We start from the raw sequence: 72,089 nt of genomic DNA, 5'->3' as shown, positions 1-72,089 counted from the left end.
TATTTCATCGAGTCTCTCTTCGAGATAGTGCCCAGATCGTTACGCCTTTCGTGCGGGTTAGAACTTACCCGACAAGGAAATTCGCTACCTTAGGACCATTATAGTTACGGCCGTCGTTCACCGGGGCTTCGGTCGCCGGCTACCCTGTCATCAGGTCACCAACTTCCTTGACCTTCCGACACTGTGTAGGCAGACTAGTTCTGAAAAAATCGAGGTATTTCGAATTGTTTGTTGACATGGACAAAGTAAGGGAAAACCTCTGAAATGATTTCAATATTGGACCAAGAGAAGTTTGGTTTCAAACTCTAATTCAAACAGGAAAAGTACACCCAATTACTTCGAAAGAATTGAACGAGGAGCCGTATGAGGTGAAAATCTCATGTACAGTTATGTAGAGTGACAGTAAGGGTGACTTATCTGTCAACTTTTCCATGGTATTTTATGTAGAAAAAGTATTCTTGCTTATTTTGATGATCCCTCGTAAGGCCAAGGGGTGAAGATCTAAGGTGAAAGAATTGCCTTGAATATTCAAAAGAACCTCTCAACAACGTCATTCGCTTAGAGTGTCGTGCCGTCTTTAAGTGCTACATCAAATCTAGAGGTAGCATCTATAGCCATTCCTATCTTCTTGACTAATTTTGAGCCCTATTTTAATGAAGTAGGCAAGGGAGCAAAAAAGTTGTTCTATTAACTATTCATGTCACATACTACTTGTTCATTTATATTCTAGTATATTAGTTATATGCATAGATCCCAGTTTCGGAGAGAGAGAGAAAGAGAGAGAGAGAGTATAGCAGATTAACAATTAGAGGGATAGGGAAAAGAAATTTTTAAGCTTTATATATGAGTAATTATTATTTTCTTATAATTTTTTCTAAATTTTTAGAAATTTCTTAATATTTTTAAATGATATTTAGAATTTTATTTAATTAAAATAGTTCGATCCGATACCGATAGTCAATACGTATCGTTTTTCCGAACGATCGATCCCAATCTCAATACCGATTTTCAAAACCTTGGATATATGCTTGTAGTTGTCCAAAAATGAGTAATATAGCACAATGTCTAGTGTAGCAAAAATCACAAAGTCGCTGCCTAGAATTGTACTGGACTAGTTGTAGGAATCCACCGTGGGGGTACCTCAGCAAAGCAATTGGAGTTTGCACACCTTTAGAATATTTTTAATTTCTAAAAAGTTTCATCTTATTGATAGGAAGCATGTCCTTAGTTGTGTTTAACCTTGTGTTGGTTGAGGTGATGTTTCCCTCACTGGTTGTGTTTGTTTTTGAGGTTGATACTTTATGATCTGTTCTGCTGTAATCTTGTGGAAATTGTTGTTGATCCATCTTTAGATAGTTTCAATTTTGGCAGTGTTCTGACTTTTGTCAAAAGAAAAAGGGCATTAAAGATATGCAACTAAGGAAATAAGAAAGACAAAAATTCTAGTTCAGTGTGAAATTCTTGTCTGATACAACAATGCCAACCAATGGTTCTGTGTTAAATGTAATGCATAACGAGATACTTCACTGCTCCGCTTATAAGTGTCTCATTGTGTGGTATAAGTTGATTCACTATGACATGGAGATAGTTTTTCATTTTGCCTTTTGTCTTCAGCTTGAAGTACCTTATGGGAGAGCTAATAAGCTGTAGAGCTTGCATTCAGACAATTCCGGATTTGGGCCCTTCTTGTCATACTACATCAGAAGACATTTGTCCATATGCAGGGGGAAACCAAGTTGAAAAAAAGCAAGTTAGTCATCTACACTGAAAGCTTGAGTAGAGGTGATCAACAGGCTTACTTCAGCCAAGCCTAGCTCAAACCCTCTTGAAATGTTAATGGGCAATACGGGCTAGGGCTTTGCCCACCCGGCCAGAGCCAAAAGCCCAACTTACTATGCTTGCCCACGGTCCGGAGCATTAAGCTCGCCGGCAATCTCACCCATCTATTTTGTACTCTTATTTAGTCTCATATTAAAAGTTTGGTGCATTGAAAAATATTATATTAGTATTTTCATAGCAAAGGTAATCAAAATGTATAATAATATTGCTAAAATATTTATGATACACCTAAGTCATGATTCAGCTCGTGTCCAATATCTCACGGATTAGTAAGTAATATCTCAAGGATTAGTAAGTAGCATGGTCGGCTTGAAAAGCCCGGTTTAAACTTGCCCGGCCTGCAAATCACCTCTTACCATTGATGGAAGGCTTATTAGCCAATATCCAAAAGCACTGACTACTTGCACCTTGCCCAAATTTTCCAGAAAGATGATCCAACCCCTTGGCAGATCAAGCATTTGATCAGGGTATTACAAAGATCTCTTATCAAATGACTTTGATTGCGTTTGAAAAATAAAAAGATTATATGTTTAGAGAACGTTACAACCTCCCTTGCAGTGGCAGAGGATCCAATGCCCAAGACCTCTCTTACCTTCTCATCCTCTCTTGCTTTATCCTTATCACACAGCAATATAAACTATCTCAAACCAAAAAAAAAAAAAAAAAAAAAAAAGAGGAAAAAAAAGGTAAAGCCAAAACCCAAAACAAAAGACAAAAGAGAGGAAGAAATGTTTGGGGCTCTCCTCTCTCAACGGTCCTGAGCCTCTCTCTCTCTTATCTTCCACGTCGGATCTTTGATGCCGACCGTTGGCCATCCCCTCTCCTACGAATCCCTCCCGCCCTATCCTGTTCTTCACACTCTTTAAATAAGCTTCCGCTCTTCCACTCTCCATTTCACCCACAAGAAGCTCCACCTCTTCAGGGTGGAAGAAAGAAAAATAAACCAACTTCCAAGTATGCATCACTCTCTCTTTCTTTCTCTCTTCTCTTCATGTGTCTGTTGTGTTGAGTTAATTTTTGTGACTTGTAAAGATGGTATTATTGCAACTCATCAAAGAATGATAAGAATCCCTGCTTGTTGGACCTTGTTTTCATATAACTAATCTCATGATGTTTTCTCAAAATATAAGATGCAGTTTTGGTTTGTTTCTTTGATAATTTAGCCTATGATGACAATTCCATGCTCTTGTATCATCTCAGATGTGTCACTCTGCAGCACTTCAACAAATAATCTTGAAGTTCTCTATGTTTTCTCATGATTATTTCCTGTTGCAACACTCGATTGTCAATTTATTGTTAAGTTTGATCCATCAGTTCAGTATCATGAATTTAATTGTTTAGTCAGTAGTATAAAATGTCCCCTGAATTGCATCTAAATCTTGACATTAAAGCACCTACTGAGACCTTCGCAAGTATGATGCCATTTAGCCTAACAATACTTTATGGCCCATTAATGGTTCTTTTACTGCAAATCATATATAATTCATGTGTTCACTGAAAAGTAGCATTATAGAGCTGATATAAGTTGGTCTTTTGTATGACAGATTGTTGAATTCAAATAATAGAAAAGGTCTTTTTAGCAACTTGAAGATCAAAGAGAAAGATGGACTACGTATATGGACCTGGGCGGAACCATCTCTTTGTTCCAGGGCCTGTGAACATCCCGGAACCTGTATTAAGAGCCATGAACAGGAACAACGAGGACTACCGCTCCCCTGCCGTGCCTGCATTAACAAAGATTCTTCTCGAGGATGTTAAGAAGATTTTCAAAACAACAACTGGGACCCCGTTTTTAATCCCAACAACAGGTGCCTCTTTGACATATTTATCTAATTAGGTCTATATGCTTGTGTGCATATGAAATGCTTCTATGTTTCTGTTATCTATCTGTGCTAGCTATGTTTGTTGTAAATAAACTTTATCTACTGAAACTTTTTGTTTTCTTGAATTTGAAGTTCTGCATTTGAATTTGAAGTTCTGTCTTCCTTGTTTTCGACATTTTCCTCCCATAAATGGTCAGAACAAGCAGGGTAATGAACTGTTTGTTGTCACATTAGTGAGATCAGTAGGTCTGAGGTTGAAATCTATCAAACTAGTTGTTATTATTAAATCCTTCACCTATATAATTCAAGTTCCATAACAAGACTAGATAAAATGTCAGGGTAAAAATTTGTGAGATTTGGAAGACACAAAGTTGTAACACAAAGTTTTTCATGATTTTCGGGAATTGTTATTGGAAATTATAGTTTTTAAGATGGGTTTTGCATAGTGGCTGAGGAATTGTGGGAGTATCAGAATGCCAAAATTTCCTCCATGCCAGTTATGCAACCTAATCAATCTGTTCTTATATATATATATATATCCCCACTAGAAAGGCCCCTGTGCAGCTTAGCGAAGATGCATATGATATTACACTCATAATGGTCCAAAATGTTCATCACATAATTTGGTCGAGTTTGATATCTGTTGATTCCAAGATTTATATGAAAGACACCATATCCATTTAGTAGTAAATCACTCTGTTATAATCCCAGTCAGTACTTCAGCTTCATATCAAATTTAACATGATGCCTTCTTAGTTAAAGAACCATCGAGTAATGTCTACCTATTTATACTCTTGGTGATTTATGCCATCCTATTTCAGATGCACATTTCAGTTATGCAATTGCAGTCTCTCTCAAGTCAATTTTTTGGTCACCAAGAAGACCCAAAGGGTTATACAATTTTCATCAATGTCCTAGCCATTACAAACTCAACTTTATGTAGATCAACTAAACTGAAATTTATGTGCGTGGGGACTACTAAATATCTCCTAATTTTTGAATTACCAGAGCATATAATATGTTGAGGATAGTCTACAGATAAAGAAAAATAAAATAAAATGCAGTCAATGTTCATTTATTTTGCCTCACTGTCTGGTACTACCTTCAGTTAATTCCAGTTGTTAGTGTTTTTAGTAGGATTTCATCTTTGATGATACAGCATTCAGTGAACTGTTTTGTTATTTCTGTTTAGGTACTGGAGCTTGGGAAAGTGCACTAACAAACACACTATCACCTGGTGATAGGATTGTTACCTTTCTTATTGGGCAATTCAGCCTTCTCTGGATTGATCAACAGAAACGCCTCAAATTTGATGTCGATGTCATAGAAAGTGACTGGGGATACGGAGCTAATCTTGACATGCTGGCAAAAAAGCTAGCAGAAGACAGGGCTCATACTATCAAGGCTATTTGCATTGTTCACAATGAGACTGCAACTGGAGTGACCAACAATTTGTCTACTGTAAGAAACATACTGGGTAAGTATGATGTTCCATTTATTGTGCAAACGATTCGTAGTTCTTGAAAGTTAAAAGTCTTCCATGACGCCATGGTAAGATTGTGTGAGTAATATACCATAAGTCATGAATATAATCTAAAATATGGTGCTTTGTCGGATTAGCAGTAATCCGTTGAAATGACTTTTACATGGCAGACACTGATTCTCATTATTTGATTCACAAAACATTGAATAAGAAGGAACACTATTGATCTAATAAGTGTTAACAGTCCATTTGTGGTAGATCATGCTCACTATAATTGTTTTATTACTACTTACATGACTTCCAGCAAAGATGTGGAAAAATATTTGTGTCCTGGAACTTCTTCACAAATATATCGTATATATAATGGCGCTATTGGATTGCAGATGACTACAGGCATCCTGCATTACTGCTTGTCGATGGTGTGTCATCGATATGTGCTCTTGACTTCCGTATGGATGAATGGGGAGTAGATGTAGCTTTGACAGGCTCACAGAAAGCTCTTTCCTTGCCTACTGGAATGGGAATTGTCTGTGCTAGCCCTAAAGCTTTAGAAGCCTCAAAGACAGCTAAATCAGTTCGGGTTTTCTTCGACTGGAATGATTACTTGAAGTTCTACAAGATGGGTACATACTGGCCATACACCCCTTCTATCCAATTACTGTATGGCCTCAAAGCTGCCCTTGATCTCATATTTGAGGAAGGGCTGGATAATGTCATTGCTAGGCACAGCCGTCTCGGGAAAGCAACAAGGTTATAAATCACGCATGCTCTCAGAATTTGAGGAGACAATTGCTTTTGTTTTTGACTTCGACTTCAATATTTGCAGACTTGCTGTTGAGGCATGGGGTTTGAAGAACTGCACACAGAAGGAGGAATGGTTCAGTGACACGGTGACTGCAGTGGTTGTGCCACCATATATTGATAGTGCTGAAGTTGTTAGGAGGGCATGGAAGAGATACAATTTGAGCTTGGGTCTGGGCTTGAATAAGGTGGCCGGGAAGGTGTTCAGAATAGGACATCTTGGAAACCTTAATGAGGTATATATTTCATTCTCATGACTTGCTTGTATTACGTTTTGGGTTTCGAATCTGAGAATGTTTCTTTTCCCTCTCGGTAGATTGAATTTAGAGGATGTCAGCTAGTGTTACAGTAAGGCTCTTTCTAGTGTTTGGCCTAACTAATCAGTCTGCTACTTAGTTTGCAAATAGTAAATTGACGACTCTTTTTGGTTTTGTTTGTATTTCTTTTTTGCTAGCATCAGTCCTTAATAATAATTAATATAAATTTATTCCTATTAAAAATTTTCACTTTTAAGTTCCCTGGCAAGTATTCCAGTAGTATTTTTTTTTTGTTTCTGCATGTAAAGTTGACGTCTGATGTTAGAAAACTCCAGGTGGTTTGGCTGGATATCCTGCAGACATTTAATACTATCTCAATATCATAAGTTGATTTTTTTTCTGTACTAACTCTGTTGCCGTATCAATCTGAAGACATTGGTTTCATTGTGTAACTCAATTCCTGCAACTATTAATTACTTCTGATGAGTTATACCGACGTAAAAGCTTCTTATACAACGGAAACAAACTGTTGCTAGGATTTCACTAAAGATCTTTAAACAATAAAGACTAATTTATAACCTTTTCTCTTGAACTTTTTTTTCTTTGCCATGAGAAAACCAAGAAGATAACAGCAGATACATAGTGTTTTATATGTTTTGCAATGTACATATGACTTAACTATTTATTATGCAGCTCCAATTGCTTGGTTGTTTAAGTGGAGTGGAGATGATCCTCAAGGATTTAGGATATCCAGTAAAGCTGGGAAGTGGAGTAGCTGCCGCAGCCGCTTATTTTCAGAACACCATTCCAATGATCCCTTCTAGGATATGAGTTTTACTTCAGTTGCTTTTGCACACTTTCTGTATATATAATCTTATATTCTGCACTCTTTGGAGGGAGGCTCATGATCTAAATATATAACTATCTATATGTACTGAAACTTTACATGATAACTGGATTTTACATTTTTATAACTAAAGCAGGTGTAGACAATTGAATCACCCTCAACGCTGCAAGTGTAACAGCCATGAGGGAGCACTCCAAGAACATGAGTCTTTAGTATTGTTGAAAATTAATGCTTCCAAATTTTCTAATGCAAAGCGACAGCAATGACCTGCAGCAGGCCCTTATCCTTCCCGGAGAGCCTCCTATCCTCAGAATCAATTGCCCATTTTTCGCAGGTGCAAACTAGATAAGGTGACACCAAACCTACTCTCGACAAAATTAAACACATACAAATGGAGAAACTGTAGTCATAGAAAAGATGGTTAATCGGTTTTAATGGCAAGTCCATAATTCAGACAGAGGGAATCAAGGCGAAGATGAAGATGATGCAACAAGTCCCCAGCAGGTATTTTACACTAACAAATCTTTCAGAGAAATACCTTGATCTTAGGGGGGATATGAAGCGACCAAAGTAAATTTCATCTATCCCAAGGAAGGTCTTGTAAGCAAAGAGGAATACTGAAAAAACAAGTAGACTATTTTTGTGATGGCCAACCCCCTCGGCTGAGGAGTCAAGACCCAATAATCAGGCTTGTCACTAATAAGCAGATGAATCGAAAAAACAAATAATCACAAAGATTAGCCCCAAAAATCTGGATCACCATCTCCACCCCAAAACTGGCAAGGATCAGATCTGATATCCTATTAATACTGCCTATTAGAGTTATTAGATTTAAATATTATCTAATTATCTTATTTCAGGGTGACTTTGTATAAATAGGGGTCAACCTCTCTTTTATCAAATGTGAAATACAAAATATTTCTCACCACTCTTCTTCTCTCCTCTCTCTTCTCCTTCAACCCAATCTAGGGTAATCCCACTATCGTTTCATAGTATCAGAGCTTCCCGATCTCTAGCTCTCACTCTCTAATAGTCATCTCCCTCTTGGATCATTTTTCACCATCGTTGAGCTTGGGAGCTGCCGCCTCACTCCTCGAGCTCGCTGACGCTACAGCAGCCACTGTCGCAGCCTCCATCACCACAACCACTGTAGTAACAGCCGCAGCCCCCACAGTAGCAGCTGCAGCCATCGCAGCCACCGCAACAGTAGCTGCAACTGCCCCTATTTTCAACAGCAACAGCTGCAGCTACCCATGTTTTCAACAGCAGCAACACATCCACTCTTCCTCACGAGTTCCTACAAGTGCAGCAGCAAGTGCAGCAGCCACAACCACCGCAGCAGCAACGGTAGTTGCAGCTGCCTCTGTTTTCAGCAGCAGCAGCAGTATAGGCATCAGTCTCCTTCCTCTTCTTAGTTCAGAAGCAGCAGTGCAACAACCACTCTTTAAGCTGTTGTTCTTGATCGAGCTGCCTTTCATCTCCTTTAATTCTGATAGCTCAGCACCACTGTTTTGGCTAGCGCCCACCAAGTGTTCGACAAAAGTTCCCTGCCTCCACAACACTCTTTTTTTTTGCAGTTCTTTGATTCTACACCTGCAGCATTATATTTTCACCTACTGCCCACAAAGTACTCAACGAAAATTCATTGTATTCTCAGCTCTCCTTCTGTTGTTCTATTCAAAACTTTCCGCTCACTAGGTGTTCGACGAAAGACTTGAGTGGGCTAAGTGAAAAATCTTACATCACTCTCAAGGTGGCTAATCAATTGTCGTTCCTTCCAATGGCATCTTATGTTCCGGTCGGTCGTGAGAGTGTATCATTAGTCGGTTTTCTACTTATCACCGAGCGGGATTGGATCACATGGGCATCTTCTATTGAGACAGTCCTCCGCGGGCGACGTCTTCTAGGACACATTGACGACATCTCTACGAGATGTGCCCCCCCTCGCACTATCATTCAGACCACCACTGTGATCTCTACTAAGTCTGACACACCCAAGGCTGTTTAGTCGGAGGTTCCATCTTCGGAGTATGATGAATGGGAGCTACGTGACATGGAGGTTTGCACCTACCTCATCTTGTAGGTTGATCGATCGTTTCGACCTCATCTTCAGATATTTTCTTCGCTTCAGGCCATTTGAGCTTATCTTAGTCATCGATTTGTTCAGTCGAGTCTGATGCGTCGCTTTCAGCTCCATCGCAATGCTCAAGAGGTCAGACAGGGTCAGCTCTCTATCCAGGACTTTTACGCCCGCATGACTGACATATGGCATGAGCTTACGTCGATGGAGCCCACTTTCAGCCACCCCTCTGACTCGATGTCCGCTCAGCGCCACCGTGACGAGGATCATCTAATGGATTTTCTAAATGCTCTTCGTCCGGAATTTGGGGATCTGACTCGTCATTTATTGCATCGCTCCACTCTGCCAAGCCTGGATAGTGTCATAGCTGAGTTACAGGCTGAGGAGCTTAAGAAGCGTCTTACACCACCTTCTATAGCCATAGAGAGTGTGCTTGGTGTTGCTCATGCTCCTATATCAGTCACTCTTGATATTTCGACTGCTGCTCGCATCACTCATGTGTCTGGACGAGATCACCACTCATCGCATCTTATGTGCACTCATTGTGGTCGTCCTGGTCATCTTGCCACTCGCTGCTATCGACTTCATCCTGAGCTTGTTCCCTGTTCTAGCAAAGGGGGATCAAACAAGGACAAGAGTCATCACTTAGCTTCCTCTACCACTGCACCAAATATTAGTCCATCTGATCACTCTAGCAATCTCACCTTCAGCAGTGCGCAGCTCATTCATGGAGCTCTCAGCTTCACTAGTGCCTCTACTTCTGCATCTGCTGTCTCTGGTATGACTAAGCCTTGGATTTTTGATTCTAGCACCTCACATCATATGACTGGTGACCCTTCCATCTTTGCTAGCATCACCTTTGCCCCTATCACTCTTCCTCATGTTCATATAGCTGATGGGACCCATTACCCTATCTCTCATATTGGTTACATTACTCCTACCACAGATCCCACGAGTCGTCTTACTTTATCTGATGTTTGGCTTGTCCTCGGCCTAACCATGAGTCTTATTTCTATTACTCAGCTTTCTGACTCTGGTTACACTATATTTTTCTCTTCTACTTCTTGTGGGGTGCATGACCCATCTATAGGCCAGAGGATTGCGATCGATAGTCGGATACACGAGCTTTATTACCTGGATCAGCTTCACCTTCCATCACCTCGTCCCAGTACTTATCCAGTCACTCCTCTCTCTTCTTCAGACTTGTGGCATCGACGTCTAGGTCATATATCGAGTTAGCGTCTCAAGACCTTGTCCCAGTCTAGATGTTTAGGCAGTGGTCATTTTTTTGTTTGTCCCCTTGTATTGGCTGTAAGTTGGCAAAACACTAGGCCCTTCTGTTTCCTCTTAGTACGAATATATTTGATTCCCTTTTTCACCTTGTGCACTTTGATATTTGGGGATCCGCTCCACTCCCTTCGGGTCTTGGTTTTATCTACTATGTGTGTTTCATTGATGATTTTTCTCGTTTCACTTGGGTTTACTTTATGCGTCAGCTCTCTGAAGTGTGTCAGATTTATCGTGATTTCTCTTTTATAGTTCGTACTCAGTTTGGTCGGTCCATTAAGATCTTTCGATCTGATGATGCTAGTGAGTATCTTTCCTCTGAGTTTCGTTCCATTCATGCTTCTGTTGGTACTCTACCTTAGTAGTCGTATCCCTATACCCCAGTTCAAAATGGAGTTGCCGAATGAAAACATCGTCATCTTCTTGAGACCACTCGAGCTCTTCTCTTTGAGGCTTATGTTCCTCGTTCTTATTGGGCTGAGGCCCTTCTTATTGCTCTCTATCTCGTCAATCAAACTCCATCATCTGTCCTTGATGGTTTGACTACATACGATCGTCTCTATGGTACTTCCCCCTCGTATGGTTATCTTCGTGTCTTTCTAGGATATAGTCCTAAGCATAAAGGCTATCGTTGCTATGATACTTCTGCTCATCGTCTTAGGATATCGCGCCATATCACTTTTCTGGAAGAGATACCTTTCTTTACCACTGATACCTTAGCTCCATCAGAATTATCTTTTCTAGATCTCCCTACTCCTAGCCTATCCTCCATCCCCTCCGAGGTGCCTGGTTCAGCCCCACCATCAATATCCCACATGCCTCAAATTTCTCTACTCATCAATACGCCTTTACTACCAGTTCCTTCTGCTCCACCGGAGCGCTCTCTCGCTGAGTTTCCAGCCCCCCCAGAGGAGTACCCCCCTCCCATGACGACTTTGCCCTACTTCTATACTCGTAGGTCCTGTCCTTCTACCACAAATGAGCCCCCAACTCCTGGTAGTATCTCTCCGATTGTCCCATCCTCTACTGTGACGGCTCCTACGTCTGCTCGTCATTACCCAAAGCGTGAGCATCGCCCTCCTGACTGGTATGGCTTTCTGATGTCTTCTGCTATATACTCCCCCAGTTTCACACTTTTCTTGCAGCCATCCACTCCACCACCCCTCAGCCTAGATCCTATCGTGAGGCAATCCAGGTTCTAGAGTGGCAGCAGGCAATGGCAGATGAGCTTCAGACCCTTCAACAGATGCATACTTGGGATGTTGTTCCTTGCCCACCAAACATTGTGCCTGTCAACTGCAAATGGATCTTCAAGGTCAAATATCGACCTGATGGATCCATTGCTAGGTACAAAGCTCATCTGGTTGCTCAGGGTTTTACTCAAGAATATGGGATAGATTATGAGGAGACTTTTGCTCCAATTGCCTAGATGACTTCTGTCTGCAATCTTCTAGCTGTTGCTTCCAGTCACCAGTGGCCTTTACATCAGATGGATGTGAAGAATGCGTTCTTCATGGCCTTCTTGACGAGGGGATATACATGGACCCTCCACCCGATTTCCCTCTTCCTCCAGGTCACATCTGTCAATTGCGGCGAGCTATCTATGGGCTCAAGCAGGCCCCTCATACCTGGTTTGATTGTTTTCGTAGTGTTCTCACAGCCTACGGATTTCAGGAGAGCTCCTCTAAGCCATCTATGTTTCTACGATCTTCTACGTAGGGTTGGGTCATCCTCCTTCTATATGTCGATGATATGATTATCATCGGAGATGACTCAACCGGGATCCGCTCCCTTCAACAACATCTTCAGAGTCAGTTTGAGATGAAGGACATTGGTCCTCTTCGATACTTTCTAGGTATCAAAATTGCTCAGTCATCCCATGATCTTTTGCTGTCCTATCAGAAGTATATTACAGACATTCTTAGTCGTGCTACTATCACTGACACTCGTCCCACTACTATCCCAATTGAGCTTCATATGAAGCTTCAGCCTGATGACGGTAAGCTTCTTTCGGATTCAACTAGATATCGTCAACTGGTTGGGGCACTCATCTACCTGACCATTACTCAACCTGATATCTCTCATGCAGTTGGTCTTGTCACTCAGTTCATGCAGGCTCCTCAATCTACTCATTATGCTGCTCTTATACGTATTCTTCGATACCTTTGTGGCACCATCACTCGCTCTCTTTTCATGCCATCGACTTCCATCTTAGTTCTGCGAACTTATTGCGATGCAGATTATGCTGGTGACAAATCTGATCGGAAGTCTACTACTGGCTTTTGTATTTTTCTAGAAGATTCTTTGATTTTTTTGGCGTAGCAAGAAACAAAATATGGTGTCTCTCTCCAATATTGAGTCAGAGTATCATGCTATGTGTGCGGCAACTAAGGAGATTGTTTGGCTCCGTCGTCTCCTTAGTGATATGGGTGTTTTCTTACCCATCCCAACTCATCTTCATGTCGACAATGATAATGCTAAAAAGTTCGCTAAAAATCCTATTTTTCATAAGAGGATGAAGCACATTGAAGTCGATATGCACTACACTCTCCTTAATGATATGGCATCATTTCGCTCTATCACCTTAGCACTGAGGAGCAGATTGTCGATTTTTTCACAAAGTCTCTTCCCCTTCCGCGCTTTTCGCATTTAGTTGGCAAACTCTCGGTTTATAATCCACCTTGAGTTTGAGGGGGGTATTAGAGTTATTAAATTTAAATATTATCTAATTATCTTATTTCATGGTGACTTTGTATAAATAGGGGTCAACCCCTCTTTGATCAAATGTGAAATACAAAATATTTCTCACCACTCTTCTTCTCTCCTCTCTCTTCTCTTCTCCTCTCTCTTCTCCTTCAACCCAATCTAGGGTAATCCCACTATCATTTCACGGCCAACCAAACTTATGTTTTCACATAAGTAGTTTATCACCAACAAAATTGTGATCCAACAAAAATAAGATCAAACAAATTTTATTATTATCAAAATTAAAATATACAGTAAAATATAAATAAGAGGATACAGTCCTGTGTTTTCAATAATATCACAAGAAACAAGATTTCTTAAATCAATAATAAGATTGGCAGCTCATTTTGCATCCAAAAGAAAAATCACTCATTAAGGATTTAGTATTTAAAACCTTTTCCATCTTTGAAAAGAAAAATTACAAAAAATAAAATAAAAAGAATCTTGAATTTCTAGGCATGGGAGAGGGCTAGAACACTCACCTTTATTATTAATGAAGTCGTCATTCGAACTCCTCCTCTTCTTTTTCTTCTTTAATATGCATTGAGTGGGGAAATCAATATTGGTGATAAAGTATAAATTAGAGTTTTTGACCAAAGTAGTGGCACAGAATTTTATTTCCCAAAGCACAACACTGTTTAAAATATTTTTCAAAACTAGTGCACCAGGGAAATCACTTTTTCGTAGACAACGACTCATATTCGATTAATCAGTACCACATTCCTAAGTTATTAGGGAATGCGATTAACAAAGCATTGTTAGGTAAAGCAATGAACAAATCACTCTACTTGATATCGATTCATGGACAGCTTTCCTTGAAAGCGACTTATTGCTTATTGATATGCAGCTTATATTGCACATAAAATACTTTCACAAAAAGTATCAAATTAATCACCCTCTCGAAAAGCGACTATTAAATTGCTCAACCGGAAAACAATTTATAAATAATTATTTTTTCGAAAAGCATTTTCACTTATATATAAACCCTCGGCCAAGCCCGTCACAACAATTTTTAGTCAGTTTAATCCCTCACCTTTTCCATTTTCTTCCTCTCATACTCGAGCTAAATCGAAGTTAACACAGCTTTCTCACATTTTGCACTACTTGTTGGCCTCTCGCCAATGATCAGTGCAGCATTATATTCCCAGCGGTGATCACATTCGAGCTCTCTTATTCTCTCAACATTTTCATGGCTTGCCGGCAATCACTACGGCATTACCTTCTTAGGGGCGACAACTCCCTCACTCTCTTAGTATAAACTCTCACGCTCTCTCTCCTCTCAATCACTGCGGCATTAATTTTCTCTCACTTGACCTCATCTTTCTTTCGTCGCCATCTCCCTCTCTCGTAGTTGATCTCTCTTTCTCTTTGAATATTAAAAGCACAAAATATTCCAATTAGGGACACTCAATCTCACATATCAAAATTTTGTCCATAACTATTTCATGTTGATACTTAAAAAAAGTCTTTTGCTGAAACATTTATATTAACTATATGTACTTCCATAATTTCTATTCTTAATGTCAATCCTCTTAATCATTATTTTAAATTTTATAGAAAAAGCTCATAAATCTATCTTTATTACACCAAAATAATTTTTTCAATTTTGGGCAATATAATGTTCTTAATATTTGTGTTACTTTATGAGATTATTATTTTGCTCTTTGTTGTACCCTTGAATTCTTAGTATTTTTTTGTGTTTTTGAATTACTTTCTATTACTATTTGCTACGATTTGTCTGCGTCGGTTAAGTTAGTTGAGTCAGTTAATTTGAGTTTACTTATCTTTTAATTGATTCATGTTTATCTTTTATGTAAGCACTTAAGACAAGTCTACTTATGTCATGTAAGTCACTAAGGCAAATTCAATTAACTCACGTAAGTCACTAAGATAAGTTTAATTAAGTCATATAAGCCTATAAGACAAGCCATAATTCGACTCGTATAAGACTTTATGGCTAAGTCTGAGTATGACTCAATATACCTTATCTTTATATATATAGGGGTAGAGCTTCTTTGTTTATTCATTCAAGCATACAAGCATTAAAAAATTATTTTAACTTTGAATTTATTTTAGGAGTAAGAGTAAAATAATCTAGGAGTAAAAGTAAATTAATTATAGTCATTTATTTTTTTATTAGTATATCTAACTTAGAACTCTAATTCTACCTACAATCCACAGCCACTATCATCTTCAGCAGCCACCCTACCTTATAACCGTCCACTACGTCGGATATTTATCGTTTTGCCTATTCTAATCTTGCTCCACTCTTTTACTTATATCATTTCATCCTGACCTTCGATTTAAGTAAAAGTAGAGCCATTAAAATTCTAACTCATGAGTGATACGATCTCCCCTTAGGCCAAGATTCGATCTTTTCTGATTTTTAGATTTGGACAAGATCTGACACGGAACTTTGAAAATAGATCCTAAAATATTCAACCGTCAAATTGACATGATATGTTGTAGTTCCGGCAAAGAGATTTCCAAAAAATTAAGTTTTAGATAAATCAGATGTTGGGATCTCGAGATATCATTCGATTAGTGGATAAACGTCGGGAAGTCTGTCTTAAGATCCGTGGATGGAGGCACGAAATCCTTGGTGTTAGTGGAGGTTGGTGGACCGGCGTTAATGGGGTGGCACCGGTGAATAAATGATGGTGGAAGGGTTATGGGTGATGGAAGGGTTAGGACAAAGTGATGGATAGATTGGAAGAAGGGGGAGGAGTGGGCCGCCCCCTAAGGGACTAGGGTAATTGGTCGGTTGAGGGAGGCTAGAAGCGGCGAAACCGGAGAATGAGAGAACGGGAGAGAAGAAGACGAATGAGATAAGGCCAAAACTCAATTCATTCAATAATCCTTCCATGGTTGCCATCCACACCTTTAGAGGTTAACTAAACAATTCAAAATTGGCAATTATTAACCCTAAAATAGTAGATTTTTGCAGACCGCGTTCGAACGCACTCGATCGCGTTTGAACGCATATTTTGCGTTCTCTGTATGTGCGAACACGATGCAGGCGTTCGCAAGCGCATTCGAACGTGGTGTTCGAACACATATTTTGCACTCTTTGGATGTGCAAACCTAATGCAAGTGTTCACATGCGCGTTCGAACACACTCCACCCGCGTTCGAACGCGAAATATAGAAAATTTATTATTTTAAGACTTAAACACTAAAATAAGAAACAAAGATATCCCTAAAGTGTATCCATGCTCGAGACGATATCGGTGAAGTCTGAATCGTATCAATGAGACTACGACTATTTAAGTTTCTATAATTTTTTTACGTTCAGATTACTCCAAATCTCATTAGTAGCATTGGTATTAGAGCCACCATTCCTTAGTCGTAGGTGAACACGCAATCCAAAACAAATTCTAGGGAGATTGCTACCATGGAAGATCAAGAACACATCTCTAGACTGATTGGGTTTTCTCCGATGCCATCACCACCACCAGCCCCCGTCGACAACGAGCCACCAGCATGGGCAAAGACGTTATTCAAAGAACTTTTGGTCGATTTGAAGAAGATGCAAACCTCCCTCAAGAACTCGATCCAAGCCTTGACTGTCATTCTTCTAGCCTACATGGCCACCCCGCACTGCTAGCACCGTCAACCATGGTAAAAACGGTCAGCCGCAACTAGAGGATTCCACCAATAGGGAGTTGGAGAGTCCCAAACCGTGGCTAACACTCTCACTCCGACCACGGTGGAGACCCTCCCACCACCAAAAACCTAGACCACTGTCGCAGCAATGCCGGAGTGGCCAATCGAGGTGTAGCTGAGGTTATCTTCCACTCGCAGTGGAAGCTAGGGCCGAAAACCCTAGCTTTCCACCGACGGCTATCCAGTCACTCCCGGCTCCCGCTGTCATGATTGGTCCCTTCCACGGGACCCCCGCACATGAGCTTGGCCACCGATAGTCGTAATAGAAAGCCAAAAGAGCATTATTAATGACCTTCTTTGCTTCAGCAAGTCACAGCTCGTGGCGGTGAGTTCAGCGTTCCGATGACCACTAACGGCCACGATCGACCTCCTTAGGCCAATTGCCATCCAATGATGGAACCGCAACAACCACCATTTGATTTAATACCTACCAACAAAAAATGTAGAGTTTATAGGTACCTTCCTCATGACAAGAAGGAGGTCATGAGATTGACTCCAACTCTAAATAATTATTATGAAGAAAATTATTTGGTGGTGGCTTAGCTCAATGATTTGGCTCGTTGATGGCTCGACAATGCGATTGACTTAAAGCAATATGTCTCCGCGGCATTTAGTTCAGAGCAGTAGTTAGACGACGCACATGGTTTGAAGTCTAAACTAGATGGCTTAGTATATTGACTAAAGTTTAGTAAGATTTCAGTGCTTTTGTATCTAGGGATAGTTAGCTCTTTTTCAGCTCATATCTAGCTATACAAGTTGGTTGTTGGGTCGATTAGAGCCTTAAACAATTATTGTAGACAAAAGTATCTGGTAGTGTGGTAGTTTGGTCAATGGTTCGGCTCTATTTGATTATAAGGTCATACCTACTAACTCTACTAGAGTTGGACAGAGTGGCTAGCTCTACATTGTGGGGGAAGATGGTTTTCAAGGTGTTGAATAAGGAGAGGCTCTCATGGGTGGACATCATCAGTAACAAGTATGGTGACTTGAATCCCTGGTCTACTAAGGTTAAAGGGAACGTTTCGTGGGTGTGGAGAACCCTCTGTAGAGTTGCTGACAACTTGAAGCTGTGGTGTCTCAAGTGGGTTGGAAATGGTCGGACCACGTGGGCTGTAGGGGAGCCTTGGACCTCCCCTATCCCTTGGAATAGACAACCGCGATTACCCCAATTTGTTGGATGAGGAGCTGACGGTGGCTGAGCTCTTTGAGGCCAACCTTGGCCTTATGGAGAGACTGATTTAGTGCGGTTGGATTTAAGTTAGCCTTCGAGATCGCCTTTCTCCCTTTGGGGGCTGCCACCACATCTGATTGTTGGATATGGTGGCCGCATCCAAAGGGAGAGCCTCGGACGAAGGACATATACAAGTTTCTTCTCCCCCAGAACATTGGGAGTTGGCACGAATAGAAGGAACTGTGGAGATTGAAGGCTGCGTCATGCTTGAAGACCTTTTGCTAGAAGCTAGCTTAGAATAGGATCCCGTCCATGGCCTATCTGTGCAGCCTTTAGCTGGGTTTAAACGACCGTTGTAAGCTTTGTGGGGTCTTCAAGGAAACGGTGGATCACTTGTTGTTTGCATGTCGATACAACCGCAAGGTGTGGACGCAGGTGGAGTTGGCAATAGAAAATTTGGCATTGATAACTTCTAATGTCAGCATGGACTGGCTGGGGGTTAAATGGCACCAGGAAAGGCAGCGATACCTATACGTGAAGGAGGTGATTGTAGCTACCGTTTGGGGTATATGAAAGCAGCGCAACAAGGTGGCTTTCAGAGGCAAGGCGGGGGCACCAGTGGGAGTAACAAAAGTTGCACTTATGTTGGTGAAGGAATATGCCAAAAGAATAAATATAGTTGCACCACAAAGAACTACCATCCATGTTAACTAGATTCCTCCAAGGCAGGGTTGTATCAAACTCAATGTAGATGGCACATGGGACGTTGGTGGGTACTATGGCGAGGCAGGCCAGTACTGAGGGATGGAATGGGTCAACTAGAGGCAATAGCATAGGAGTCACTGCCGGGCAGATCGCCGTTGGTTGTAGAAGCTTAGGCAATCCACCTTGGATTGCGTTTAGCTAGGGACCAGGGCTATATGGAGTTGGAGGTTGAACTAGACTCCAAGGTGCTTGTCCAAGTCTTACATAATGAGGAGAGATATCTTTGGCAGGTAAGACAAGAGATGGAGGAGTGTGCTGACCTTTTGAAGGTGTTTAAGAAGGCCAAAGTCTCTCATATTTTTAGGGAAGGAAATAGAGTAGTAGACTACTGGACTGCGACCTAGGGTAAAAATGCCACGTTGGGCTTTTACTTGGGGCCTGACGAGCTCCCCCAAGAGCTTTGTAACCTCTTGCGTTTTGACACCTCTCCTAACTCGGTTGGGAGGAGGGTTTTAATCCAAGCTTGCTAAACTTCTAAAAAAACAAAAAAACTATACTTTTTTTTTGAATGTTAAGGAGCTGTACCCAGCTATGTATTAGTTAAAAGTCGACACGTAACTGCGTTGACAACGATGAGATTACATAATTCTGGGGGAGTGTGGCTTGTCCACTCGATAGAGCTAGTGCCAGAGGCCACGCTTGCCTTAGCAGCTGCCCAGTCAGCTACTTTGTTTGCCTCTCTACCTACGTGAGTAAGCCTTATATCCATACACTCGTTCGCTAGCTCAACACATTCCTGCACCAGGTTACGAACGCGCCAAGGGCTAAGCTCTATCCTCTTCATGCATCTAATGGCCTCCAGGCAATCAGTTTCGATCTCCAACCTGCATTCTCTTCCAGCCGCCTTCAGTCCCAGTCTGATGGCCCATAGTTCTGTTTGTAATGCCGAGCTTCCCAGACATGGCTCCCATACCGCCTGGACAAGCTCCCCATTTTCGTCGCGGAGGACGGCCGCTGCACCACCTTGGTAGGCCGGCGCCCTTAGTGCGCCGTCCGTATTGACTTTAATCCACCCCGGTTGCGGTGGTTCCCATCTCTTCCTACTCACTTCTTTTTGTTTCTTTTCTTTGTTCTTATGCCTGAACTCCTCCGCTAGCACTACTCCTCTTCTCACCACGGCTTCCTCCAATGTCTTCTTCTCACCAAAAACCTATTCATTTCTACTTTTCCAGAGGGACCACAGTGTGCAGGCTATCATCCCTTTGATCCGACAGTCTTCCTCCTTATTTCAGCTCCATTCTCTTGTTATCCATTCTTGATCTATTCCTACGAGCTCCACCCGTACCCTGGTTCGCAGAATCTCCCACACCTCTCGGCTATATTTGCACGTAAACATGAGGTGGTCAATCATCTCGCAGAACAGCCCGCATAATGCACACCTATCCTCTGATCCAATATGGATATATTGGAGATAAGCTCGCGTTGGGAGCCTACCCCACATGAGTTTCCAGCAGAATAATCTGATCCTCGGAGCTACCGGTAGCCTCCAGAGAATCCTCCACCCTTCCCAATGGTGCTCACTCTGAGGTTGTAGGGAGTGGTAGATAGCTTTAACATATGGAGTTCCCCTTGGGTGCGGCCACCAGATCCACCTGTCCTCACTAGTGTCGGTGCCCATGGGAAAGTTTGATATCTCATACGCCATATCCGAGCCCGCCTCCCTGCACAGCCTCGGGATGGTCCATCGCTGATTGTTGATGATGTTCGCCACTCTCAGGTTTTCATCCATTAGAGCACTCACGAGCTCCCTCGGCAATCTGCTCCACGGGACCTCCTGCATCCAAGGATCGTAGGTAGCTCTCGTGCTTCTGCCATTCCCAATTAGCACTCTACAGCCCATCCTTATTTTCTTGGCTGTTTGAGTTAAAGCCCTCCACACCCCTGAGGCTTTTTGACTCTTCCTTGATTCCCATGGGTGCAGGCACCCGTACTTGGCCTGCATTATTCTGATCCATGGAGCTTGCTCCCTGTTTAACATCTTGAAGACTAGCTTACCCAGGTGAGCTGTTCTTGCATCTCTGAGTCGTAGGACTCTAAGGCCGCCCTGCTGCTTGGCTGTGGTAACCTGTTCCCAGTTCATCAGGTGTAAGCCGTGGCCTTCATTGTTTTTCCAAAAGAAGGTCCGAGCTTTTTTGGTCATCTCCTCCAGCACCCCATCCGGCACCCACGTGCTGCCCAGCCAATATGCCGGGATCGCCATTAGGGTAGCGTTAATCAAGGTTAGTTTGCCGGCTTGGGACAGTAGCTTCCTTTTCCAACCGGCAAGCCTCTTGGCGATGCGTTCCACCAGCACCTGGTGTTCTTTCACCTTCACTCTCCTCCCCGAGATAAGCACCTCGAGATATATGAAAGGCATGGCTGTCACTTTCAACCCAAGCTTAGCGCTGAGCTGTTTGCCCTCTTCCGCCCCGATCCTGGTTGGCAGATACACTTCGGACTTGTTATAATTTACTCTCTGGTTAGTGATTTTCTCATAGTGGTTAAGGCATTCTAGGATGCTCTGAGCACTAGACAGAGATGCCTCCGTCATTAGTAGAAGGTCATCTGCATATAGCAGGTGACACAACTGCACATCTCCAACCCTATACCCTCGCAGCAACCCATGGGCCACCTTATCATTTATGATCCTCGTCAGAATTTGCGTGACGATGATGAAGAGATAGGGTGAGAGTGGGTCTCCTTGCCGCAGACCATTGTGTGATGTGATCCAGTTTGTCGGGCTCCCGTTAATCAGCAATGCAAAACAGGGGGACGCGATGCACGCCTGCACCCAGTTACACCACAACGGTGGGAAGCCCATCCGCTGTAGCGATCCAATCACCGCCTGCCAACTAATCCGATCATACGCCTTTTCCATGTCCAACTTGATCATCATAATAGGCTTTCCTACCTTATCGGTGGCCATGGAGTGAGCCACCTCCTGAGCCGCCAGCGTATTGTCTTCTATGCTTCTGCCGGCCACGAAGGCCGCCTGCTCCGGTCCGATGAGGTTGGGTAGCACCATCTTTATTCGGCTGGCCATGACCTTTGCAATGACCTTATACATGACATTGCACAACGCAATGGGTCTGTAGTCCGCCACCCTCGTCGGGTGCTCTTTCTTCGGTATGAGGGTTATGAAAGTTTCCCCCCATGCTCTCGGCATAGCCCCGTAGGTGAAAAAATGGCCAACTGCCTGGCTAAGGCTTCCACCGATGGTATCCCAGTATTTGGTATAGACTTCCGCTATCATCCCGTCCGAGCGCCTTGCCGCGCGGGATACTCCACATCGCCTCTTTGATCTTCTCCAACGTTACCGGCCTCTCAAGTGCGGTCACTTCTTCGGCCGAGATGCTCGGTAGCGAGGGCCACTCGTTACTCCCGCCGCCCTGATCTTCCACATCACCCCAGAGGCTTTGGTATAAGGAGGTGAACATTTTGCACACTTCTTCAGGATCCTGCACCCATCTTTCATTTTCATCCATGATACCTGATATCATGTTCCGTTGCCTTCTCATGGTAGCCGATATATGGAAGAATTTGGTGTTTCGGTCTCCCTCCTCCATCCACCTAAGGCGGGACCTTTGCAGCCACTTGATGTTTAGCTGTCTATTGAGGGCAGCTTTGCGATTGTAAAGACTTCTCATCATCTGCTCTCCTTCCTCCGCCAGTTGGACGTTTGCGTCCTGCTCTTCTAGGTCTGTCAACTGGGTGTTGGTATCTTTCAGGCGACGTTCCACGCACCCTACCGTCTCGCGGCTCCATCTGTTCAGGCTCCTTCGGAGTTCGCTTACGTGGTGTGTGAGCGCATGCATAGGGTTGCCTCCAGCGTGCCGCGCCCAGGTGTCTTTCACTATGTTTTGACATTCCTCATATTCCATCCAGTAGAGTTCGAACCGGAAAGGTCTTCTAACCTTTGTCGTTGCTACCGGAACACTGAGGAGGATCGGCGCATGGTCCGAGGCACCTCGGTCCAGATGCTGGACATTGCATGCCGGGTGCTCGCTCACCCACTCCGTATTTCCCAGGGCCCTGTTTAGACGAATCCACATGCGTCGGTTTCCCTTTTGGTTGTTGCACCAAGTGTAGGGAATGCCTTCGTAGCCCAGGTCGCACAGCCCCGCTTCGTCCACGAACTTCGCAAATGCTTTGCACTTCGGCCCCAGGGATACCTCTCCACTGCACTGCTTCTCCTGAGGGGAAAGGAAAGCGTTGAAATCCCCTATAATCGCCCACGGCATGTTGATGTTGGCCATGTTCATCAGTTCTTCCCATAGTTCTTTCTGAGCTTCTATGTGAGTGCTGGCATAGACCATTGTCCAAATCCAGGTTTGCCCCGACGTGAGGGTGATGGTGAGGTGCACGGCATATCTTGATACAGCTGCCACGTCCACCCACCCGATCTCCTGATTCCATAGGACCAAGATGCCTCCTGATATGCCATGCGCCGGGATGGCAAACCACACCCGTCCTCTTCCGAGCTTCTTTGTCACCTGCTCCGCTTCAAGCCAGCTAGTATGTGTTTCTAGCAAGGCTACCATGTCCAACTTGTGTTCCCAGATCATTACTCTGCAGTGATCTAGTACCTCTTTCTTGCGGGCACCTCTGCAATTCCACACTAAGGTTTTTAACATTGATAAAACCTTGGTACGATGAGTAGACGGTCTGTCAGTGAGTCCGTCCTCTCTTGGAGGTGGATATATCCCTTCGTCCTCCATTGGTGTCTTCACTTGGATGCTCCAGCTCCATGGTCTCCTCACCCGGAGCATCAGCTCCTTGGCTTGCCACCAGGACCAACTGTAACTGTCTTCCATCTCCCTCCTTAGCTTCCTCCTCCCGGTCAGCCAATAGTAAATACTGCTTAACTCTTGCCGCCGTTTCCCCCGTGCTTTTCCGGTGGATTTGTTTGTTGCGCAGAGGCCGGTGTGAACCCTGCTGAGGCTATCCCATCTTGAAAATTGTTTGCCGGGTATTCGCTAGTGGTCCTCCTCACTCCTCCGTGGCTTCTAACTGTTTTAACGTAGGCCGACCATTGAGCACGCTGGTCTCCTGAGCCCAGTAGCACTGTTATCCCTTGGACAACAACAATTCTTCCTTGCACGGATCCGGCAGTTGTCGGTTTGTAATTTGAGCCCTCTTGATCCGTTTCGTCCATCATTAATTGATCACCTTCTGTGTCGACATCTCGCTCGTCCGTCCGTACTTCCTTCTGATTCACACCATTGGATCGTCCCTTTTGAGCGGGCCCCACAGATCGTTTTGTAATTATCACTCCTCCTGGCCTGCTTGGCTTCATGTTCGAGGTTTCCCACTTCGCTGATTCCTCTCTTAGGTTAGACTCTACCACCTTCTTTGACTTCTCTACGTACTCTTGATTTGCATGGGGAGCATGCGTTCGGCGTAGGCTATCCTTTTCCATGATACCTCCATCCTCCGCTCTCCTGTTGGTGCTGGCCTGCTGGTGTTCTTTGCCATATTTGCCTGCAATCTTCTCCTTGCCCTGGGCTGTGTTGTCTTGTGGATATGGTTTCCTATCTCTCTGATATTTTGCCCCTTCTTTCTTTGTTACTATTGGAACCTGTTCTTTCCTCACCTCTGCAGAAGTTCGATTAGAATTACTGGTTCCTTTTCCTCTCTGGGTAGCCTGCCACCTTGGCCTCCTTTGGACAGTGCACCATGGACCATAGTACGAGTTGTCTTCCGCCTTGTCCTCCTCTGGCGGGATAGGATTTGTCCTTTGATGGTCACCATCGTCCTCACCGCCTGCAAACGCCGGCGGCTCATCCGCTCTATCTTTTGGCTTGAAACCACACTCTTTCGCCTTATGCCCTATCCTTCCGCACTTGAAGCAGAATTTTGGGATGCTTTCATACATGACTCTTTGGTCCACTCTCTCTTCCTTTTGCCCTAGCCAGACCGTAGTTTTCAGAGGTTTGCTGAGGTCTACCTCTATGCAAACCCGGGCAAATTTGCTTCTGGTGTGGTCTAAGGTTGTTTCGTCCACCCGTAGGGGTCTGCCAAAGAAAGCAGCAATGGGAATAAGTGCTTCCAATTCCCAGTATTCCTACGGTAAATTGTGGAGCTGTATCCAAACCGGCGCTGTGGTGAAAGCCTCCAACGACGGTCGGAAATTGTTTCGCTAGGGTATTAGGTTGAGAACTTGACCTTGTATTGTCCACGGTCCATTGGTCAGCACATGATTCAGATCTTCTTCCTTCTCGAATCTGAACACATAGTACCCCTCCGCCATGTCGGAGACCGAGAAGCCCTCTATCCCAAACCATAGCTTGGCTAGCAGTGCTTTCATCCGAAACAGCGGTAAGCCTTTCCCCAGGAACCTACCGAAGAGTGATAGTTTCCATCTTTCCCGAAGTTTTGCTAGTATCTCCTTCAGTATAGCTCCCGGTTTTGCTGGTGTTCTCTTACTCCCCGCCGCTATAGAAGCCCAGGATTTGGTGTGCTCAATAGGTTTCCCTTTGCCCGTTCCTGTCTGATTTGCTCTCTCCGGCTCCTACACCTTCGACGACAATGCGCTTCTCTAGTGCATATCCTCACCTCCTGTCGTCGCTCGTGACATTTCTTTAAAATACTGTTACAACAAAAAACTATACTAAAGTTGGTTGGTTATGATAATTAAAGGACATCTAAATGTGATCACCTGCAAGTCTAATGCACGAATTTACTACATTGGAACCTAATTGGCTATCTTGCTTATTGGGCAATGAAAACCTGCCAAGTAACACCGCATGCAGGAATTTCCTGCAGTCAGCGACACCAAAACCGGGGGCCAACTATAAAGTACGATAATCATTGCTAGACTTTTTTCTCCTGAATTGGGTTTGGTTGGAAACTTGGATTCATATGATATTGATCAATTTCTAGGGAAAGAGTCCTTTTGATGGCGTAGACTGTTGCGGTGGGCCAACTATAAGGAACAAAAATCATTGCTCTTCCGCTAGACTTTGTCCTCTCTTTCCTTCATCTCTTGCTTTGCTTCTTCCTGAATTGGGTTTGGTTGGATACTTGGATTCATCTGATACTGATCAATTTCCACGGAAAGAGTCCTTTTGATGGCATAAATTATTGCTTTCGAGGGTAAAATTCTATCCCTAATGTCATATATTAGTTTGGTTGTTTCTTTTCAAATTATTTCGATGTGAATGTCCTTTCCATTCTTTTGTGTGATTTGGGTATGAGTTCATCATTGGAGGGAGCACGATAGATGAAACAACTAAGATAGGATTTCAATTCCTCTTATTTCTCTTCTTGGTTTTGTTTTGATACCTTCGTCAGTCTTCTTTTCGTGTCAAATGTTCATCTTTTTTGGAACAATACAGGGTCTTTTAAAAGTTGGCAATGTTAATATGAGACTTTCATTTTTGGTATGGATGTTGGCTGTTGATTTCATACTCTTTGATATCAATTTCGCAGAAGAGTTCTTGAGAGGGCAAAGGTAGGAGAAAGAAAGAAAGAAAGATTAATAGCTTCAACAACGATGCAGTGTACGTCGATGATTTGGCTGATGAATGGGGTGTGGATTGTCCTGAGTGGATGGATCTCATCATGCTTAATTGTCGCCAGGGAGATTGCCCGCGCTCTCAGAAATGGTGACATTGGCCCACTACCTGTAGGATAATTTCGTGAGTTTCTTTTAGGTATCCATGTTTTCTCCTTTATGAAAATAATTTCATTTAGGTTCTTCTAAGCTCTTATCTACAATTCTATTACCTGAAGATCTTAGATTTACACTTTTAATTTTTATCCTCTTAGTGAATACAGTGGATTATCTTCAAATTGTTAACTAGTTGTTGCAATGTGCGATTAGCATAATTCTTTCCCTCACATATCTTGCATGGTTTGGAAGGTTAATAACTTAATATAGATTAGCATATCCTGTTATCTCACAAGTTAATTGTATTTTCGCAATTCAATTCATCTTCTTTGGAGTTTTGGAATGACACAGATACTCATTCTGTCTTGGTATACACAATGGTGCTAAACATTTTAAGAGAACGTGGTTAGTTACTATTTTCATGGATGTTCTGTTTAAGTTTGGGGAAGCAATAAACATTAATTGTTTCTTCCTCAGAATACTAAATTTAAGTATCAAATGATGTCTTAATTTTCCTGTTAAAAAAATTAAAGCATAAATAATTTAGAACTTGGAAATGTTACCTGAGTACCCTCAAACTTGGAAATGCTTTGAATGAAATCACTAGGGAACATGTTACCAAGGAGAAATGACTAATGAGTGCCCTTTCAGGGCCTAATTCTGCTGGATATTTTTTGTCTGCTGCATTATCGGGTCAATGAGAGCTTAACTTTGTTAACTAGCATTTTACAAGTCTCTTTGAGATTGTTCAAATCAAAATTCAGCACAAAGCTTCAGTTCAACAACTCATGCCACCTTAAAACTGATAGCTCAACTGAAGTTATGACTTGCATATTGAGGAACTTATTGATATACTTAGTAATTGAAGAGCTAAACTGATCAGGTTCAACTTTATTCTAAAGCTGAATTTACCTTCATGGATTCTAATGCCTATTCTGAGTTAAACTTTTGAAACTTTCTTTTACCATTATATTTCTTCTATCCTAGATGATGTACCTATATACTGTGCCAGCAGCTTTGCGTAGAAGTTATAATATTCACATTAAGAATGGTCGTTACACTGTAGTGTGTGCTTTAGGATAGAGAGCAACTTTCCATTCCAAATGTCAGGATAAAGATCTTATGATGATGAAAATAGAGAAATTCTAAATTTCTATGTTGATGTTATGGAATATCTATTAGTGATATTTGGTTCTATGATATGGAAAATCATTCATAAACAACATTTTTATTGTTTAAACTTCCAGCAACAAGAAGAGACTCTTGCTAATGCAGGGTCTAGGGTGTGCAAGATGTATGCGGCCATAGTCTCATTACTTAAGAGGTTGTCTCGAATCTATGAGCAATTTATAATGTTGAAGTACATATATTGTTGGGAAGTTACTGTTAAATAAAATACTTTATCATGATTGGAAACTTACATGTTGATATGGTAAATAGAATGTCGATGCACCCTAGATAGAAGTAGTCATCTTATACATAGTTTTCAACATTCTCTTTAAAAAATTTCACCACTCTTTGAAAATTGTCGGCACTTTCTTTTAAAAACCCCAATCTAATCTGGCTACTTCGATTCTTTTATCAATTGATTTTTAGCACTCTTTTTGAAAATTTTAAAGGCTCTAAGAGCCTTTGATTTCTCAGAGAGTAAATAAATGTAACCCATATCTAGAGTAAATAAATGTGATGAAATATTGTTCCCTACTTATACAAGGAGGAAATAGGTCACATATATCTATATGAATCAACTTCAATGTTCCATTACTCCGTTTTCGCATTTTTCTTGAAGGCTTTGGGTTGCTTACATTTTTTGCAATTCACATATGTTCTAAAATCAGAGAAGTCAAGAGAACATAAAATTCCTTCTTTGACTAATTGTTGTATTCCTTCTCCTGAGATATGTCCTAACTTTTTAAGTTTTCATACCATAGCATAAAATATTTTGTTACGATTCGACCACATAGATTAAGTCGAGTTAAGTTAGTTACTTAGCTTTATCTTATTGTTTTAAATTTTAAATAAATCAAATAATCCGCATGTAGATCCGACCCGCTAGAGATTTTTACTCCTATAAATAGGAGTGGATATGTGTTTGATAAGGGGAGGGAATGAATATGAGTTTAGCCAAATATTTCTTATCGTCTTTATTTTTTATCTTAGCTGTGAGATTGCCTTTATCTTTCTAGGAGTAGATCATAGATGTAAAAGCATCCTAATCTTTCAAACCCTAGCCACCTTTCTCCACCAGCAACCACCCTATCTTATGTCCATCCAGCACCACCCTTGGCTATCCACCACCCTCTGACGACTACTGCAACGTTGGTTATTTACCATTTTGCCCTATCTAATCTTGTCCACTATTTTAACCATAACTTTCCATCCGAATTTTTGATTGACTTCATTCTAAAGCCATTAGATCCAAGACTTCTGAGATTACTATCCCTCAAAATCTCAGAATCATCCTACGGATGTATCGTTCCAGATCTGGTTCGTAACATATTTCTCATTTATTCTTCCATGGTTAGCATTTCTATGCAGAGTTAAACGGGTTTGGTGATAGGAACTAGCAAAATATAATATATAAACTAAGTATCAAACAATCATTCTCAAATACTATTAGCCACACATATGTGCAACTTTACTCATTCATTCTAAAATCTTAAGTCATGTATCACCAGACATTCCAATTGAGTCTAAATATATATAAGAAAACTTTATTTATTTATATTTAGTGAGTAGCTAAATGACGATATTATATACCTTTTTTTCGGGGTTGAGTTACAAATGTGATTAAGCTTACTCAACTTAGTGGTATGGCTCCATTCATAGATATTAGTAGCAAGTCACAGGTTTTAGGCCAAAGAGAATGGCACATTTAGGCCATATGCTTCTCTAAGAGCATAAAATGTTAGACTGCTACTATCGTACTCTACCCTGAATCTGAATCGCACGGGTCCTCCTTTGGGTCAAACCTTTATGTCGGTTCTTAAAGTGCAAGGATTATCAGTGCTATATTTATTTGATATAATTCTATAATTTGATACTTGAGGTTGCTTTGGCGCATATACAAATCTGAAAATATGAACCAAAATCAACTTTATGCGGTGATAATAACTTTTCAATTTTACTAGATATGGAAATTTAAATATGGTTAAATATTTTATCCCTTGTACTACTGTCCAAAATCACTCTACCCCTATATATTTTATAAAATCTCAAATTAATTTATATACTTGCAATTAAAGTGAGATCATTAGTTTTTTCTGTCAAACTTAAATGAGTGCATCCAAATGATCAAAATACCCTTTGGTGTCTGTTAGGCAAAATAAATGAGATTTCTAATCTGGTTTTTGTTTAACCCGTCTTCATCTTCTTTCTGGATGTAATATAATTATTAAACTTCATAAGTATCTAGATTTAATAATACTTGTCATATAGTTGGCATAAGCTAGAAACTTTTTCCCTATGTTACCATATGTCCAAGCTGTTTTAATTGTAGCTCTTTGACCACATAGCATGACCTTAAAGGTCTATCTATAGATGATGGTTGGAAAGAGGTCATAAAAAAGGCTACGTAAGAGAAAAAAATATGTAGGTATTCTTTGAAAAGAAAAAAAAGCTTGTATAAGAGGTGAATGACATTTTTGTCTATAAAAAATAAGAAATGAAAGGAATTCAGCCTGCCATTTAGTTTTAGACGTTATTTGGGCGTGCTCGACTAAATTTAAGAGAAAAATTAACGATCTCACTTTAGTCATAAATACAGGAACTGTCTCTAGTTTGAAACTTTTTTAAGTATGAAGTATAGAGAAGGGGCAGGGGTGGTAAAGTGATTTTAGACATAAGTACAAGGAGGTAAAATATATTTAACTATTTAAATATATATTTGAGATACAATATTGCATGCAATTGAGACATAAAACAACTTTATGTTTATGAATAATTCTTTATGCACACATGCTTTGTAACCATTATTAGCTATTATGATCAAATATGCTAATGGATATGCATGCATACAATTATCTATATTTTTAAATAGTACCTAAAATTGCAATTGGATCAAATATATTGCATGCCAATAATTTATGTATGCATGATACCCAAACTAGATGGTTTCCTTAATATCATGCTTGAAATATTTAGCATAATAATCTAATCATACGCTTTATGCTAAACCATAATGAAATACGATAATACAATATTTTAGTGTAGATTGAACATGTAACATGTTTAAAAACATTACTGTTCAACTATATGTAAAAACAGTTCATCTACACATTAATTTGATTACATAACCAGTGAGTAACTTAATTATGCTTTAAAATCCACAATGTAGCACAGGTCAAAGACAGAATATACAGAATATATAGGACAAAACATGTAAACAGTCCACAATGCTACCAACATTCACAGTTAATGTATAGGATTTTATTAGGTTTTATGACATGAGCATAAACTAACTTGATAATATTGTTGTCAGTTATCAAAAACCAAATATGACCAAAAAGCAAAACATGTATAATGAGTGCATGGCAAGTGTTTTTGATAAACCAAATATTAGGTAAACTAATCTGCACCGAATCAATAAATATGAATCCTTCTTTGTAACAACTCTACACAATTAAATGAGATGTCTACAGTAGATGAGAGCCCAAAAAGTAAATCAATCTAAATAAAATATATTGAAATAAAATTAAGAATTCATGTTTATGACAACCCTATACAAACGATACTAAAGAAATCCCCAAACAATATACCGCAAGAAAATCCAAACTGAAATCATCATACATGAAAAATAGAAAACTAGCTTATGTGAAAGATAAATTGAGACCCCAAAATCTATACAGAAGAAATTGAAATTTTAAACTCTCAAAGAACCTGCACTGATACCAATTGTTAGATAAAATACTTTATTAAGGTAAATACTTATGTGTCAACATAGTAGATAGGATGTCGATCCACACTAACTCTTTAGGCGGAAGTGGTCGTCTCCACATCTTGGATCTCCATTAAGGAATACTATGCTTCCTCCCTTTCATCTACCTCATTAGATGCTATGCCAGTAGTCCGATATGAGCCCTTTATTTATAGGTGAGAGAGGAGCCAAAACCTTTTATCATCACAGTTTTTTTTATCTTTATCGCATTCTATCCATCACGGATACATAGGGAATTTTTCAACTGAATAGGAAAATCCTCAATAGATTAGAAAACTGTAATCGATTCAAATTGACCAAGTTCAATGAACATGGGATATGTGGATTACTTAGTGAGTTATCTCATATATCAATGGAATTTTATAAAATTTTGTGTATGTGGATGTTTAGAGAACAAAGCCCACTTGAGGTCCCACCATATTAAACTGAATATACATCCAACAATTAGAATTCTAAAGGTTAGAGTTAGCATGAAGTGACCTTAGAGTTTAGAAGTTACATGGTTATAGGAGAGACATGTATTAGCAATAATGGGCTAACAAAATTATGGTTGTACCTGGAAATTACATACTAAAGCATAAGTGAGTGTTCTTGTAAGTGATTTATGTTTATCATAGAATAGCTAATGTTGTATAGTTACTTCTAACGCACTGTGGATGTTACATAAACTCCCATGGTCTATTAGGGTGCTAACAATCCACAAGGGATAGATACACGGTATCTTGATAATTAGGTTTGCATCTTTTCAATCATATTGTCATGGATTGGAGCTAACCTATTATATAATGAGACGATACTTGCATGCATCTTGCACATCCTGAGGTTTGCATCCAATCTAATATCCCTTGGGCATTGCTAGTAACTGAATTGACTGACCGAGTTTCTTAATTTCCCTTGTCAATTATAGGTATGCCACAAAAATTTTGCTATCTTTTGCTAAAAATGAATGACACTCAGAAAATGCTAACTTATTCTTTGAATCTGTAGTTTCTAAACACCCATTCAGTGCACTTAACAACTAATCATATGATTGCTGATAAGCTCAAAAAAATTTCACTCTTGCACAAGGTTTTCCTTTTCCTTACTAGTGAAAGAATAGGTATAATGTTTCGCTGAGTATATAATTCACTATTTCAGTGGTATTGTACCTATTGTTATCGCCAGTGATGTAATCTCAAGAACTTTGTTGATTACCACATATCTTGTAAGTTCTGAGAGCACTTCCTGTTAAATCATGAAAATCTTGGACTTGATAACTCTATTGTTAGCAACTTAGTTCCCTAATATACTTAGTTTCTTATAACATCCGTTGCAGATTATAGGTACCTTATACAGCATAGCTCTCTTAAGCTAAAAATAAAATGCTTAGTAATGTCATAAATGTGTAGTTTATAGTTTGGTTATTTTCAACATGTACAACCTTGCATTTACTCAAACCTTCAAGATTAGAACTTGCTAAATGACCAATGCATCTATTTACCACTGCAATGCTTTTCAGTTGTTAGCTAAACTCTATTGAAGGAAAAAGTAGTATTTTTGTTGATTACAACATTTAGTAGGCATGTATATCATTTTTTTCGTTTTTTGGTCAGTGCACTAGTTTTGAGTTTAAGATTGTTATTACCAAACATAACTAGGTGATTGAAATAAATTTTGGTTTTGACCTGTGTAATGTTGACTCTTGATAACCATTTTGATTATTCAGCTCCACTTTGTCTTACTGCAACCCAGCTTTTACCAAAACAAGAGTTTACAATAAGTGTGTTGCAGGCTCTGGAGATGTACTCATTCTTTAACGAATGTACATAGTCAAAGATCCTTTGGTGCATCCAAGCTCAGCCAGAATCTTCTCATGGTCCCCATTGCAATAAAAAAGAGCGAGACATTGCGTCACTGACTCCTTTTGGATTGACAAGAAACATCAAGTTCTATGAGGTTACGATTACCCAGTTTTAGTTTCATCTTTTTAGGTTTTTTCTATTTGTCGGTGTATCATGAGCTGATTTGGAGATATTATTTGAAGAGTTTTTGCCGACGATATTTCTGTCGCAATAATAAATCTGTTAAAGCAATGCTGGAAAGACTTGAGATCAAGAAAAGAGAGTACTACCTTAATTTCACACTAATAAATGCTGGATATGTTGGTATCTTTGTTTTTCACTTCAAGTGTCACCCAGAATTACCCGTATGTCTATGTGAATACGCTTGAACGATTACAGATTTAACAACAATCTTAACTCGCCAAAAGCCTTTATTCCCAACTATCTATGATCATATGTCAGAGTAGCACAAACGAGTTGTGCTGCACGATGTGGCTACTGAAGATAACCAAATCAGTAACATTAGAAAAGTATGAGTCGTGAAGGATATATAATACCCACTTGAGGCCATGTAAATTTTTTAATTGTGGTTCATATCCTATTTGCAGAACCTTGCATCACCTAAAAACAAGGTAATAATAGCATTTTGTCACATGTCAACATGTAAATTTCATATATACTACAAGAAACAACTGAGACCAATAACTAATAATAGCACCGAGATTATTGGGCAGATTGATGATAAGGGTTATAAGTCAGCACTCATCGCTGAAACTATAGCTTTAAAGGAAGCTTTGCTCTGTTCGGTCCAAAAAAGTTACCCAAATATTTGGCTGAGTTGAGTCTCACTCAATCAATCATCTTGGTTGGTATTTTGAAAGATGGTTGTCTCCATGGTCTATTATCTCTATTATCGACGATATCAAGAACCTAACTTAGCAGTTTTAATTCTTGTAAAGTTATACATCTCGTCAAGCTAATCTCACTGTTGATTGACTCGCAAAAAAAGAAAGAAGAAGTCTCAGTTTCAAGTGTACTTGGGATGAGGGAATTTCCTTCTAAACTTGTTTAATTTTTTATCCCCAATTCTAGTGGAGACTTTTATACTTAGGTTAACTTCTTATATAATCTCTTTTATTTTATTTTTAATTTTTGTTTTAAACTATGGCTCCTTTTAGGTGAACACTTCTAGATACCGTAAGTTGAGGACCAAACTCACTAAATGGCTCCATTCATCAAATGAACTAAGTTCTACTAATTTTTTATTTCTAGGATAAGAGAGCTTATTGTAGTATAAGCTATTTTTATTTATTTTTTAATCTAGTATAGTGTATAATTTTTGTATTTGATGCGATATAAAGTTGAAACGATAGTTTGACGAATAATTAGAATATTTTTTTATTGTAATGGATGGATGAAGAGACAGGGGGGAAAAGAGAAAAAGGAAAATAGTGATTGAGATGATACTTGATTAAAATGATGTCTTTTTAGAGATAAAATAGTAATCCATAAAATATAAAAATATTAAATAGAAAAGAGGAAAAGAGAGAATTAGGTATTATTATAATGTTTACTTGTTACACATTGGTGCCTCTTCTATTAGCCGCAATCAAAGGTGAGTTCAGGAAAAGGAAATCTCTAGGCGGCAAGGAAGAGATTAGGAATTTTGGTAGTTTGAGAAGATCAGTTATAAAATAATATTTAAGATATTTAATTTTTCCCTCCAAAAAAGAGAGAGAACTAGAGAAAAAAAAAACTATATTTTCTATATTTACAAATGACATCTCCCTCCATTTAATATAAGCAAAATATCATCAAAGTTGATGCAAGTATAATTTTGGTATTTTTTTATAATAAAAAAACTAGCTTCTCCATATTTTACTTCTAAATATTTTTCAGTTGTTTCTAATAAAACGCTTAACTATTTAGTGTTTTCTAATATAAAACGCTGAATAAAATATTAAACTTTTGAACATTTTATATGGAGCTACAATGCAAAAAATTAATTTTAGTATTAAGTTTAAGGTAAAGCCTAATCGAAAAAAATAAGTTTTAAAAGAGTGCTAGTTTGGTCAAAAACTCTGCAAGCATTTACTCGGGGAACTGATAAAAGTTCTGAACCCCTCAGAAGTTACAGATATAGGCGTACGAAGTTAGCTTCTCAAGCATGAATGAATACCGTCAAGCAACGCAATATGCAAATGATATCAAAGCAAAAATGTCAGGCTTCCCTTCAAAAATAATGAGATGGATTAGGATATTTAGGTCGATTGGCTGATGCAACATAAATAGATATAGAATCTAATTTAAAAATTATTTATTTAGTTTGCTGTATTAAATTAGAATTTAAAAAAGGTTAATTAGACTCATATGCACTCTTTTAACATCCACTTGAATTAAATAGATATCAAAAGACTAAATCTAGCCATCCCAATTTAATTTATTTTTTTCTCTTATTTTAATCCCAACCTAATCTAACCCCAACCCATTTCTCTCCTCTCAGTTCGATCTCAACCCAACCCAACCCATCTCTCTCTTCTCTTATTTCTATTCTCGATCCTAACTCATCTTTCCATTCTTCTCTTCTATTCTCCTCTAATTAAACACGTGTTTACTAAATACATCATTATAAATATAACTAACCAAACATATGTTTAATAAATACAGTATTATGAAATATAATTAACCAAACAAGCTATTTATTTGTCTAGATATAACATCTAGAGAAACACATACCTCTTAATCCACACGTATTTTTCAATACAAGAAATGAAACAACCCTATAAAGAATTGATAATTTTCGTAGAATTTCTTTCAAAACATCCTAGTGGAATCAATATATGGATTCCGAATTATGGTAATGTGGTTGCAACTTACATCGACAATGACAGCTGATCGCCGTAATAGCAAACTTACTGAACCACAGAAAAGAAAATTGTTCTTTTAATATTTGATCAAATGGTACATCGTATAAAGCGAGAGCTTTCTTCATGTGGAAACAATTGCATTAGTAGAGTGCAACATAAAGATGCATTACTGTTCTTCAGGAACATTTTTTGGAACTAATTTTAAGTTTAGAAGCACATGGTGTTTCACTAGACAAAGAGGGACAACTTTCCATCTGATCCACTTCAGATGTTCCTCAGATGCTGCACACCATGAGTTGTTGGTTGACTGGTTTAAGAGTCGAGTGCAACGGAGCTAAATATTTGCAACAGCACCAGCATGTGTGATTTCCTTGCGTAGATAATAAATATCATGCAGCTTTTACAGAACTTCAAATGAGAACATGACTAAATTCGATACCGTGCTGTGGATGCAATAGCAATTTTTCACTCACACAAATGCAGTACATCTTAGTAGAAGTTTACTTGTTTGATAAATTTGAAGGATCCTCCCAAGATTGTTGACAACTAGCAAGTGGTGTAAAATCTGAAAGAAGAGGGTATCATGCAAAAATATAGAATCAGGTTTATGCTGAGTTCTGAAGCTAAACACTGCATTTAAGAAAGCATAGGGGGCCGTTTGGCTTCACGTATTTCTAAATGCTGCATCTGCAGCTCTAAATAAGAAACCAGCATGAACAAAAACCTTAGATCATTCCCTCTTTCTCACCAAAGGTTGAGAATCCATGTTTTACACCCATTTAATTTGAGTGGATGTCAGGATTCTGCATATAGGCCTAACTTGGCACATGGAAAAGACTATATTATGATATCTATAAAACAAAAAACTGATTTTCATACCACACTTGAGGTGGATAATTGCAGTTTCTTCAAATATATGAGTCAAACGGCCACTTATATGCCAAGCTTGCAGCTTCAAAGCTACATTCAAGCAAACCAAATAAATAAAGCTAATACCAAATCACTAATTATGAGACAACCCCACTAAACCTGACAAATGAAATCAACAAGATACAGAAAAATGAGCATTCAACACCTATATCCTTTAGCCAAAGAAAACAAGTATTGCATGACTTTCGCAACATGCTCAGGGAATATGACAAACATCAACAGAATCAGTAGGGAAATTCAGTACTACATCCTCACTACTTTACAAGTAAATATTAATGGTGAACTTTCTAAATCTTAATTCAATTAATCATGATCTGTTATTTTATATGCTAGTTATTGCCACAAGTGAGCATAGATTAACTTTCAACCTCAACATTTTCTATGACTTCTATCTAATCACTGTTTCAGAATTGAAGTTCATAAATGACATAAGAGGATGATTGAAAGAACCATGTCAACTTACCAGCATTTGCTCCTTGACAAGCCCAAGATAGAGCTGAGAAATAGAAGCCAGAATATTGCGTTTTTCACCAAATAAGCAATCAGAGATATTTGGATAACCAAGGAAGATCTGAACAATCCTTTAAAGCAAAAGCAACATCTTCACTGCCATTCAAAAATTCAGATAAGGCAAAATCAGGATGAGATGTATTGTTATAATAAAAGGGTGAAGTATCATAGAGGAATGCTTGTGGTTGCAAAAATTACGTATGAATTTCTTTAAATATTAAATTCCAGATTTAAAAGCATAGCTGTATAGATCAATAACACTTCTTGACAATGGAACCTTAAGATGCATCTGAAGTTTCTGTACTGTTGAGATATTTCTTGCCTAATTACAACACTTTTAACTTTTAAGAGGTTCGTGCATCTAAACTGGTAGGACTATGCACCAACAGTTAACTGCAACTCATTAAGTAACATAAAATATAGCTTTGGAGTTTGGACCAGTCTTCTCTTGAGAGTTGATGCTTCCAGTTTAGCAAGAGAAATGATCAACTAATTAGTAAATGTCCTCAATCAATTCAAAGTACGACATTGCTGATAGAGCTAAGTAGCTAACCTTGGGTAGTTGAGCTGCAATTTTTGCAACCTATGCTTTGTGCCTTCCTCACACAGAATTATACGGCTCTCACCAAGCTTGCAACTACAAAAGTTGCAAAAAGACCACAACAAATAGATAAAGTTCTTTTGTATTATGAAAATATAAGATGCATAAGAAAAGAGACAAAGAAAAAAGAAAAATAACTTTTAGAACTATACTACTGATGCGGTCATCAATAGACATATAACACAAGCACATGTATCGGTGCAGTTCTTTATTCAGAAAATTAATCTTAAGTCAATTATTTAATTATACATTTACTCTTTATGGTATTTAAGGTTATATTTATTTTTTGCAATTATTTAGGGTGTTATTTGTTTATTATCATTTGTAAGGTATATATATAGACCAACTTTTTACTCGGTCGAGATTAATGAGGAAATAAAAAAAATTTAAGATTTATCTCCAATGTGAGTTTTGGTTATGAAACCCTAATTAAGAATAGAGGTACCCTATTTTTTTCGTGTATAGTATATTGTATATGATACATTTATAATTGAATTCCATTTTATCTGGATTAATGTAGATATAGATAAAAAAAAATCATGATACTTTCATTAAGAACTGAGAATAAGTTTTATTAAGTATCATGAATCTAGATCGTTAGAAAGATAAGAACATAAGGACTTAGAAAAATATGGATAGAGAAAACAGAGACTCTGTCTCTTTATTTCTACGGACTAAGCATTTCTGTTTATGGAAGACAAATTGGTTATATCATATTCATGTAGCAGTTAATTATTGGCAAAGATGGATTAATATCTTGTTTTAACAAGATAAGGGTATTTCTTGTTTTGTTTGATTCACATCTATTTTTTATTTTATTCAAAAATTTCTATTCCTAATTATTTCTCTTTCTACCCATCATCGTTCCTAGAATCTTAACGATTCCATTGTTTCACATCATTTTGGTATCAGAGCAATGATTTTTTTAAAATTCAAATCTTCTCCAAACCACATTTTTCTACCTCTGTTGCCCATTAGTCAACTTGTGCTACCCATCTTCCCCAACCTCATCACCATTTCTACTAGGTATAGACGGCCCGTCTTCCAAGTTTTATGCCACGCTGCACTTATCCTTTGTTTGGCCACTTGCATCACAAATGTCGGATCATCGCAAACTACACAATATGTCGAATATGATAAGTTTCGAGTCGCATGAGATCACCATTATGGAGGAATGAGAAGAACCTGTTGTCACTCTAAAACCACGAAGCAAGATCCGATGGTCACCAAACGTGGAGTGCTATTGCATCATTCAATAGTCCATTATCACCTAAATCAATATTCTTCTCTGTCATAAGTGAGCAAAAAAAAATTTTTTTTTGAGAATTTCAAATTTTTGAATTTTATGAATTTCGAAATTAAATTTTAAATTCTAGTGACTTTTCCTTTCCTTCATATTTCAACTAATCTTTTTTTACCTTAATCCTCTAAACGAATTTTAATTTTTTCCCCAAAATATCAAAATTCTCTCACCATCTCCAACCTATTAAACCCAAATCCACCTGAACTCAAACCAACCTAAACCCAAATCAACTCAACTCACCAACTCAACCAAATCCAAATCTATTAGCACCCGTTAGCCTTAACACCAACCCCATTCCCACTCGATTCAACCTCAACATATTTTTAAACCCATTCTAACCTTAACTTGATTCCTTCCTTCACCAAACTCCCCATAGCCAACAACTTCTCCACCAATGTTATCGCCACCAGTAGTGGTCTCCACCGACACTAACTTTGCCAGCATAGCGTTCCACTGACACTAACTTTGCCAGCATAGCGCTCCACTGACACTAACATTGCTAGCATAGCGCTCCATAGACACTAACATTGCTAGCATCACTCTCCACCAACACTAACATTGCTAGCATCGCTCTCCACTATCACCAACACCATCTTTTTTTAACTCCACCACTTGTCGTCGCCTACTTGCAGCTGCCAACCCCCATCCACCACCGTCACGCCCCCATCTTCTTTCATCCCAACGATTGATTCTGAAACTGAGAATAAGTCTTGACATCAGAAAGATTTGGGTGTGAAACCCTAGCTTGACGGTGAAGGTGTAAAACATATCACTAAGCATGACGATACTTGTGCTTGACTGAAGTGACTTGGAACGATAAGAACTCGATAGGCTAGAGCAGTATGAGGAAAGTCTCAATCAACTACTAGAAGTCATTAAGGACAAGTCTTATCATCAAAAAGATTTAGGTGTAAAACCTTAGCTTGTGGGTGAAGGTGTAAAAACCTATTCATGAATATAATAATATTTGGCATGATCAATGTGACTTGGAGTGACAAAAAATTGTGAGACTAGAGCAAAAGGACTATTGCAAGAGACACTCAACAGAGTTGAAATCTTTTCAATCAGGGAGAATGATGCAGACATTAGTGATATAAAACATGAGCACATATATCAAAAATTAGTCTTAAGTGAATTATTTTTATTATATATTTACTATTTATGGTGTTTAAAATTATTTTTATTTTTTTGCAATTGTGTAGGGTGTTATTTGCTTATTGTCATTTGTAAGGTCTATATATAGGCCAACTTTTTATTCAATCAAGGTTAATGAAGAAATTAAAAAAATAATTGAGATTTATCTCCAATGTAAGTTTTAGCATGAAACCCTAGTTGAGAATGAAGGTGTGAAATGCATTCCTTCTCTCTTTCTATTTATCATCGTTCCTAGAATCCTAACAATCCCATTGTTATTTCACATCAACTACTTTATTCAAAAACACATGAGAATTTCAAGAGGCAACAACTAGTATTTTTAGAGGCAGCCGAGACAAGTACGAGTAAGAGAGAAAGAGAGAGTAAGAGAGGGAGCAAGAGAGAGGGAATGAGAGGGAGGAAGAGAGAGTTTGTAGGTATAAGAGGGAGAGGGAAGAAAAGAGAGGGGAAGAGAAGGGAGAGAGAGATGTGGAGAAAAAATAAAAAATAAAAAACTATGATTGGAGAGGGAGAGATGTGGTAGTTGATGAGAGACTTGACAAGGCATACACCTCTTTACTCTATTAGAGAATCACCATTGTCTCGGCGGTAGCCTCACCCTTACACTCAACGGCAAGAGCTTCCTTTGCTTTGGCATACAACGATTAATTGCACAAGTCTAGTGTTCCTCTTGCTCAAACAACTTGCCCTCCCTTAGGTCGGGGTTTTACATCCCTATTCTCATAAACAAAATTGACGAAGTCCTTCCCTTAGTAGTAGTAGTCGAAAGTACCCTCTTTTCCAAGATGGATTATGCTTCCATATAGAACTCTGGTCTCGGTCTACCTCCGCTCATACAACTTGACTTGCTTGGGTCAAGTCCAGTTTCCTTCTCCGCTCATACAAGGGAGAATTAGTGGGAGAAAAGGTAAGAATTTTTTATTTATGTGAGGAGTGAGTGGTAAGAAGAGGAAGAGATAGGGATTAAGAAAATAATATTTATTTTTTAGTTTTTAGACTTTATATATAAATAATTTATATCTTATTATTATTTTTTATAAAAAATCAGAATTTTTCTGTATTTTAAAAATTATTATAAAATACAAACTGATATGGATGGCTGATACTACGAATACTAGCAATACTGCTGATACTTAGATACTTGAAACCTTAGTATAAACAATATGTATATCCATTAATAGCCAAGAAAATAATGCGTGAACAAGATGTCTACATTAATGCATGAAACCCAAGACAATGGAACTGTATCACCAAAGTTATCTCTTCTACATTCGACACATAATCACATAATAAATTAAAAAATGAAGGAGATCAGCTCACGGCCTAAAGAAAAGGGAAAGATTCACCCAAGTCACAGGTCTCATCTTGACCCTAACAATTTATATAGTAAGATTCACCCAACTCTGTCTGGAACAAATTTTACATGGATTTCGTTTTGGTACAATTCAGTTGATTTTATTTGGAAATTAATTCCACTTTTTGGGAAATAGTGGAACTGAAATGAGTTCCATATAGTGTTGTTTGGAAGGAAATAGGAGTTTATTTCATTATGTTGCACAATTTAACCAAACATGTTTCGTATGAGATTTAGAAAAGTTAACTTAAGTAGAAACCAAGTTCCCAAATCTGACATCAAATCATCATATTTTGTTATATTTACTGAACTTCAGCCAAATCCACCAAAATCAATTGACCTGCTATAGTTTATCAATATTTACACAACATTCTTGATATCTTGTGTAATTTTAGTCATCTCTTCATGGAAGAATAAATATCGAAAGTAAAAGATAAAAAGAAGCATCAGCAAATCATACCAATATAAGATTTGCAATATACCTAATACTCAGGGACTTACCCAACTTTCAAGAGGGTGTCATACCCAGGTGGCACCTCCCTATTGCTTGTGCATAAAGAGAGAATTGTCGTTGCCAACTACAAGAAAAGACATCATTTGAAGTCAAATAAATGTGAATTAATAAAGGCTAAGGCTTGGTAAGTAATTAAAATAAAATAAACTCATCAAATAGGTTTGGCATTCGACATTTTTCTTCTACTTGTAGATAAACCCCCAAAATAAGAGAATAAATTTAATGAATAATATATGGGATGAATGGACAACAAAATTAGATAATACATGGACCCATGGACACCTCAATTACCATGCTTGTCTGACATTGACACAAGTTAGGCATGTGTTTTAGAACTTAGAAGTATCTAGTATTTCAAAAATTAAAATAAAATTTAGTTATGCAAGGGATATGTCAAAATCATAGTTTGAAAATCAGACAATGCAGATATGTATCTACTATCTACCATAACTGATCTGAAACAGCAGCATAAATACAAGGTTAGTTTTTACTTAGTTTCGGCCTAATATCGGTCGTGTCAGTCCTATAGGATCCCATATGGTAGACACAAAATATTGAATTTTTAATACGAGAATAGATCATCAGAGAGGTCAATTATAGCATCCCAAGGGCCTCATTTTACATTTTAGAGTTTAAAATTTATGGTTTAGGACAATATAGACATGAGAATTAGATGCATCTATTCTACTCTTATTTTATTATGTATTTTACCAATTTAGAATAAATAAGACAGTCATCTAACTAGCATTAGACTTCACGTAAAGTTAAATAAAATGGTCTCTCCCCCACAATTGCAATGGTGCCATAGCAATTATTTTCTTTTAATTGTTGTCACTTGCTGTTTCTCCTCTAGTCAAGATGGAGCACTAGTACATCTACAACATTATTTGCTTCTCTAATGTATTGATACCATATGAATACATCTGTAATTTGTAAAGACAGAAATGCTCTATAGTCCATGTTAGTCATTTAGTCTCATTTTGGCTGCAAAGCACTATTACATTCAATTGAATTGCTATTTGTAAGTTATGTAATTTAGCAAACTATTGCTTTAGAGTATCAATAAAATACATGTTATTTATTTACTGATTTGGTAGTCTCCAACACCGATGGTCGTGCCACAGGCACGGACCGTGCCGACCACCGGCCGGCACGGCACGTGCCATAAGAGGAGAGAAAAAAAAAAAAGATACCCACCTTCACCTTTGCCGTCGCCCGAGCGATCCGCAACTTAAGTTTTAACCGATAACCTTCTCCCTCCCTCCCTCCCTCCCTCCCTCCCTCCCTCCCTCCCTCCCCCTCCCTCCCTCCCTCCTCTCTCTCTCTCTCTCTCTCTCTCTCTCTCTCTCTCTCTCTCTCTCTCTCTCTCTCTCTCTCTCTCTCTCTCTCTCTCTCCTTCTCCCTCAAGCTAGGGTACCCGACGTGCTCAAGCGACGGCGATCGGCAACGGGTAGCTCGACGACGAGGTCGACGGCGAGTGGCGAAACTATTAGGAGGGGTGCGGCACCCCTCATGTCATATGCCGGTACGCCGCCGGCACGGCAACTGCCGACTGGCACGGCCATCCATGGTCTCCAAAGTGTGTCATGTCTACTTTTCGAAGATTTGCCATATCACTTTGTCCATATCTTGGGGTATTTGTGATCAATCTCTGCCTCCATTCGCTTGACTTAAAACTACAAAAATCACAATATCCAGTACAACACGCGGAAGAGTAAAAGCTAAGAAAAGAACTAGCATATAATTCAAAAATTATTCACATCTCAGTAAGATAATATTGTATTGCCAAGTCTTAAAAGATTGATCTAAATAACTAGAAGAGAAAAGGTAGCTAACAAGATAAATTAAAAAACTCAAGTCATGAAGAAATTTCAGTGGGACAACAAAGAAGTCTAATTGTGGATATGACTCCTTATTACAATGATGTGATTGAGTTCTGCATCTTGGGCAGATAAATTGGTTTGAAAATGCATATCATCATGTATACACAGTTTGTAAATTTTGGGCAAAATGGATCAGATTTGGCTGGACTCAATCTAAAAAATGGGTTGAAACCAGCAAACTTACTAGTTTTATCCTTACCCAAATAGGTACAAATAAAACCTAACCAAATAATGACTTATTGACCTAAAAGACCTCAAATTGAGCGCAAAACATATCCAAATACAAAAGTTACGAAAATACATAAAAGTAGGTCAAATAAATGACGAAAATAGAATAACCCAAATTAATTTAAACTTAACTAGATTTGACTCAATGAAGACATCAAAAGACTAGCAATCAACTCTCTAAAATGTTTTTAGTATTTATGCTCCTGCATCAAATAAACTCTGATACGATGCACTGAAACAAACTGAAACTCTGATCCAAAACATTGGAACCAACTGAAACTCCAAATGTTTCATTTCTTTAGGGGCCAAGACTGAAACTTCAAACAATGTATATAGTTATGTAATGGCAAACCAACATAACTAGAAACACTGACCAAGCATATCTATCACAATGTTAATCAGCTATATAAGAGGACATCAAAGATTCAACTTGAATGAAGATGTCAGGTTCCACCAAAAAAATTCAACTTCTTGTTTGCCTAATATATTGGTGAAGAAGTCCTGCTAGAGCTTGTTGAGGAACTACTTAGTCGGTAGGCACGGTAGCCTACTTATCAGTACATTTTAGGTTCATAAAATACACAAATAACACATGATTGTACATGCAACAAGAAGCCAAGATAAACGCAAAGTATTAATACAACAAAATATCAGCAAAACCATTACTGATTGTATCTAGAAAAAAATATAGTAATATACTTACTGGATGTGTGCAGCATATGGTCATCTCCCATATTTTTTAAAAATAGATAGCAGAAAAAAGATAAATTACTCACCACAAAATAATGAGTATGAAGGTAAGGAGCCAACCTTTTCAAAGGTCATTTCAGCCAATCCACCTCTGTGGAGTTCATGCACCATAGCAACCAAAATAATTTTTCCCAATTTTGAACAGTTCTTCATAATCTGTCAAAAGAAAACAAAAGAATATTTCGTTAGATACAAGATGGAATGGGGGTTTCAATCTAGCAATTAGTCAAATAATTTCTCAAGATAATATATAACATCTAATAGTTTGGCACTTCTTTTAGGATATTTTTGTTTGCCACTCGTCAAATAGTTTTCACACAATACTTCAAGAGCAGAGCAGCACAGCAGCAGAAGTCTAGATAAGCTTCATAATCCAGAACTGACGTAATTAACTTACTTGAATATGTGGTGCTTGAAACACTTCATGTATGGCAGCTTCTATATCAGCCATAGAAACAAGGTACTTTCCTAATGAGTATATTAAAACCAAAGCCAAAAATTAGCAACAATAGAAAACAAAATAAAGGTATAATAGAAATTTAAACAATGAAAAATCGACCAAGTACAAATATCGGATCTAAACTATATACCATTTACTGTGCATCTGATTTAGAAAAAAAAATGAATTCTATTTGTCAATGGAGCCTTGATATTATCCAATTTACAATGCTGACCTTTAGAATTGCTGTTGACTGAAGAGGACATTCTTGTGGATTCTAGTGGCTGCTTAAGTCGATAGTCTGCTAGTTCTGCTGCACGTCTACAAATTTCCAATGCACGCCTAGCATCACCAGACATAGCCGCAACCTGATAGTGTATCCAACCTAATACAAATTGAGTATGTAGTCCATGCAAACAGAAGATTTGCGAAGACATGAACTATGTGAAACATGCAAGTACCGAAACTCCGAAAGCATATTTACTGATCATATAAGCTTCAAGAATGAACAGTAAGTATATTACTCCCAACAATCCAAGAAGAAGAGAGGCATACATATGGAGCATATTGTGCGAATTGATGAATCTAAGATAGCAATGTTTATAGTTAAAATATGGAGAAGTTTACAATCTAAAGGTTTTAATTAATCAGATTAAAACCCGAGTATATGGAATATAAATTTGGTGAACCAAACCATCAAAATAGTGAGAGAATTACTATTGACTATTAGGGTATGAAGTAGCTAAGAGGGAGTATTTCTATTACCTCAAATAGTTCAACAAGGAGAAGATTGATAAGGACAGCAGAAATTGAAATAGAACTGAAAAGAAATGTCACTAGCATGTTGCTTGATTATCATACACCACTTTAAGCTGAAAGAAAGTTATAGGACGACAGTAAGGCCAAGAAAATTTTATAGGACAACAGTAAGACCAAGAAAGTTTTATAGGACGACAGTAAGACCAAGAATTATTTTATGGATCAGAATGTTGGACAAAATGGTAGCAGAATATTGAAGGTTGAGAGTAGTGGTGTAAATGAGCCGAGCTTGAGCGAGCCGGGCTTGGCTCGGATCAGCTCAAAATTAATATTGGTTCAGCTCGGCTCGACCAACTTGATCTAAAAAACCTAATAACTCCATTAGTCTAATACACTAAAGCTAATTTGATGCATTAGAGGGAAGGATGGTTATAAGGGCATATGCATCCTATTAGGCTATAAATTTTTCGATATGGGACTGAACAAATAAAGATTCCTTATTGGAAAAATCACAAATAAATGAAATAGGCTAGGAATCAAACCCAGATTAGCTAGCTTAAAACAAACTACCTTAACTAGCTATGCTACATATAACTTATATGTATTTTTGTATATATATATCATCTCACATATTATATATCGAGCTTACTCAAGCTAAGCTCAAGTGAGCCAACTCTAGCTCGGCTCGCCTCGATCAACATTTTGAGCCCAAAAACTCAACTCGAGTCAGCTCATTTAGAGTTTGAGCCAAGCTCGCGAGCCGGCAAGCCTTTTTGACAGCTCTAGTTGAGACCCACTTGATCAGAATTTAGGGATATAATATCTTGTTTGAGTTAGTTATTTATTTTTTAACTCTAACAATTAACAAGTAGCATGTAATCTTTGTCTAAGTCAACGGCTTATATAGAAATCATGTAAATCACATCCGACACATAAATCTCTCTTTATCCGCAATTTATAAAATAAATCACTTTTTAGGCATGAATCCCCCACTTATCCTAAGGGTGTATTTGGCTTCTAGAAAATAAAGTTCAATGGAGTAAATATTTTCTTTCAATAAAGAAAGTTAATAGGAGGAAATGAAGCTATTTCTTGTAGACAAGGAAGTCACTTCTATAATTTATGTTTTGCAATCAAATATCAAAAATAGAGAAGTTCTAGAAAGTGAGTACTTTCTTCCCTCATTTTCTAGCAACCAAACATCTCCTAAGTAGCACAAATTTACCTATTCGTATATTTGTTTTCAAGAGGCACCTACTTAGTACTTACTAAGCTATTTAACTTAAGCAAAAAGCCTAGCCTAGTTAACAACTCTACTGAAATGCAAGCTTTATGCTGGAATTTAATAGAGAAAAAGAACCTATGGAACAACCAAATACGAATACATAGGAATTAGGGATTAAAGGGTTCGTTATTGTTGTTGGTGGTGGTGGTGATGGTGTTGGTGGTATTAGATCATTCCAACAACACTTAGAAGTGTCAAACATCTTAGAAAGTATTGACTTGCATGCAAAAAATTGTAGGTATTGAACCTATGACTGTACTAAACGATATAAAGCAAGTAGATTAAGATGTTTCCAATATAATAATAATATAGTGCAACTACCGATGCAAACTTGAAGTAAAGAATATACGTAAAGAATATACATAGATGCCCCAGAAAGTGTTGGTATTATGAAAAGTGTCAAAAGGGAAAAGAAAACTGAACCCATACGCATTTTAAGTTGACATCTAAATCCTATCGAAGCCTACCATGTTACTATAGAATGAGACAAAGGAAAATATAGGATAACATAATGGTGGAAGCCAACCAACAAAAATAAAAATAAAAATGATGACATCATGATAATGGACCACCTTAATAATGCTCATTTCGAGTTTAGGTCATTCAGAAGAAACAATAATGTAAACAGGCCCTATGGCTTATTTCCAGAACAAAAGCAAAAAAAAAAAAATCACCTCATTTGAACCCTAGGCAAAGATATATAGAAAGTTGCCAGTAAGTGCAAAAACTCAAGGTATTATGAAAAGTGTCAACAGGGAAAAGAAAACAACTGAATCCATACACATTTTAAGTTGACATCTAAATGCTGTCTAAGCCTACCATGTTACTACAGAATGATAGACGAAGGAAAATACAGGATAACCTAATGTGGAAGGCAACCAACAAAACATAAAAATAAAAATGATGACATCATGATGATGGACCACCTTAATAATGCTCATTTCAAGTTTAGGTCGTTTAGAAGAAACAATAATGTAAACAGGCACTATGTCTTATTTCCAGAACAAAAGCAGAAAAAATCACCTCGCTTGAACTCTAGGTAAAGATATATAGAAAGTTGCCAGTAAGTGCAAAAACTTATTTCTATAACGACCATCATACACAACAAAAGGCGCATTACAAGCTAAAAAGTTATGAATGATCTCTGAAAAACAAACAGAAGATTAAGTGCTGACACATTTAACCTTTCTAGAAGCAAACTCAATAGCTTGCTCTTCAAATGCATCAATGCCTCTGAGCCGGCTTGATATGATTTCTTGCAGTTGTGGATAATTATAAGGGCCAAAACATAGCCGTTGAATCCCCATTCTGCTGGAAATGCGAGGTAATAATTTTTCTGGAAGATCCATGGTATTTGCTATTCCTGCATATATGCAATAAAATAGAAATAAAAGGATTCCCAAATACGAGAATATTTATATATATATAGAAATTAAAATAATAAAATATACCTATCACAACTAGCTTTGAGTTTGGTTTAGTTGGCCAGTTAAGAATATTGTATAGCACCTGATGAAAGTTCAGATATCAATCAACATGGATACCAACAAAAAAGACAAATAATAAAACTGCAAAATAGATTTTGAAACATATGTCAAAAGCATATATTTGGGTAAAAAGTCAATACACTAGAACCAGAAAATAGTCAAAATACTACCGACTGGTTTCTGGTTAAAAGAAGATCAAGCTCATCTATAAGCAAAATGATTGGCTGATTTTCTTCCTCCCGAACTTCAGGGCCATCTGAAAAGCGTTCATTCAAATAATGAAGAGCCTTCTTCCATCCAACCCTATTTCCGCTTAACTCTTCATAAATAATCTGCATACTTTACAGTATTAGGAACCACTATGACATAGTAAAAGAGGATTCATGCACAATAAAAAAGACAAGCAAAGTTACAACAACTGTATACCTTATAAATATTCTCAGGAGAAGCCAATTTAAGACCATTAATTTCAACAAAGCGGAAGGGCTTCAATGCTCCTGTGCCAACTTCAGATCTCAGCTTCCTCATAACTGCAAGCACACTCATAGTCTGAAGAGTGATAGAACATGTAGATTACACTTAAGTACGTTATAAACTGGAAAAGAAAAAAAGACAACACGAAGGTCAATATTGAATAAGTATGCTGACCTTTCCTGTCCCAGGCACACCATGAATATAGAGGCAGCGCCCTAAACATTGGTCATTAGAAATGGCACCCTTGACAAATGAAGTAATCTCCTCCATCTCTCTGTATATAAGCTTAAACTAAGTAAAACTCCTAATAAGTGTCAAAAATATGCAAAGACCGCATGCACATACTTATTTCTGCAAGGCAATGACTTAGGCAAAGTTGCTAACAGCAATGTTGCTTTGGCCTTTTCCAAATCAGTCTGCTTATGGCACCTCACATGTTCAGGAATTTTTGTTATCCCAACTTTTTGTAAGCCGAATATCCTCCCCTTACGAGAATTCTGATGTTGAAACATGTTAATAGAAATGAAAAACAAAAGGCCTAGGTAGTGTACAAAAGAAGAAAAAGAATACCGCGGCTAATTCATGAGATTGATTCTTGAAAGAGGAATAATCCATGGTTGTTTCTTCTTCATATTCTGAATCCTGGTCTGCGTCACTGCTCAAATCATTCGCAAATTTATAAGTCTCATCATTTCCAGCTTCATTATTCTGACATGAGAAAACAAGAAGAAGTTCAGCCATTGTGTATATGCAGGAAAATCTCTCACAAAACATGATTCAATTTCTTAATTTTCTGACCTCAGGACCATCATCATTATCTGTCAGACGCTTGAAATTGTGCCAATGAATATCATACTCATATTCACAATAAAAGACATCATCCCCATCATTGCTGGCTTCTTTGAAATCCTTAGGCCTCAGAACATAGCAATGCCTAAGGACAGATTCCATCTGTGCATATTCAAAAGTCAAAGCACTGCACAACATAAGCACCAGTAGACACCTAAGCAGTAAATCAAAGTTCTGACAGAAGACAAAAAGTAGCTATGCACAACAGCTTTCTGATTATGAGAAATCACACAGGAGGAAAGAATATTGCAACTATATTAATTATGAAGAATGATTAGCAGGCTCCATGGCAGGTGTCTAGCCCAAAAGAGGTTTCTAAAATAAATGACCTTTTCCCAAACGAACCATTGTAATTCCTGACACTGATTATAACTATTCACTAGGTGACATTTGACATTCAGAAGATGACTAGTTTTTTATAATAGTTATATAAAGTAACAAAATTTATCAAACTACAGAGAATAACATAAAAACATCTTCACTAACCTCCACATCAAATAGCAAGTGGTCTACATTACACACTAAAGCGGATATCTTTAGCAAAGATACTATAATAAAAAAAACATGACCAGACCAAAACAATATAATATTCAGAAACTCACCTCTATGTCACTAAAATCATTTGTCAGGTAAAGCTCCCTTCGCAAATTATGAGGCTGCCTCCCCACTGCAGTCTCTTCAGGGATAATATACCATTTACACCTCAACCAGTAAGACCCATCCGGTTCTCTGAACAAACTGCATAATTTACAACACAAAAAATTCAATAAGTGTCAAACTAAAGAGCAAGGAAGACTTTATCAAAGATAAGTCTTCTTACCTTTCAATCCGAGCAGCCCACAAGTCGCTCGACAGAAGCTTCTCCTTCGCCGTCCTTCTCAACCTCTTCCCTTCGGGAGGCTTCGGTCGTTCCACCACTTTCCCCATCTTCTCTGCCTCACAGAATGCACAAACCCAATCCCCCTCTGGCACTTTCCTCAGCGGTGGCTTCAAGCACTTGAGGTGAAACCCACCTAAGCAATCATCACACTCTATCATCACTGTTCCTCCAGTTCGGAAGCAGATCCGACACTCCTCCACCTCCGGGTCCTCAGCGTCGGACTCCGCCCCCTCCCTCCTCTTCACGTAAACATCATCACCAACTTCGAATTCCCCACCATCAAATACAACCTTCTTATAGTACACTCGCCTCTTCAGAGTTCTTGAAGTTGAAGCACTCGGCTTTGGATCTGATGAATTAGACCGCTTCCTCCTTTTCGACTCAGGAGGATTTGGGGTTATTGGAGAGAATGAGGGCGATCTAGTGGAGACTGGAAGCGGTCGCTTCGGTTTCGTGGGGGACTGAGAGCTCTGGGTGTATTTTGGGTGGGGAGAGCGGAGACGGAGGGATCGGCGAGGAGTAGCAGGTTCCGACATAGGAGACTTCTTCTGGGAGGGTTTGGAGTTTGACTTCGCCGGCGTTTGGTCCATTTTGCTCAGCCAGGTCTCTGCTTTGGCGTTGCAGCCGTGGGATGTTACAGTTTGGGGATTCTCTCGGTGGGCAGAGCGGAGGCGGAGGGATAGGTGAGAAGGGGCAACGCCACGCCCTCAATGCGAAACGCCCGCAGCTCGGGATGGCATGGAGCGACGCTGTGACTGCCGGCGTCGCCGAGACGAACGACAGCTTGGAGGCGGATCAGAGCCAGAGGGCTTTGTTTTGTGGTAAGGCTTGAAGGCGGTCAAAATGGGTCGAATTAAATCCGACCGCGATCCGCTTCGGGGTGCAAATAGGCTTGGCCTTTAGGAATAACTCTTTTTTTTTTAATACAAATTCTTATTTTAGAATAACAGCTAAATATTATAATAATCTATTTTAGAATACAAAATTACATCTTTTACCACACACTAATTTAATTATTTATTTGTCATTGATATATATGTCATTAACCTGCTTTGTATGAAACTAAAGTGTATTCATAGTAATTTAAAAAAAAATACATTTTTCTGATATTTGTCTTCACTCTATATTACATCAAAAGTAATTATTACATCATTGTTCTAGAATATAATTGAACATAAGAATAGTTATTCCTAGAAGAAAAATATTATTTTAGAAATAAATAAAAAGAAATAGATATTCTAGAATTGATCTTATTCTTAAACGCGGCCTATATTTGTTTTGGATTAAGATCAGGATATGGATTAGATATTTTTTTTAAATCTTAGATCCAAATCTTATTACAGTAATATATATATATATATCGAATATGTATTGACCTGCTTATGTATAAATAATTAAGTATCCAACCCTAACCTAAATACAAAATTTAGCCAACACACACCAAACAATAGAGAAATGAAATCCCTTCATCTATGACCTCCATCTCTTTCCTTCTTCATCTGTGGCCCATGTCTCCCTCCCTTTTCACATGACAAGAAATTTAAAGTAGTAGGTAGGATAGCCATCGACGGGGAAATTGGCCAATATTGAATCAGTTGCACTTCTGTTGTGAAGTTGGCTCACATAATGTTATCGATAGTTCTTCTATTTAAAGTTTGATTATAGGTTGAGAGAGTTGCAGCCCCGAAGCCTCTAATCACTAGCTTTACCCAATAAAACTCATATGCGGACTCTAGCTATCTTGAGGAAAATTTTGAAAGGAACTAACTACTAAATTATTTGATTAGTCTTTCACCCCAATACCCAAGTTAGACAAACGATTTTCACATCAATATCACTTTGGGCCTCCACCAAAGTCTCATTTGGCTTCGCCTCATTCGGGCATAGTTCACCATCTTTCAAGTCCTAATTGGAGTGCTCCAACTCAAACCCTTCATAGAAGATTAGGGTTGTGCCAATGGTGCAACCCCTCGAGGGGATTGCTACTCATCAACTCCTTTGTGCCTACTGGGTTTTCACACCCTTCTTGTAGATCATCCTCCTCCCCCTCCTTTGTTCGCTGCCTACTACCACCATATTATACATATATATATATATATATATATATATATATATATATATGAAGAAGCCCTCTAATAGACAGCGAAGTCTTTGGAGGGAGCAACTCATCGATAAAGAAGTCTTATATGTTCTAAATTGTAGTTCTTAAGACATTATTTGACCATTGATTTCTTATGTTTTAGATCTATTTACTATAGTGAAACTTGTTTTTCTCTAAAAACAAGTCACCACTTTCCTATTTTCTTTGCCTCACATAATGCATAAACCTAATTCCCTCGAGCACTTTTTTATGACAAATTTAGTAACACTTATAAGTGCATGAAACTATTAAGTAAATAAGCAATCAAAGTATCAATCTCATAAGTTCAAAACTCAAAATATTTGAAAATCTTTAAAAAAAAATTATATAAACTATCTTCTTTATTATCTCATGTCTAGTTCACTTCATCTTTAGTCTAAAATATCTCTTTAGGATATCTCAAGTCAGTACCAAACATCACATATCTAGGATGATTAGAAAAAAAAAATTAAGAGAGTTATGAGCTAAAAACTCAATGAATAGACCTTATCCTAATCAGTGATATCAAATAGAGAATAAATTATGTATTAGATAATAATGAATTAGAAATGAGCATGATGTCATAAATTATTATTTTAGTGTATCATCAATAATATATAAATGCATAATTGATATCATGTCATGATTGACTAAATATATAATTTTCGTCAATGTGTACATAAATCTCTAATCATGCTATCATCATAACTCTCAAATATAACACATGCGATGTTCTAGCTTGTCCCCCTTCAATCTCTGTGCTCGGCTCAACCCGTTCTCTTTCTGCTCACTATGGACTCCTCAGACGAGGAACTAGTGAGAAAGTTTTCTAACCTCCTAAAGGAGGAAAGTATGGATGAAACCATTCCTCTTGGAGAGGAAAACGTTTTGCCCAGCAAAAACCTCAAATTGTGCTTAGTGGGGAAGCATATCTCGGACAGAGCTTGCAATGCCCTCGGCCTGAGAAATGCTCTCTTCCAGGCATGGAACCTGGAAGGTGCTGTGGAATTCATTGATGCAGGCATGGACTCTTTCTTGATATCTTTCAACAAAGAAAAAGATAGGTGGAAGGTTTGGATTGGAACTCCCTGGACCTTCAGCCGAGACCTCTTTGCTCTAGCTCCCTTTGTACCAAACACCCCATGGAGCATTGGTCTTTTGCCCATTGCACCTTCTAGGTGCAATTCCATGGTCTACCTTTGGAGTACTTTTCAACATCCACAACTCAAAAGCTCATTCTAAGGGTGGGGATGGAGAAAGCCGGTGAAACTCAGGAGGTATCTCGGTGGTCTAAGTTCATCCTGGCAAGAGTCAGCGTGGATATATCAAAGCCGCTGGTGGTAATTCATAGAAAATATGATGATTTATTAGGTTTAGAATCCCTTCTTTTAGTTTTATTAGATAACTAGATCTATATTATAAATATACTTCTAATACTATAAAAATACTATTATTACAAAATACTAATTATGAAATAAGAATAAAAGGTTTGCTCCTTTTATAAAAAATAGTCTAAATATATAATCATAAAATAAGAATAAAAGGCTAACTATATGTAAAGTTATAAATAAAATATAAGTATAGACAAGATCTAATTATAGTTAATTTTCTTGCACTTATTTAACTAATCATTTATTTACATGTAAAATAGTCATTATCCAAAAATAAATATATAAGCTTCGTATTTCATTTTATAAAAGATGTTAAAAATATTATATATATAAACAAGGTTATAAATGTATATGAATAATTATTAAAAGTTATAAGTATTAATCTAATAGTAATAAATAAGCTATAGATATATTGGGAGATTTGCAATTTAATTGCACTTTTTTTACCTATTTTGCAACTTTGGATTAAAAGTTATTGTATTGGCAAAATCAGTCACTAAAATTTTATAATACCAAAACTATTCTTGAAACCCAAAACCCACCCAAAACCTAAAAATTCTGCTGTCTTCTTCTCTTCCCGTCCTTTTCTCCTTCTCATCTTTATAAATCCTTCGACCCTGGCCACTAGAGAATAAGCCTCGAGCTCTAAGTTATCATCATCAACCAAAAAGCCTCCAAAGCCCTATAGTCCTTTTCTCCTTCTTTTCTCTCTTATTTTTATCTCTCACAAATCATCTTCTACAATCATGGCACCTCGTAAGAAGCAAAAATTTGTTATGGCTCAAAGAAATAGAATAGTTATTATCCGGTGCATACTTTTTACCATTAGATCAAGAAATCTACCTCATAGTCAATCATGTCTAAATTTGTGTGACTTCTTCAACGTTGACAAAATGAACAGCGAGAAGATGTTATTTTGATGTCATTGTACAAAAGTGGTAATCTGATTATTGGACTTATAGACATTGCTTCTAATGCTTATCACATTTTGATTGGAGTTCTTTTTAATTAGTCTTATTTTTATTGATGATAATCCTTAATAAAAAGAGAAGCTAGATTGGCTAGAGTAGGCACGAGGAAGAAAGATTGAAAGATTAGAAGTTGGAGAAGAGTTTTAGATAGAGTTTTATCAACACCAAAATCATATTAAAGATCTGAAATTCAGCAAAATATTGTAAAAAGATGAATTGGATTCTTGAGAAAGAAAAATAGGAACAAAAGATAGAATTCAATCTGTATCTACTAAGTTTCTATCTTTAGCTCAAAGTACTGCTCCAGCACCAGATTTTTTAGGATTTTCTTTTGAGGGTGCACAAATTAGTGCTTAATGCAATGATTCCCTAAATGCAAATCAAAGACTCTGCATCACATGACTCACATCAAAAGCAAAATATTTGATCTAATTTGATCAAAAGCAAAATATATGTTTTTGATCTAATTTGTAAGTTTGACTATTTTTACTTGTTGAATTGGTTGCACTTTTTAAATTTCTATGAATTATTTTGTGATTAACTTGTCCATGGATTATCAATCAATTAATGTACCTCATATTCTCTCTCATGCTCTCTTTTGCATACTTGTTTATTATTAATGTATTATATACTATTCTTGTATATTATATTATGTACTACTTCATAAGTTTGTTATTTTTTTTCAAAGTAAAGTTCATTCCTTCACAAATATTAAATATTTTGTTTTAGTACTTTAGTTGGTTTTTAATATCTGATTGCTTACCAGCTCTCATTTGGTGGCATAAAAGTGCCACAATGTATAAGTATTTCTTATTGTTAAATCTTTTATAGAGACGGAAGTAAATCTTATAATTCAATCTCTTGTTCTACATATGTGCTATATAGTCGTCTAGCCAGTAGAAATATTTTATTAGTTTCTTTGTATATAGATAGGATACTTAGAATTAGATTATCTTTTTTTATCAGCTTTTAACATAGTTGATACATTCTTTATCATATATATCATTTTAGTGATCAAATATTATAATATGTGTAAATACATATTATGTTTTCCAATACATGCATAAAAATTTTCCTCTTATTATTGATTCTTTGTAATATTTACTTATGTTGTAGATAATCCGAAAAAGATAACTTCTATGAAGAATTCTAAAAAGAAAACTACTACTGTAATGAGTGGTAAGAGCTCCCAATCAACATTACGATTCAAAGCAAAGTCACTAAATGTTCGCTCCAGAAATGTGTAAATGAAAAGCCCAAGCCCAAGCCTAAGGAAATAAAGAAAGAAATGAGAAATAATAAGAATGCAGAGCATGTTGTTAAAATCGTATCATGGTGCTATACTAGAGTTTTCATGGAGGCAGCACATAAATATATTAGAGAGCCTTATATGGAGATTCTTCCTCGAACACCATTTGCTCGGCTTATTGAGTTTCCTAGCGTGAATGCTAACATGCCACCATTAGTTGAAGAACTAGTCTCCTCTTGAAAGCTGAATAATTGTTTTAGAGTTAGGCATCATCTTCTTCTTGAGCTCACAAAAGAAGATATGGCGGTAATCACTAGACTACCAATTACGGGGGCATCTTTGGAATTTGATTATAATGGGACTGATGTATCTCCCAGCTTTTTGAGTCGTCCTGCACGTGCAGCCCTCCCCTCTCCCTCTCTAGCACACGACGAGGCGCAGAAAAAGGGGGATTTCATCTAATCTGAATCGGATTAGATTTGATCATCTTCTAATCTATAAATTAAACCCTAATCCTTTCTCGTCAACCCCCCAGCCTTCTTCTCCTCCTTCGTTTCCTTTTTTTTCTCACCGTCGGAGTCGTCGCTGTGGAATCGGATCACCGAAGCATCGCGAGAGGAATTTCGGACCACCACACTCCTCCCCGGTGAGCCCTCTCTCATCCCTCTAGTTTAATTTAAATTTAAAAAGGTAAATCGAAAATACCTAAATTGAGGATTTCAGCTTCGCCGACAACTCTCGCCGGCCAATGGCTTCGGGCTGCCGCTGCTCTTGCTCGAGAGCTCCAAGTCGTTAGCCTTGCGCCATGGATGCCTTCTGGAAGAGCCCTCGTGGCTCCAGTCGACCTCAGCCTCGGCGTCAACCGTCGGTGTGTGTCCTCCACCTCATGAGGACAACAGAGAGAGAGAGATAGAGAGAGAGAGAGGGAGCCGGTTGTGACCCGCCGCCGGCAAAGTCACCAGCGGCCACTCTCTCTCTCTCTCAATCCTTCCCTCCCTCACGTCGGACGCGAGAAGGGAGAAAAGAAGAAAAATGGGGTTGGTTGGCTCGGGTTTAACCCGAGCCACCCCTTTTTCTTTTGAATGCGGGTTTGGGTTTGGATTTCGAATCCACAAACCCGACCCGAACCAATTAAATTGGATGGGCTGCGGGCTAAACCGTAGCCCAATCCATTTCCTATCTGGTTGGGCCTTGGCCCAGCCCGATTAGTTTCTTTTTGGCTAGGCCTTGGCCCAGCCCGATTAGTTCTTTTTTATTGGGCCGGGCCAGCATTAGCCCAGCCCAACCCAATGGGTAATTAAACCCATTTTAGTTCTTTTTAGTTTTTAAATATTAAAAATATTAATATTATTCAAATTAAAATTTTGATTATTATTTATTATTAAAGGTGGTGATTTTAGTACGTGAGCTAAAGATTTGAGATTTCGGTTGTTTTGCTTAGACTTAGGTGAGTGGGTTCACTCACATATTTATTTTATTATATTTTGTATCTTTGTCAGACCATGCAAATTTTCTGTGTGCAAATTATTTATTTCACCCTTACGTGTAAAAATTTAATTGTTACAATTTCTGTGTGCAAATCTATTTATTTCATCCGTACGTGTAAAAATTTAATTATTATATTTTCTATGTGCATTTAATTATTATACTCAATGCATCACCATACTTCGTGCAAATATTGAAATTTGTGAAAAGAAAAATGATATTAGTATTGGTACGACTTAGAAAACAGTCCCGGTATAAATCGCTTGCGATTTTCCGTGGTGACTCAAGTCTATCTAGAAGCCCAGTGGAAAGTCCTAAATTAGATCACTAGCGGGGTTAGGGAACAGTCCTAGAATAAATGAGAAAATTTCCTAGGTGACTCTAACTTCTCTCAATGGTTAGAGAAAAAGACAGAGTGTGTTGATCACAGGGTGATACCATTTGATGACCCTAACCGGATCAGCTATGAAGAAAAGTCCTAAGCGTCATCTCGAGGTGACTTCTAATTGATGTGGATCCATAGGGTTTAGACCCATTGAGACATGACAGTATAAATATTAAAAAGATGTTAATATGTTAAAAACGTGCAAGGTTACAAGTTGTGACTCTCTCTATTATTATCTTTGTTATTATTTAGAGAGCATGCCTATTGCATACTGTTATGGATATTGTTGCTCTTAGTTTAATTTATTCAGTATTAATATGATTTAAAATTTATTTGGTTTTCGAGTGAATTTTACTCATTGAGCTATAGTTGTTGGCTCATAGATTCTATTTTTTTTTTGTATTTGTTTATCTATTTCAGGTAATAGTCAGTCAGCGGGGCGACTGAGCGAGATGTACTTGGACTCCACCTTCACTTAGGATTCACCTATTTACTTTTTCGCTCTATTAGATATTATGTTATAGAATAAAAGTTTTATTTATTTAGTTTAGAGACAATAAAACAGTAACATTGTTTTTATGTTTATTGCAATTAGTTTTAAATTTAATAAAGCATATTTTCATTTTATTTACTTATTTATTTTGCTATTGTACACGTAGAAAGTATTGATAAGGCTTCGTGTATCTCAAGTATATTGAGATACATGGCCGATCATAATTCCTATTTCGGGTCGTGACAATATTTGTTTACCACTATCTTATTTCAGATGAGTAATTATACATGCTCTCCAGACCTTGCTCGCTACATAAAAAATATAGATGGTCTCTCAAAGTTTTCCTAGGTGGGGGCAATGCATGACTTTTTATTATGATCAATTTCTGAGACACATAAAAAGGTAAAATAATTTAAGAGCAAACGGAGTGGAAACGTTTGCTATATTAATGGAGCCATCGTTGTGCTTGCCGTTTGGTTTTACGAGCATGTAGATATGACAAAACCATCTAACCCACATGTATTTTCGAGACTATTTTGATGGGAGGGCACTAGATTTATGCATCGTATCACAATGCAAAAAGCTCTTGAGAAGATTAAGCCGAACATGGTATTAGAATTATAAATTATTTCTTACTTTTCTTTCACATTGAATTATTGCACTATGTTTAGCCTTCTTGTTAAGTATTTGCAGGTTAGAAAGACTATTGCATTTACACCGGAGGAGATGCATTTGCTTATTGGGGAGCATGCGGGAAGTAATGATGAAATAAAAAGAAGAGGCAGTGATCCATCTAAGAAGTTGTTTAGAGAGTCTAAGGAAGAAGAACAAGTGCCATTAGAAGGCAGTAATGATGCACCAAGGAAGAATGTCACATAGGAGGACAAAATATCAAAGTGACTAAGAAGGTAATATATATGTATATATATATATATATATATATATATATAAGGTGTTAGTACGATCTTCCTTTTACTAATTTGTCTATATTGTACATATAGGAAGAGATGAAAAATATGGACTCTGAATTGGTGAAGGAAATTAAGTCTATTGTCATGGGACAAGAAGACCTAGCATGTGCCATTATAGAATTTTAAGTTGGAATGAAAGTGCTTATTGAGAAGATTGAGAACCTCTCACACTAGTAGTCATCCATCGACGATTATCCATCATGATGTATAACCACATTTAAAGCCAACAGAGTCAAATGCAATATGTGATGCTAGAGTGCTTGACTTGTCAATTGAGGAGGATAATAGTAACAAGTGTGTTAGGTTCTCAGAACCGATTGAAAATATGTCTAACATTAAAACAATTGTTAGTCAGAAACAAAGTCCATATATATTTCGAGAGAGACCATTATCAGAGAAATTAATAACCACATATAGAAGACCTCAAAAATATAATGCTTACATGAGCAAAGTAGACAATGTCAAAAATAGTGATAAATCATTAGCAATTATTTTTATAAACTTCACAGAAATGTCTCTAGTGAAGAGAAGGATCACTAACATTTTTTATTACCCTGGTCACAAATTTATTAGCGAGGATGAGCCAAATTTACTTAGTCGGATGCTACAAATAAGAGACGAGTGCATAACTAACTATTTACTACTTGCATACAATTTGAAATTAAAAACTAATATAATACAAAATTTTCTTTAAGTGCTACAATAATATGGAGCGATGAATATAATAATGTCAGCCATAGTCAAATAGTTCAGCTTATTAATTGAAGTATGATCGAAGGTGATGTTATATGTGTTCATCAACAGATGTTTCATAACCGATGGTTAGTAAACCTATTTTTCTATGCTGCATGTCTATTCTTGAGTATAATGTTCATGTAAGGTTTATTATATTTACATAGCAATCTAATTAATTTATCTATTTTAATTTATAATATATTTTATCTTGTTATGTCTTATTACCTTACAGTCTATTTTTATATTTTTGCAGAGAGCTTTTTGCAGAGAGCTGTGAAGATACAGAATGATAGCCTACATAACCATTTTGTCATGCATATTCATCACGACAAATTGTTAGATGGAAAAGACTTTTGAATGATCCCCCTTAATATAGACTTACATTGGCACCTTCTTGTCGTCGACTTGAATGTGGCACAAATAATACATTACACATCACTATCAAGGGTTGTTTACACAAGGGAAGCGAACGATATGGTTAGTTACAAAATGAGATAGGATATCATAATAATATGACATTAACAATTCTTTCTTTCTTCTAGGCTACATGGGCAAAAGAACAATTATCTACATGGCACAAGCATATATATGATCATGATGACAAAAATGACAAGTGGAAATTGCTTTACATGGTATAGTACGATATTGTTATACTATGAATGATGTACCTAATGTGAAATAGTAAATTGAAACTTGATATAAGTATTATAAATATTGGAACTCTTGTAACGCCCCCGCCCGGCATAGACACGTGCACGCCCACACGGCGCGTGTGGCGCACGCGATAGGACGGGCGGGGCCCGTCACGCACAGATACACTCCTGTGCACATATATTATGACATCATCAAATACTACCTATTAACATATCCATGCTCACATAATCCAACACCAAATAAATCATACTATTAACTAAGTAAACTTGTTAATATATAAATATCCAAGTTTATAATAATATACACTATACCACTATATAATCGGCCGGACCCACAACAGGCCACAACAAACCATCAAAATACAATTAAACAACTAATACATGAGTACACTATAATATGACATGTATTATACAAATCACCATCTGATACAATAAAGTATAAATATCAAATAATTGTACAACTCAATATCTAGTTAAACTATCTTCTATACCATCTCACGTCTATAGCTCATCTAATCCTCACTCTAAAATATTTCCTCAAGATATCTCAAATCGCTATCCCGTACCATATATCTGAGGGGGTTAGAAAAGAAATAAGAGAGTCATAAGCAAAAGGCTCAGTGAATAGACTTTACCCCGAATTAATGATGCCAAATAGAGAGTAAATCATGTACTGGATAATATGAATCAGAAAGAGCATCATATCATGAATGAGTATATGAATGTTCCTCAATAATACATAAATAAATAATAGATAACATGTAATGTTATAACTGATAAAATATATATAATCATCGACAATGTATAAATTAAATCTCCATGTCATATTATCATCACAACTCTCTCTCAAATATAACACACAATGCATGCCGACCATGATCATGCTATGTAACATATTTTTCGGTCAGTGTATATTTTAGAAACTGATGCACACATTTGTAACATACGGTGCACTTATATGAAATACTAGATGCACACTAAAACTAATGTTTTATTTTAAAATTTTTAAGTCGATGCACATATTCGGAAAAATGATGCACACATTGTAAACTGACAATGCACACAAATAAGATATACGATGCACACTAAAGCTAGTACTTTAATAGAGAATTAAGTAACATATTTTTTAGTCGATGCATATGTTTTAGAAATTGATGCACACATTTGTAACATACGGTGCACATATATGAAATGCTAGATGCACACTAAAACTAATATTTTATTTAAAAAAATTTTAAATCGATGCACATATTTGGGAGAATAATGCATACATTTTAAACAGACAATGCACACAAATGATACAAACAATGCACCCTAAATCTAGTACTTTAACAAAGAATTAATTAACTTTTTTTAAGTTGATGCACATATTCGAAAAAACGATACACACATTTTAAACTGACAATGCACACAAATTACACAAATAATACACACTAAAATTAGTACTTTAATAGAGAATTATTTAAATTTTTTTCAAGTCGATGCACATATTCAAGAATCGATGCACACATTTGAAATAGACAATGTACACAAATTGCATAAATAATGCACACTAAAATTAATACTTTAATAGAGAATTAATTTACTTTTTTCAAGTCAATGCACATATTCGTGAAATTGATGCACATATTTTAAATAGACAATGCACACAAATAGCACAACACACATTTCAATATATGGTGCACACATATTTTAAATAGACAATGCATAGAGAACTAAGCGACATATTTTTCAATCGATGCATATATTTTAGAAAATAATACACACATTCCAATATATGGTGCATATATATGAAATAAGAGATGCACATTAAAACTAATATTTTGACTGATATTTTTTAAGTCGATGCACATATTAAAAAAGTGATATACACATTGTAGATAGACAATACACACAAATTGTACATTTTTCCAATCGAAGCATACATCATGAAAACTGATGCACATATTTTAAAAAGTCAATGCACACAAATTGAATAGTAGATGCATATAAATTATTTTAGTAGCTACAGTAATATAAGTTACATTTTTTTACAAAATTTTTTTACTACTATTGTGCTATTTCAATAGCAATAGTAACTTACAAATTATTTATAAATATACTTTAGTAGATACAACCAATAGTATATATAAGTTACAACTTCCTTGTATAATAAATTTTGCTATCATTTTGTTATTTCAATAGCTACATTAACTTACAAATGTTTACACAAAAAATTTCCCTACTACACTCTTTCTACTTCAACCTCTGATACTCTTAGAGGTGCTATCCTTTTTCAACAGTACTAGCCCTAGTGCAACTTCTTTTGTTATGCCCAGAACCATGACAAACTGTACCTTTTCTAGCTCCGAGTGTTCTCTTCACCAGCAGATAGTCGTATCTTCTTTTATTTGCGCCCAGGCTTGAACTTAACTAAAGGTGGTAAGACAGGATGATCGTTATCATCACCAATCGACCAAAACTCCTTAGATGACGAACTGAGTTGGCATAAGTATTCCTAAATAACTCACTTGTAAACCATTTCTCACAATAGTCATATTCTAAAAGTGACATATACCAAATAACAGCAAGTGCATGTTGACATAGTAAACCTAATATTTCTCATTCACTACAGGTACACTCTCTTTTTTCAAGATTAACTATAAAAGAACTATGAATGTTTATGACTTGAAATTCAGAAATAGATGATGGCTCAACTACATGTTGTCTTCCTTTTTCTCGTGCATTTTTGACTATTTGATCTGCATATTTGGTCAACGTAGTATTTATTATAGTAGCAATATTACAACATTTCTAAAAATATGATGCTACTTTTTTCTCGCTGTCTCGACCAAATATTGTATAGGAAAGCCTCTCACCCCTTTAAGAACTGAAGTGTAACTTTCTACAATATTAGTTGAAATTATGTCATACCTACGGCCTGAAAAGCAATGATTGGCCCATTTCTGCTTCGGAATTTTTGCAATGTACTCATACTATTGTGGGAACAATTCTTTCATTAGGTCTATATGTTGATTAAACTCTGAGAGAGTATATGCACGAACTGCAGCCCAAAATTTATTTGTAAGGTATATAATTTCTCGAAGCATTTGGAAGATTTCTTGTTAGGTGAACCATACAATATCCATATACTGTTTCTAGAAAAAATATATCAAGCCTTTTTGTCTATCAGACATGATTGTGAGCTCTTGAATTGGCAAAATGCAAGAATGAAGGTGCCTAAGAAATCATGTCCAAGAATCTTTATTTTCTCTCTCCATGATAGCAAAGGCGATAGGGAGCATGTGATTATCACCATCCACTACAGTTGCAATTAGTAACACACCTAGACATTTACCTATTACGAAAGGTCCTCAAACAAGCACCAAACACCCAATAAAATCTATGGAAGTGTCCCTCAAACTCATATTTCAAAGTAGTGATATTCATTGGATCCCTAAAGGTCAACTTCCTCATATATGGAGGCAACAAATTATATGATTCCTCAAAGTTTCTGCAAACCTCTTATAGTTCTTTTATTCGAGATCGATATACTTTCCAATATGATATAGTGATGCCAAACTTCTTTTGAATGAAAGTTTAAATAGATTTTGGTCTAAAATTTTCATTTGCAATAACTTGTTCATGTATTTCCTGTAGAATGAAATCGCTTGTCACTAGTTTATGGCCATGCCCCACTATTGGTTTGTTACATATATGTTGATCAACAAACTTTTTAATCCAGTAAGTCGAAACTCCTCTAAATTTTCTTGCTTTTATCATCCAAGGGCATTCAAGAGTGCTACAGCGAGCTACTACCTTGTCGAGCTTATATGTCACAAGTTCATACTCAAAACGACACATGACTGCATATATTCTAAGTGCACATTTGAACTCATATTGCCTATGCCAGTGTTGTCCAACATATAAATTTGATGTAGGCATGTTAATCTCACTTTTTGCTTCGGGAGTATTAAAGTTGGCAATAAGTTTATCATTGAAATCTTCAAAAGTTTCCTCAAAGAGTGCCTCAGGTGCATCTACAGAAGTGCCTTTTTATAAGCCTATGTTGAACTCTTTTTGATCTGTAGGTGCAGTTAGTAAATCTAAAGGTACAAAGTCTGGGACTGATGCTTCACAAATAATGTCCTCTATCATGCCACAATCATTAACAATATTTTCCCTAGAAAAAGCACTAATGGACTGTGTACATTCTAACAGTTGAGGACAAATATTTTGAGCAACATCTCTCTTTTCCTCCAATCTTTCTTCGAAAATATCAATTCTGAGAAAAAAAATAAGTTGTAAAGTAAAGGTGTGCTTTACCAAAAAGATATAAATATACATTATCAAATTAAATTATGCATTGGTTTAATAGTGTGCATTATTATCGTGAAATATGTATTATCATAATAAAATATGTGCATCACCTACCTCTAATAAATGTGTATCACAAAAAAAAAAAAGAAAGATTATTGATTACCTTAAAGACGACTTGAAGATTCTCTTTACAAATATGCGTAGCACAGGAATTGAAGGATGACATAGAGAAAACATGACTTCCAAGTCTCTATTATCTTGAACATCAACAAATGAGTCAATTATATCAATTGGGTAGAGGCATCTCATTTCGAGATCAAAGTCATTAGGATTGCCTTGCATCAAAAGATATACTTGTGCTTTAAATTGCTCATATCTTGTTTCCTTAGCAATTTGCAACACTTTACAATTGACTCCATTGTATATAATTTTTCCATCTTGAGATGATACATTTCCATCATAATGGATGATAATATTCACCATAGCCATTGATTGAGAAAGATTTACATAATAATAGAGGAGAGAAAAGAGTTTAGAAAAGGTTAAATGGCGTAGATTTTAGATAATTGAGATTATACTTGCTTAGGATGAGGGATAGAGTTGATGAGATGGAATAGGGCGGGAAAGAAATGTTGTTTTGGCGGGATGATATGGGTTAGTGGGTGAGAGGAAAGATAAATATGTCATTCCAATATTTGTTAGGGGTAAAATTATAAAAGGAGCTCATTGTTGCCACTACAATAACTTTCAATCCAAAGTTGCAAATAGGTAAAAAAAGTGCAATTAAATTGCAAATTGCCCTAGATATATCTATATGTAAATATTTATAATTATAATTAATTATCAGTTGCACTAATTATACTTAGCTAATAGTTGTGTTGGAGAATATATATTAAAAAATGTAATAAATTGGTCAATTAAATCTAATCTATATTAACAAAATAAATAAGTAGAAGAAAATGGAACAAAATCCCTCTACTCCGGGCTCAACCCAGCACAGTTGCAAAGAAGAAGAAGAAGAAGAAGAAGAAGAAGAAGAAGAGTAATAAGGGAAGAGAAAAGGGAGGGAGGGAAGGGGATTTAGGTTAGTGGGGAGGGAGGGAAGGGGATTTAGGTTAGTGGGGAGAGGATTGGTCACTACTGGCTAGTGAGGATGGGAAGATGGAAGCTTGATGGTGATGGAAGCTCGACGGCAACGACAACAATAGTTCGGGGTTGCCGACGAGAGAATTTAGTGAGACTTGAAGGAGAGAGGAGAACGAGACCAAGAGATAGAGTATACGTGATGAGGAGAGTGTTGGCACTACGATGGCGTCATGTGATTCAGATCACACTGAGTCATCTCGTGCATAGATACAACCTATGGGCCACATTTCTTATTTTATTTTAGTTGTTTTCTTTAAAAAATAAATAAGAATTCTGGATGTCACATTCAAACGCCATTTGTGAACGCTTGCATATGCTTGCATAGACAGAGAATGCAAAATGTGCATTCAAACGTGCTCGTCCTTTTTTGAACGCACGTATGTGGACGCCTGCATACATTCGCAGCGATAGAGAACGTGAATTGCGCGTTCGAACACGCTCGATCCTATTCAAACGCGATCAGCGAGAATACAATATTTCTAGAGTTACTACTTATTAGTTTGGCTTGTTAAGTTAGCCTCTTAAGATGCGGATGGCAACCTAAGGGAGGATTATGAATCAATATTGAATTTTCTTCTTTCCTCCTTTACCCTAACTCTTCTCCCTCCTCGTTCAATCCCTAGCTGTGTGTCATCTCGACGCCGGTTATCTCTAATCCCTCTCGACCAACTTCTCCTTCTCATCCTTATCCCTTCAACACCACGTGCCACCAAATCCATCACTATTATCACCACCTTTTTCACTATCACTCGTCATCTCCACCTTTACCACAATATTGAATTTTTGCCCTATGTGTAGTCAAAATCTACAAAGTAAATATCAAAAATGTAGATAAGGAAGATACAGAACGATCACCACTAGTTTCGTAATTTGCTGACTATGGGAGAATATTTTGAGAATAGTCTCCTCCGACTACGTGGACTGCTTACCTACATCCAAGCTTGATCATGAACAAACGCACGATCCATAACAAGTGGTATCAGAGCCACTGTTCCTTGGACACCATGCCAACAACTAGATCTATGGCGTTGAGACCCAATAAGGGCACCTCTATTGAAGGAGAGGCCATGGATATTATCAGATCGGAGGCAAACCCAAACTCACCGGTCAGGACTTCTCCAACGACTTCTATAATCAACTCAGATCTGATCAAGATATTCGCGAACATGATGGAGATGCAACGAGCCATGCAAGCATCGATGGAAGCAATGACTCAAGTCCTCTTGGGCACAATAAGGGGTACGGCAACAACCAACTTCCTTACTTGAGCCCAAGCTGCACCACCGATGGAACCACTTTTTCGCCAAGCGACATCGCCTCCACCATTCCGTGCTAAGTTGGAGGAAGATCATGAAGACCTCATGGGTGGTCAAGCCAAGGGGCCCTTGCTACCTACACTACCCGAAATGCGCAATGTATCATCGTTGACTTTTCACCACAATCGAGCACTAGATCCACCTTACCATGAAGACGATGATGAGTAGGTGGATTATGCAGAACTAGCGACCCCTCGATATCATCCTAGGGATGCTGGACTAAACATAAGGGAAAGAAGGCCCAACCGACATAAAAAAGAAGAACGCAGTATATGTGTAGGTACTGTTCGCCCCAACTTTCCGCCCTTCAATGGAGAAGATTCGCTCGATTGGGTTTATTGAGCGGAGCAATTCTTTGAGTACCAGCAAACACCTAATGCACAAAAGATATTGTTAGCATCTTTTTATCTTGAAGACACCACCATTCGATGGTACTAGGCTACGAACTGAGATCAGCCCTATCGAACGTGGGAGGAGTTCGCTGACGCTATTTTTATCTGGTTTGGACCCTCCAGTTATGAAGATTTTCAAACTGCTCTCACTAAGCTAACCCAAACGACTACAATGAGAGCATATCAAGAGGAGTTCGAGTGTTTTAGCAATCGAGTGTGGGGCTAGTCGGATTCCTAACTCAAAAGCACGTTAGTTAGTCCCTTAGGCAGGACATTCAAGCCGAAGTGAAGGTTGCTCGACCAACCACGCTACTTGAGGCTTTTGCAACAGCTCAATTAATGAAAGAGAAGCTTTGGGAGCTTCGATTAGTAGCAAAAAGGGACTGGAGCACCATGGAGTTTAGAGGAGTGCCTCAGCAAACTACAACCACACATCATGTGTCGATGGCTCCATCGAGGACAACAGGTGCAAGATTGCTTCCACGGCCACAACTAGAGGAGAGGGGACCTCCCTGAGGTACCATGATAAGACTTATCCCAACCCAAGTTAAAGAAAGAAGAGGTAAAGGGTTGTGCTTTTATTATGATGAACGATTCACTCCGGGGCACAAATGTGCCTGACTGGCAGCCATGGTGATGGTGTTAGACGAAGCAAAGGATGGGAAGGAAGAGGAAGTGGTGGAAGATGAACTAGAGAACTTGGTGGAAGACCAGGAAGCCTTGGAGTGCAATGAGGAGGTCCACGCTGAGATATCCATGTATGCCTATACCAATAAAGCTTTAGGTCGACGACACTGTGAAGAATCAAACGGTGAGGATCCTCATTGACATTAAGAGCACCCATCGAGGGGTTCTTTTGAAGATTCAAGGCAATTCCTTCACCTTGGATCTTCACTCCTTAGCCTTACGAGTGATAGACATTGTATTGGGGACCCAATAGATGCAAAGTTTGGGCCCGGTGATGTTTGACTTTTTAGAAATGTGGATGGATTCCAAATGAAGTGGCAAACTAGCGCGATTAGACGGAATTCGACCGCGACTTGGAGCCTAACTTCAGCCAATGGAGGGACTACTAAGGGCTGGGTGCCATGGACTTCTAATGCAATTAATCTAGAGTCAAGTAGACCATACAAAGGAAGAAGAAGTACCCCTGATATATCCACCTTACTGAAGGAATTTAGTGAGGTGTTTGAAGAACCACGCGGCATGCCACTGGCTCGACCCTAAAACCACCGCATTGAGATTTCTTTCGAAGCTGAGCCGGTTAATGTATGGCCTTACCGGTGTCCATTTGTGCAAAATGAGGAGATCACAAGGCTCGTCAAGGAGATGTTGGACAACGAAATCATCCAACCGAGTCGGAGCTAATACTCATCGCCGGGGCTCTTAGTGCGGAAGAAGGACGCAACATAGCAATTTTGCGTATATCGTGCACTCAATGCCATCATGGTGAAGGATATATATCCTATTCCTGTCATTGAAGAACTCTTGGATGAGTTCTTGGGAGCCTCTTACTTCAGGAAGTTAGACTTGTGAGCCGGTTACCACCAAATCCGAGTGAGACCCGAGGATGTGCACAAGACCTCATTTCACACACATGATGTGCATTATGAGTTCAAGATCATGCCTTTTGGACTCACTAATGCTCCCTCTACCTTCCAAGGGTTGATGAACGACGTCTTTAGGGTGCTATTGAGGCGGTTTGTGCTTGTCTTCTTCAACGACATCCTTATGTACAACCATTCATGGAATAAACATCTTGTTCACCTTCACGAAGTATTGCAAATTTGAAAGACAATGAGCTAGAGGTGAAGGAGTCGAAATGTTTATGGGGCCAGTCGAGAGTGGAGTATCTCAGTCATATTATATCAGCGGCGGGAGTGGAAGCCGATCCCTCCAAGGTGCTAAACATGGTGCAATGATAGATTTCAAAGACATCAAAAGAATTGCAAGGCTTTCTTGGATTGACGGGCTATTACCGCCGATTTATTGCCAATTTTAGCAAGATCACTGCCCCCTTGACATCACTACCAAAAAAGGGGAGTTTTAGTGGACCGAGGCAGTAATAAAGACAATTGAAGAATTGAAGAAGGCAATGACCACAGCGCATGTCTTGGCGTTACCCGATTTCACCAAACCTTTTCTAGTGGAATGCGACGCATTAAGGACTGGAATTGGGGCTGCAAGAAGGGAGGCTAGTGGCATACATGAGCAAGGCATTGTCGATGAAGAACCAGATGATGTCTACATATGAGCAAGAGATGCTAGCCATTATTCATGCCGTCACCAAATGGAGACATATCTCATCGGGCGACGTTTCGTGGTGCGTACTAACCAGCGAAGTCTTCCCTACTTCCTTGGATGAAAGATTCACACTCTCGCATAACAATGGTGGGTGACAAAGTTGTTGGGCTACGACTATGAATTGGTGTACAAGAAGGAAACTAAGAATCGGGTAGTTGATGCACTATTGCAGCAACTTGAACCTGCCGACCTAGCCATAATTTCTATCCCGGTCTTTCCTTTTCTTTCGGAGATTAGAGCTGCATGTGTGGAAGATCCAGAGATGATGAAACTCATGAAGAAAGTAGAGGAAGAACCAACCAGCTATCCCAAGTTAGAAGTGAAGGATGATCTACTACTAGACCGAGGGCGAGTACAAGTACTGGCCAAACCCGAACTGTGAGTGACTTTGATTTGCCACTTCCACGACACTCCTATGGTGGGGCATGAGGAAACCTTCAGAACCTATAAGAGGTTAACACAAAATTGTGTATGGACAAGAGTGAGAAAAGAAGTGTTGTTTTATGCTCGAGCATGTGAAATCTGTCAACGCACTAAGGCGGACTCGACAAAACCAATGGGGTTGCTGCAACCCCTACTCATTCCGAAGAAAATTTGGGAAGATGTGGCGATGGACTTCATTGAAGGACTTCCCCGGGTCAGAGGACATACAGTGATAATGGTGGTGGTCGGACCGGTTAACGAAGAGTGTGCACTTTTCAGCTCTAGCGCACCCGTACACCGCAAAAATGTTAGCAAAAATTTTTGTGAAGGAAATAGGTCGGTTGCATGAAACGCCGAGGTCAATAATTTTAAACCATGA

General features: G+C 38.1%; 2 protein-coding genes and 1 non-coding gene across 5 annotated transcripts; 1 reads left to right on the top strand and 2 right to left on the bottom strand.

Moving 5' to 3' along the window:
* The first annotated feature begins 2,560 nt into the window (after nucleotides 1-2,560).
* LOC140790063 (serine--glyoxylate aminotransferase-like) lies at nucleotides 2,561-7,182 on the top strand. Its single transcript, XM_073139976.1, has 6 exons — nucleotides 2,561-2,793; nucleotides 3,384-3,647; nucleotides 4,855-5,139; nucleotides 5,529-5,895; nucleotides 5,972-6,182; nucleotides 6,897-7,182. Exons 2-6 carry the CDS (start codon nucleotides 3,443-3,445, stop codon nucleotides 7,032-7,034), a joined length of 1,206 nt encoding a protein of 401 aa, XP_072996077.1. The 5' UTR covers nucleotides 2,561-2,793; nucleotides 3,384-3,442; the 3' UTR covers nucleotides 7,035-7,182.
* A 28,844-nt stretch (nucleotides 7,183-36,026) lies between these two features.
* Nucleotides 36,027-52,236, bottom strand: LOC140790805 (origin of replication complex subunit 1-like). Of its 3 annotated transcripts, none has more exons than XM_073141077.1 (17): nucleotides 51,319-52,236; nucleotides 51,101-51,236; nucleotides 50,448-50,600; nucleotides 50,220-50,357; nucleotides 49,995-50,146; nucleotides 49,824-49,923; nucleotides 49,602-49,724; nucleotides 49,346-49,507; nucleotides 49,140-49,197; nucleotides 48,873-49,051; nucleotides 45,880-46,012; nucleotides 45,603-45,673; nucleotides 45,232-45,361; nucleotides 42,332-42,408; nucleotides 37,971-38,054; nucleotides 37,371-37,513; nucleotides 36,027-36,542 (listed from the first exon to the last, which is right to left on the bottom strand). In XM_073141077.1, exons 1-14 carry the CDS (start codon nucleotides 51,966-51,968, stop codon nucleotides 42,371-42,373), a joined length of 2,223 nt encoding a protein of 740 aa, XP_072997178.1. In that variant the 5' UTR covers nucleotides 51,969-52,236; the 3' UTR covers nucleotides 36,027-36,542; nucleotides 37,371-37,513; nucleotides 37,971-38,054; nucleotides 42,332-42,370. The 3 variants fall into 3 exon arrangements, with proteins under 3 accessions (XP_072997178.1, XP_072997176.1, XP_072997177.1); XM_073141075.1 differs by having other exon boundaries at nucleotides 45,266-45,361; XM_073141076.1 differs by lacking the exon at nucleotides 36,027-36,542 and adding an exon at nucleotides 36,847-36,937 and having other exon boundaries at nucleotides 45,266-45,361.
* Nucleotides 50,463-50,540, bottom strand: LOC140791585 (small nucleolar RNA snoR28). Its single transcript, XR_012109593.1, has one exon. It is a non-coding gene; the product is annotated as a small nucleolar RNA snoR28 (small nucleolar RNA).
* Nucleotides 52,237-72,089: the final 19,853 nt, after the last annotated feature.

This window comes from Typha latifolia, chromosome 6, assembly GCF_019914945.1.
Source record: "Typha latifolia isolate L0001 chromosome 6, TyphaL0001v2, whole genome shotgun sequence".
NCBI classification, from domain to species: Eukaryota; Viridiplantae; Streptophyta; class Magnoliopsida; order Poales; family Typhaceae; genus Typha; species Typha latifolia.
Note: the sequence above shows the minus strand (reverse complement) of the source record. Positions and strands in the feature narration are given on the sequence as shown.

Excerpts from the sequence above, each read along its gene's own strand:
- LOC140790063 (XM_073139976.1), top strand. The coding sequence starts at position 3,443 with ATGGACTACGTATATGGACCTGGGCGGAACCATCTCTTTGTTCCAGGG. Across the intron at positions 5,896-5,971 it reads CGTCTCGGGAAAGCAACAAG|ACTTGCTGTTGAGGCATGGG; the intron begins GTTATAAATCAC and ends CAATATTTGCAG. Across the intron at positions 6,183-6,896 it reads ATCTTGGAAACCTTAATGAG|CTCCAATTGCTTGGTTGTTT; the intron begins GTATATATTTCA and ends TTTATTATGCAG.
- LOC140790805 (XM_073141075.1), bottom strand. The coding sequence starts at position 51,968 with ATGGACCAAACGCCGGCGAAGTCAAACTCCAAACCCTCCCAGAAGAAG. Across the intron at positions 49,725-49,823 it reads GTGTGCCTGGGACAGGAAAG|ACTATGAGTGTGCTTGCAGT; the intron begins GTCAGCATACTT and ends ATCACTCTTCAG. Across the intron at positions 49,508-49,601 it reads CTCCTGAGAATATTTATAAG|ATTATTTATGAAGAGTTAAG; the intron begins GTATACAGTTGT and ends TAAAGTATGCAG.